The 69,405-nt window shown below is 39.4% G+C and overlaps 1 protein-coding gene across 1 annotated transcript; it reads left to right on the top strand.

The window, feature by feature from the left end:
* Positions 1-9,485: 9,485 nt before the first annotated feature.
* On the top strand, positions 9,486-37,229 carry LOC140243670 (uncharacterized). Its single transcript, XM_072323335.1, has 7 exons — positions 9,486-9,520; positions 16,691-16,827; positions 17,620-18,153; positions 20,466-20,623; positions 22,135-22,284; positions 23,867-24,058; positions 36,434-37,229. The coding sequence occupies exons 2-7, from the start codon at positions 16,725-16,727 to the stop codon at positions 37,151-37,153; spliced, it is 1,857 nt and encodes a 618-aa protein (XP_072179436.1). The 5' UTR covers positions 9,486-9,520; positions 16,691-16,724; the 3' UTR covers positions 37,154-37,229.
* Positions 37,230-69,405: the final 32,176 nt, after the last annotated feature.

The raw sequence follows: 69,405 nt of genomic DNA, 5'->3' as shown, positions 1-69,405 counted from the left end.
AATTAAAAAATGACACCACATGGTGTTGATTTGATATTTGTTGGTGTTAATGTCAATGGTTTAACACCCGTCCAGCTTCAATAAGAGGCCACACCAGCTGGTGTTACTGTGGTTTAAATTTATTTTCACATTTTTTCAAAAATCTAGTATTTTAATGTAAAATTCTTGATCGTCTTGTTTAAATTAAAAATCAACAAGAAGTGCAGTTACTAAGAAACTCTTAAAAACAGTTTTATATTTGGAAATGACACCCGGAGGTGTTAATTTAACACCATAAATGAGCACCGAAAATTTAACACCAGCTCGGTGATCACTATTTAACACCGGACTTTCTGCAGTGTACCGTTGTCATTACTGCCAAGATGAGAATGATGATAAGATAATAGTCATATAGATTTAATATTATTCATTCCTCTCATCTCCATACTCATATGAATATTCTTTACATTATATTTTTGGTATCATTGTTAGCACCATTATTTCTGCCAACATTATATTAAAACACTAGCACTATAGATCCTTTTCTGCATTTATTTCAAAATAAAGTGACACAGTAACCTAGTAATAAAGACACAAAATATACAGTGTAAGATACAAAATCTTGTTTGATAAGATAGATACAATTCGTGCAAAAAAAAGAAAAGAAAAGAAAGTATTATCAGCAATATGTTCTAGCCTGAACCAACTACCCCTCCCCCCATGGTCTAAGACATGAGTGAGTATTATCGTCTTTGTAAAGTGTTTGTATAACAATAATACGAAAACATTCCTTCACTCGTTAAACACTCTACCAGTTAGTGTACTTGACAAAAGGAAGAATCTTCCTTTTGTCAAGTACACAAGTACACAAGTTACATTTGAGTTGTATATAACAACATCTCTATTAATAAGTATAACTGACCGGCATACACAATTAACATAAAGTCATTTTTTTTTTCATTAGTGATATTATATTATTGTAGTTGTAATACTTGTTTTTGTTTTGTATTATAGGTTGATTTTATTGTGCAATGGTTAAGGTAAGATGGATTTTTGTTGTTCTATGCATTTTTTCTTATTGCTACGCTGTATCTTGTGTGTATTTTTAATATGGCCCTTTGTTAACGATGTCTGTAATTCAGCCTCCGGGCTGCAATGGATATTGATGAATAAAACACCTTTTCAATTCAATTCAATTGCAGTATAAGTAGGCCTAAACGTCGTGATTACGATTGTTATTTATCCACAGGTTTTGTTATATGCGTGTTGACACATTGTCATCAACGATACAAGGTGTTTTGTGAATTAATGGACCTATTTGCTGGATTTTTAATCATACGTGTATAATTCGGTCCTCATTAATCATAAAAGTAAAACTAGATTTCCAAGGCATGCGAGTGTAAGAGCGCTGTCACAATTAACTAACATGTTGCCTGATAGAGTGAATGAATGAATGAATGAATGAATGAATGAATGCATGCATGAATGAATGAATGAATGAAATGACTTATTTTTGGCAGTAATTTTGCAGGTTTGTTGCGATGTCAACACGTGGGGTTGTAGGCCATGGGGAAAGGGTGGATCGCGTCGTATTGTACAAAGTTATACCTAGTCTAAAAATTCGACCTATTTTAGCGGACATTTTTAGCCATGATAGTCATTGAATATCCGTCACTAGATGGCGCGATTCTGACGAGCTGTTCACCACTGTGGCAGTCGACCGTCGGTAGACCCATACCAGGGGGAAAAAAATAGGGAACTTGGCTTTTGTGGGCCCTATTATTATAACCTGTTAGCTCTGTGTTAAACCGTGATAGTGATACTCTAAGGGAACTTTAAATCTTCGACATATAGCCCTATACTAAAGGGAAAAAAAATGTTCGGCTCATTCACAAGACCGCTTATATGATCAAAATCGACCTTTCGTCGTCTGAGTTTTTTTTTAGCGTCCGCTACACATTTTCACACTGCCACGAATGACGGAATGGAGGCGCTGTTTTACTTTCTATCATGGGCGTAAATCCCGGGGGGGATGGGGGGGATATATCCCCCCCTGAAATGGAGGAGGGGGGGATGGCCTGTACAATCATCCCCCCCTGAATTTTGAAGAAAAAAAAATGGAGGAAGCAGAAATGTGATTGTATCAATTTTGGCATATTGCATGACGTTTGTACGCCGGCCTTCAGACAGGTAACAGAGCTGAACAGTATTCTATCTTGTAGGAAATCGAGTGCATAATTTTCTCAAGCGCTCGCTCGCGGACATGGACATACACTGTAAGGTATGGCTCAGACGTTGACAACGTCAAATAGTGTAGGCCTACATGTAAACATGCTAAGACGAGAGTAACTTGGGACCATCTGCAAAATATGTACGAAAACAAACAAACAAACAATAACAAAACTATATTGCCATAATTGAACCCCCTCCATTTCCTGAATCATTCATGAGGAACGACAGTGACTGATAATTCAGTCAAGATACATCTATGGGTATACCCAGGGAAGATCAGGGGCGTCGAAAATATCTCGGGGGGGGGGGGGGGGGGGCAAAGGGCATTTGCCCGCCCCTACGAAAGTGTTTAGGCAGGCAAATCATTTATCCCCCAAGCAATTTCCGAGATGAGGACAAATTTCGAACTTTCTTAATGGAATTATTGTCCAAATACCGCCAGAACTACATGAACTATGCACCAAATCGTTGAATTGCAATCATAAACATGCAAAAGCTCCGCTATACTGGATCCCTTTCGATAAGTACACTGTTGAGATAGACGTATATTTCCCTAATTTGTCAAAGAGTGTGCAGCATATCTTTCACTTAACAAAAGGTCCCTCATATGCAGAGGCGTCGATGGGGGAGGGGATGGTTCCCCCATAAAAGTGGGACAAACCAAATCGCAAAAATATAGCTAAAAACGGCAGTTTTTGGGGTGTAAAATGTCAAAATTTTAAAGCTCGCTCGCTCCGCTCGCTCGCATTTAAGCGCTAAGCCATTCCCCTGATGTTGCTTCCAGTGATTGACAGCAGTTGCGCCCGGTGCGCCCCCCCCCCCTAATCTCCAAAGCGAAAAATATAGCTACAAATGGCAGTTTGGGGGACTGTAAGATGTCAAAATTTTTCAAGCTCGCTCGCTTCGCACACTCGCATTTAATCATTATGCCATTCTCATGATGTTGCTGCCATAAATTGCCAGCAGTTTTCGCCCGGTGCTCCCCCTTAATTTCCAAAGCTAAAAATAAAGCTACAAACGGCAGTTTTGGGACTGTAATAAGTCGAAATTTTGAAGCTCGCTCGCTCCGCTCGCTCGGATTTAATCATTATGCCATTCTCCTGATGTTGCTGCCAGTAATTGCCAGCAGTTTTCGCCCGGTGTGCCTCCCCTTAATTTCCAAAGCGAAAAAATACAGCTACAAACGACATTTTCTGCGATTGCAAAATGTCAAAATTTTAAGGCTCGCTTGCTCCGCTCGCTCGCATTTAATCGCTATGGCATTCTCCTGATGTTGCTGCCAGTGATTGACAGCAGTTGTGCCCGGTGCGTCCCCTTTAATTTCCAAAGCGAAAAATATAGCTACAAATGGCAGTTTTGGGGACTGTAAGATGTCAAAATTTTCAAGCTCGCTCACTTCGCACACTCGCATTTAATCATTATGCCATTCTCATGATGTTGCTGCCAGTAATTGCCAGCAGTTTTCGCCCGGTGCTCCCCCCTTAATCTCCACAGCGAAAAACATAGCTACAAACGGCAGTTTTGGGACTGTAAGATGTCAAAATTTTGAAGCTCGCTTCACTCACTCGCATTTAATCATTATGCCATTCTCCTGATGTTGCTACCAGTTATTGCCAGCAGTTTTCGCCCGGTGCTCCCCCCCCCCCCTTAATTTCCAAAGCGAAAAATATAGCTACAAACGGCAGTTTTGGGACTGTAATAAGTCAAAATTTTGAAGCTCGCTCGCTTCGCTCGCTCGCATTTAATCATTATGCTATTCTCCTGATGTTGCTGCCAGTTATCGCCAGCAGTTTTCGCCCAGTGCTCCCCCCTTAATTTCCAAAGCGAAAAATATAGCTACAAACGGCAGTTTTGGGACTGTAATAAGTCAAAATTTTGAAGCTCGCTCGCGTCGCTCGCTCGCATTTAATCATTATGCCATTCTCCTGATGTTGCTGCCAGTAATTGCCAGCAGTTTTCGCCCGGTGTTCCCCCTTAATTTCCAAAGCGACAAAATACAGCCACAAACGACAGTTTGGGGGACTGTAAAATGTCAAAATTTTCAAGCTCACTCGCTTCGCTCGCTCGCATTTAATCGTTATGCCATTCTCCTGATGTTGCTGCCAGTACGAACTGCCAGCAGTTGCGCCCTGTGCGCCCCCTTAATTTCCAAAGCGAAAAAATACAGCCCAAAACGGCAGTTTTTTACTGTAAAATGCCAAAATTTTCAAGCTCGCTCGCTTCGCTCGCTCGCATTTTATTGTTATGCCATTCTCTTGATGTTGCTGTCAGTAATTGCCAGCAGTTTCACCCGGTGCCCCCCTTAATTTCCAAAGCTAAAAATAAAGCTACAAACGGCAGTTTTGGGACTGTAATAAGTCAAAAATTTTGAAGCTCGCTCGCTCCGCTCACTCGCTCAATCATTATGCCATTCTCCTGATGTTGCTGCCAGTAATTGCCAGCAGTTTTCGCCCGGTGTGCCTCCCCTTAATTTCCAAAGCGAAAAAATGCAGCTACAAACGACATTGTCTGGGATTGCAAAATGTCAAAATTTTAAAGATCGCTTGCTCCGCTTGCTCGCATTTAATCGCTATGGCATTCTCCTGATGTTGCTGCCAATGATTGACAGTAGTTGTGCCCGGTGCGTCCCCTTTAATTTCCAAAGCGAAAAATATAACTACAAATGGCAGTTTTGGGGACTGTAAGATGTCAAAATTTTCAAGCTCGCTCGCTTCGCACACTTGCATTTAATCATTATGCCATTCTCATGATGTTGCTGCCAGTAATTGCCACCAGTTTTCGCCCGGTGCTCCCCCTTAATTTCCAAAGCTAAAAATAAAGCTACAAACGGCAGTTTTGGGACTGTAAAATGTCAAAATTTTCAAGCTCACTCGCTTCGCTCGCTCGCATTTAATCGCTATGCCATTCTCCTGATGTTGCTGCCAGTACCAACTGCCAGCAGTTGCGCCCTGTGCGCCCCCCTTAATTTCCAAAGCGAAAAACATACAGCCCAAAACGGCAGTTTTGTTTTTTACTGTAAAATGTCAAAATTTTCAAGCTCGCTCGCTTCGCTCGCTCGCATTTAATTGTTATGCCATTCTCTTGATGTTGCTGTCAGTAGTAATTGCCAGCAGTTTCACCCGGTGCCCCCCCCCCCTTAATTTCCAAAGCGGACAAAATACAGTCACAAACGGCAGTTTGGGGACTGTAAAATGTCACAATTTTCAAGCTCGCTCGTAACAGTTTGTCAGATATATATCACTCTCCTCCCACTTTATATTTCATGCAAAAGAGTGAGACATCCGATCCCTGTAAAGTGTGTGTGTGTGTGTGTGTGTGTGTGTGGGAGGGGGGGGGGGGGGTTACCAAGCTTCTCTCACCCCCCGTCCCCCTCAAGGCTGCGCCGGTTCGGTTATGGGCTTGTAATCGTGGTGATGGTGACTATCGCCGATCATCCCCCCCACTCCTCAGTATGGATTTACGCCGTTGCTTTCTATAGACTACGTCTTTGGGATAATATATCTCAAACTAAAGCCCATGTTGTGGGTATAATACTGTACATTTCATTTTGTTATTAAAGACACCACGATGGTTTTTTTTTCTCCCAGCCCCCCCCCCCCCCCCCCGGGGGGGGGGGGGATTACCCCTTAAACCCTCATCCCTATAATAATCAGTAATACTGGCCGACACAGGTCAAGGGGGGTGTTTCATCAATTCAGTAAAATCCTTGGTTTTGATTGGTTGAGACACTCTTGTCACTGACTGTTACTATGGTAATTGTCAGTGACTGACAACTTGTCAGCGCTGACAACTTTTTTTATTTTATTCATGTTCCATATTCCACATTTCATACAAGTTTTATATTCCATTTGATCTTGAAAAAGAAATGTTTTTAACACAATGGTCAGTTTGAACCAAAATTGCACATTAATGTATGAGGACGTATATTGACGTGTAATATGAGGAACCCACTAAAAAGCAAGGCTTGTAGGATGTGGGTTCCAAAATTATAATATAGGCTTTTAGTACAGTATATCAATGTCAAAAGTGACGTAACATGGAAAAATACAAGATATCGAGAATATTATAAAGTTTACGGAATGTACAAAGTATTGTATGATGTTTATGATCAAACTTCAATGCTAGGAAAAGCAGCTAGTTGATCAAACTAATGAAGACGTCCGAGCGAGGCATCATTTGAGTATGCAGAAATTTTTCAAGTGATTACGGCAAAATAATTAAACGTATAATTTTAGAAAATCGGCTATGAGATTTTGCTTGAAGAAACTTAAAGAACTTGATTGCAACCAAACCGAAACTAATTCATTCTAGAAAGAAAGAAGGGCCGGTCGATGTAATTGTCTTAAGGGCTAAAACTGTACGAATAGGGGAAAAATGATAGGATTCACTGTGTCTAGTAGGGTAAGTATGGATATCACTGTTTTTAACAAACATTGAGGAAAATACTAGGAAGATCACCAGTATTCAACTTATACATAAAAATTCCAACATGATACAAATACAAATTAGAAATTTTTAACAATTTACTTGAAACAAACAATTCATTAACGTGATCAAAAAAAAAAAAAAATGTGCACAATTTATAAATCCGCAAGGCCTTTTTCTGAATCAAAACAAACGAATCGATTTTAGTCTTTGAGCAATTCCCCCAGGCTAATATTCCGTAATTCAAGTAAGAATAGAGTTGTATAATGCAATATTGGCTTTGGGAAGAGATGTTTCAGTTTGTGAATAACTCCAACATTCTTACACAACAATTTGCATAAATAATCAACATGTACCTTCCATGAAAGGTTACTGAGTGTCAATATAAATACCTAAAAATTTTGTTGAATCTATTTGGTTTAACTGTAAACCGTTCACTAAAACTAAACCTGGAAGAGATTTTATTGTGTCACTGAAAACCATTATAATTAGTCTTATCTATGTTAAGCGACAATTTATTTGCCTGAATCCACTCAAATACCAGCTTAAGTTCATTATTCAAAGAATCGAGCAAAACATAAGGATCTGAGAGAGAATAAAAGAGACTTGTATCATCTGCGAATAGAAGAAAAGACAGCAGAGAGGATGAGTTCCGGAAGTCCGATATATAAGATGAATAAAAGAGGACCTAAGAGGGAGCCCTGTGGAACACTACAACAAATCGAGTTTATTTCAGAGTCATGATTATTTACTGAAATAAATTGAGTTCGACCGGTAAGATAATTTCTGAACCACTCCAAGGCTTTTCCACGAATACCGTAATGATTTAGTTTATACAAAATAATTTCGTGATCTATACTGTGTCAGAGACATTGGAGTAGTCCAGAAACAGACCGACTGTATGCGACCTTGTGTCTATAGCTCTTACAACTTTCTCAACCAGTAGTAATAGCATGGGTGGTTGCATGTTTTTTCCGGAACCCGAATTGATCATCAGCTAAAATATTGCATTCGTTTACAAATTTGATTAAACGATTATAAAAAAGGAGGACAGAAGCGACATTGGTCGATAATTTCCTAACTCATCCTCTCTGCCTTTCTTATAAATTGGGATAACTTCAGCAATTTTCATTTTAGTGGGCACAATACCTGTTAATAAAGATAAATTCAAAATGTGAACTGATGGTGAAAGTATTTCATTTACAATACGTTTCATGAGGTGATTAGAAATCCCATCAAGACCTGTACTCTTCTTGGGGCTAAAAGAATTGACAATAAATCTAAGACCTCTATTTCAAGTACTGGGAGAAAAAATAAAGACTGTGGATTGGAATTTAGTAGATAAGAATGAAAGGGTCTGTGTACAGATGAAAATATTGCGGGCCAGATTCGGACCAATATTAAAAAAGAAAAAGAAAAAAAGAGTTGAATGCTTCCGCAATTTCCACATCATCTGTTAAATTCTTCCCTTCACAAAGGATATTATCAATAATACCCTTATTTACACGTTTATGAATAACTTTATGAATAACATTGCAGCCTTTGTACAGAAAGGTTGCCAAAACATTTTTTATTTTTTATTTTTTTTTATCTATCTATTTTTTTTTTTTTGGGGGGGGGGGAGGGGGGGGGGGGGGGAAGCGCCGGGAGAGAGGCATCACCCATAACAATCAACACCTCTTTACTATGTATGCAGATTGACCATGAAACATATAAATATGAAAATAACTCATTCTTATGAGTACATTGTAAAATGCGATATAAGGAAAATTCAATTGGTTACATTAGGATATTCCGTTCCTTAGATATACCATGATATCATATCTATACATTATAAAAAGAAGAGAACGACCTAAAAATATTAAAGGGGATGGCTAGTAACCGATCAGTGGGAATTAGAAATGCTGAGGGATGATTGTTCCAGTCCTTGTGGGATTCATTCAAGAGTACATTATACATCTACTGTTGTGTGAAAAATATTGCTTCAGAACTGTCTCATATTCAAGTAATGTGCAGATTAATGCCCCGTCACTGACCAGGCACGCTAACCTGGAAACATTAAACTGCACATTACTTGAATATGAGACCATTCTGAAGCAAATAATTTTCACACAACTATTATAATGTACTCTTAAATGAATCCCACAAGGATTGGAACAATCATCCTCCAGCATTCCCACTGATTCCCACTGTTCAGTTACTAGCCTTCCCCTTTAATAATGGAATCGATATTCATATCATTCGAATAATATTACATAGGGTCCGGTAAAAGAGAGACAAAGAGAGAGAGAGAGCGAGGAGGGAGGCTTATAATAAAAAGCTATTTGTGAGCACGTTTTAGTTAGGCCTGCACATACTTTCATGAGTGAGCTCGAACTTTGAGGGACAATAATTTGGAACAAAAAAGGCATTTCTTCAATTTTATATCATACTTCAGTAAAAATGATGCTTCTGTATGATAAAACAAGGTTCTACGTACATCTAATAACCTTGTTAGCCCCGTATAAAGAAGAAAATGAATGGGAGGCAGAATTTTCTCCATTATACGGCCACGTGATACACTCCGGACGATCCAGCGGCTTGCATCCTAAAATGGCCGCAGCTGTGCTCCATTGCGCACTACGTACACCCGTTTACGTGTAAAATCGGGAGAGTGTTCCCTCTTAGCGCACTACGTATACCCATTTACGTGTAAAATCGGGAGAGTGTTCCCTCTTAGCGCACTGCGTGCGCTTCTATGATCTACGCCAGTTAGGCATAAGCGTAGGGCCACCGCAACGCAATAATGCGACGAAGCTGTTGCGACTTGTGTTCAGCCACAGTTGCTCATGGATAGTCATATCCAGGAATTTCGATAGGAAGGGAACGATAACTCCTGTCAAATGTAAGTACATGGCATTAATAGGAAAGGAGTGTTGCTATTTCAGTTTAAAACTTAATTGCACTGTTCTCATTTAAGCGTACAACTCGGAAGTAATTTACGTCAGGTGATACTTGGCCTTCTTAGTCCCGTGCACCCATTTTGAGCGGACTTGTCTTATCTATAATAATACTCACGAGCATTGCCATAGATAGCTGAGAAAAGAGGCTCTGAAGTACAGTGTCTATTCATAGTAGAGCAGATAAGCCCTCAAAATCACGTGAATTGTGCAAAATTTGACTAAAGCATGAAACTTTCACCAGTGTTAGTACATACCATAAGATTTATTTTAAGATCGGGAGGTAAGTCTGATTTGACCTCTGATGACCTCCAGAGGTCAATGTACTTTAGATATCAGAAAATCGATGTTTTTAGACATTTGCAAATGATATACAAAAATGTATGTGGTTATGTTGCACTAAACATGCATTTATACCACAGAGAAATCATTTCCAGATTCAACAGAGCACTGACAGGTTTTTGCCTTTGACCTCTGATGACCTCCAGAGGTCAATGAACTTTAAATATCAAAATATCAATGTTTTTAGACATTTGTGAATGATATATGTGGTTATGATTCACTAAACATGCATCTATACTTCAGGGAAACCATTTTCTTATTCCACAGAGCATTGACAGGTTTTAACCTTTGACCTCTGATGACCTTTGGAGGTCAATGACCTCAAAATATTATATTGATCTGATGTCATTGGTTAATGGTAACCATTGTTAAGATGTACAAAACAAGCATATCTGTCTTGTAAACAATGAAATTGTCTTCATATTCTAAAGAGCAGACAGGTTTCTACCTTTGACCTCTGATGACCTTGAGAGGTCAATGACCTCAGAATATCAGAATATTGAAGTATGACATCATTGGTGAAAGGTCAAACATGGTAAGGATGTACAAAACAAGCATATCTGTGTACAATGACATCGTCTTCATATTCCAAGGCACACAGACGAGTTTCTGCCTTTGACCTCTGATGATCTCGAGAGGTCAATGACCTCAAAGTATCAGAATAGTTTGGCATCACATGATGATGTTTTAGAGAGCACTCGTAGGCCCTGTTTATTAACGAGCCAATACCGTTCACCTATGAAAATCGCACAAGGTCAAATACCTCGAATGAAATGTGAGGATGTTAATATTGATATTGCGATAGTTAATAGTTAATAATTGTTTATAATGTAGGGCTTACAAACCATGCATTTCTGTTACCAAAAAAGTGGCTACTCATTCCGCAGAACTTTTCAGGTAATTATCTAAGTCGGGTATGTGCACAGAGTAAGGGGTGTCGATCTGTTTTCACGTGGGGGGGGGGGGGGAACTTGGAAAATATGTAAAAGCATAAGTTCATGGTGCAAAGGAATGAAGCGGAGGGGGAGGGGGAGGATGTGGGTGGGGGATTGGATTTTTGCAGGTTTAGACCTGAAATCAGTGATTCAGTGTAGCTCTTGTTTAATGTGTGCGTCATCACTTATACGGAAGTTGATGGGGTGTGGGCGCATCTCACCTACCCTCCTCCCAAAGACGAAGTTTGTTTTTGTTTTTTTAAGAATCTGATGCATACGTTTTGGGGAATATTTGGAAAATTATGGATCACCAAGGTGTACCAAGTCTATATGGATGGGAACCCAGGAAGCGCAGCGTTGGCGAGGGTAGGGTATTCCACTCCCATTCGACAGAGCTCTTGTATTTTGAGAAATGAGATTCAACGACCTGGCACACAGGCACTTTTGAAGGAATACCTCGAAATTTGTATCAAAAAGGTGTAGTAAGTCAGCCATCTGTGGAGGAAGACCAATCGACAGAAGGATGTGGGTGGAGGTATCCCCCTTCCACATTATGGAGCTTTTGCATTCTTTTGTTTGCAATTCAATGATCTCGTGCCACTCTTGGTTGAACTACCATTTTGAAAAAAAAAAAGTCCATACCCAAATGTGTAGCCATAATCAATGCATGGAGGAGAGGTTGATACAGCGAGAGGAGGGTATGAAAGGGGCTGTTCCCCAATCCTTCCCATGCGAGGGAGCCTTTGCAGTAAGAATAGAAATGTCCAAAAAAAAAAATCTAGTATACACATTTATGATGGAATATTTTGGGAAATTATCAGTAAAAGGAGTGTACCAAATCTAAGGGTAGAAACCGAGGAGGGATTGTTAATTGAAAGATACACTACCCCCTCCAACAAGAGGGATTTTCTTTAATATGTCGGAACTGAAATTAAAGATCTAGTACATACTATGTGATGATATAGAGCAAAAATGGGACAAAAGCACTGAGCGTATATGGAAGGGGACATAACGAAAGATAGTGTGGGGGAGGGGGTATGCAAGGAGATTCTGCCTTTTAATCTGGTGCATACTATAGCTAAAATGTTCAGTGGCAATTCATTTTCTGTCAAAAAAGTGAAGAAAAAAAAATCTCTATCTCAGGAAATACTTGGAGGCAAAGTTTTATGTCCCCACCATTCCCCCTCCCATATTTTCTCGGGAGGCGGGGCAAATGCCTCTTGCCCTCCAAAATGAACAATCGTGCATATATAGGAAAGCCTTTTCATCTTTGGAATTCAAATAGAAATATCTCTGAAAAACATTTTTCATAGAATAAGGGAAATTATCATTCCCCAAAGTATGTTATATCTGTGGAAGGAACCAAGCAGGGGGAAGGAGTCTATCGAAAGGAGATATCCCCTCTCACAGAAGGGAGATTTTGCATTTCAGAATTAAATTTTAACAATCCGATGCACACTTAAAGTGAAAAACTTGGGCAGTTTTCTGTCTAAAAAGCAAAAAGCAAAAAACAACAACAAAACATAGTCCACATCTCAGAATTTAATGGGGTGGGGTCAACTATCCCTGCCACCACCCCACCCCTCCTCCAAACTAATGCCCCGGTATGTGAATGTGTTTTATTCCACTTGTTAAAAAGAAGAGAGAGTTTTAAGAAACAATATTGTTCAGTGGTCGCTGTCCCAGTCAAGTAAATTGTTTATCAATAAGGTGATTTCCTTCACCTGTATACCTTAAGATGATGTAGGCCTGGTATTTGCCTTGCACGTTATTACATCTATTTCTTTTTTAGTATTCTCGTTTATATTTTGATGTGAAAGTTGTTTACTTTGCCACAATTTTATTTGTACATAGAAAAAATAATCCAAGACTGAAAATGAAACTGATACAATATTTAATGATTGACATGATGCACATATTGTGTATTTCTATAGCAATAAAATTGAGCAATTCAAAAGGCGTGTACTCATTTCACATGAACATTAGCGATGATCCTCTGACCTCTGGAGGATATTGAAAGATATGCATCAAAATGTAAGAATATTGATGTCTGGTCTCATTGGTTTGTAATGGCCTGCTGCTTATGAAATAATAATTATATTAAAAAAATGCATTTTGTGTGTGTGTGTGTGTGTATGTGTGTGTGTCCAAAATTATATGCAGAGTATTCCACACACAGTTCAATTTTGACTTCCATCTAGGACAATGAGCGGTTACTTTTTTCTCAACTACACTGTAATATCAAAATCTATTGAAAAAACACGGTGGCGGCTGGGTCTAACACATTATCATTCCTTTTCGTTGGAGATCCATGCGGGATGGTCAAAACGAACATAAAGAATAGATATCTCAGACCTAATTGTTATAACAAAGCATCATATCCTCATATACCCAACCCAACCCTCTATGCCCAGACAATGTAAACCACCCCATGGACTTACTTGGAGCTTTAGAATATCCTTTGTCAACAGAGAGAGACATCCAAACCTTTGCAGTGCCGACTAAGATCTGCCATGGAACTGATTGGTATTGGCTCTGCATCATTGACAGCAGATCTCGTTTCCTATTCTCCTTCTTCTTCTTCTTCTTCTTCTTCTTCTTCTTCTTCTTCTTCATTATACTGTGTAATCTTGTAATATTCTGCCATGGAGCCTTTTCTTAATTGGTTAAAGAAGGTATCCAAAGAGCTATATGAAGCAAAAAACAACAAACAAATGCAAAAACAAAAAGAGAGACATATACTGTATATCTTTAATAACAGAGCTGAATATTGAGTATCTCTCTCCTGAAGTGTTTCAAAGAGATACAAGAGACAGTGGCCGAGAGTAGCCGCCACCTTTTTTGGGAGTAGGCCTACTTTGTGTTCTTGCAAATGATGCCTGACATTTTTGGTCATTTGCCCTTTTTGAAGAATGCAGCAATAGAGCCACAACTTCCTGCGGTGTGGATATTGTGGGGTTCTTGATGCAGAACATCATCGCTGAATTTGCCTGAGCTGTACTTTCTTACAGGGATTGCCATTGTAGTTTTGTTTTGTTTTGCTTTGTTTTGTTTTTCAAGTGTGGCTGTAACACTGCTTGTTTTGCATATGATGGTCATTGCAGCTAAAGAGTGCATATCTTCTCTGGATCATTCCAAACTTCATGATGTTTCACCTGGGTGAATGGATCCCAGATGATGCATGCATATTCCAGGACAGTCCTGAGCGGCATGGAGTAGCAAAACACCTGAACTTTATGATACTCATATCTTCGTCTGGAGAGAGTCTTTGGTTGAAGTATAACCTTTTTAAGCTGCTGTGGCGATTTGATTCCAGGTGAGCCTCCTATTGGAACTCCAAAATATTTTGCACAATCCGCTTTCTCCATGGTTTGCCATGAATGCTTATCTATTCCCTGGGTAGGTCTCGGATGGCAATAGCTAGTTGCAATACACAGGATTGCTTCATGTGGAATGCATGTTGGGCCTCACAGTATGTCGAAGTTTTCAAGATGGTCCATGATGTCGCAGCTGTGGAGTGTGTACTCCAGGACCATGAGTCATTCATCGCAGTCATACTGTAACAACCCACCAGCTTTACACTGGCCAATACAGGCCCACCAGCTGGAAACTATGCAGATATTGCCCATGAGCTTGACACTTAGGCAAACCAGTCCCATAATGAGTCCAACAAATGGGGGAAAAGATCTATGAGACACTGAATAGATTAAACACTCTGTATATCAGTCTCGTGGGCCTTGTTTTCCTCGAGTGTCGAGATAATGGCCATATTTGCTAGTCTACATAACTAACCCAAACATAACAATTGTATTTGAGGTCACTGCCATCACTCAAGAAACTTAAGCTTTATGATTCTGAAGTAATTGACTTCTCACATTTCAGAGACCTGTTACTATAAACCAATGCTCTGTGGAATATGCATACATACTTTGATCAAAACATCAATGCGTGATTTGTACATGATTAAGCATTTACGATTACACCAATGAAGCCAAACATCAATACAGGTAAGCCTACACATGTGACGTCAGTGACCTCTCATTGTCCTGAGAGGTCAAAGTTGGATATAATGCACAGGCTAATGACCAATGTTCCATGGAATGACAAGATTCTTCTGTTATAGCATAAATGATTGTACATCGGGTATTACAAAGTTGACCATTGACTATACATAGAATATCAATATTCTGATATTTTGAGGTCATTGACCTGTCACCTTCCTCAGAGGTCAAAGGTAGAGACACGTGAGTAATTTCTCTTGCTCTGTGGAATAGGAAAACAATTCAATTGTAATACAAATGAATATAACATCTATATCATGTTTGTCATCAACCAATTGCACCAAATATCAATGTTCTGACATTTTGAGATCATTGGCCTCATCATAGGTCATCTGAGGTCATCAGAGGTCAAAGGTAGAAATCTGACTCGAAAGGCTCAGTGGAACATTGAGGCAATTCCTCTTACAAAAATTAGTTTTTAGTACATAATTATCGTGTTTCAGTTATGAGTGACGCATTAAAATATCAATTTTCTGACATTTTGAGGTCATTGACCTCTGAAGGTCATCAGAGGTCAAAGATAGAAACCTGTCAGGGCTCTGTGGAATATAAAGACAATTTCACAGTGACAAAAATTAAGTTTTAGTACATCATTACTGTGTTTTATCATTAACCAATGATGCAAAATATCAATTTTCTGACATTTTGAGGTCATTGACCTCTGGAGGTCATCAGAGGTCAAAGGTAGAAACCTGTCAGGGCTCTGTGGAACATAAAGACAATTTCACTGTGACAAATATTAAGTTTTAGTACATCATTACTGTGTTTATCATTAAACCAATGACGCAAAATATCAATTTTCTTAGATTTTGAGGTCATTGACCTCTAGAGGTCATCAGAGGTCAATTCAGACTTACCTCCCGATCTTAAAATTAATCTTATAGCATGTACTAACAATGGTGAAAGTTTCATGCTTTAGTCAAATTTTGCACAATTCTTCGGCTTATCTGCTCTACTATCAAGCGTTTAATCTTTACCAAGCTGTGCTGGCTGTGTGATGAATAGGACAAAAAACAGGATGTAAACCACTGGAGTAACAACAGCGGAGAGATTATCAGATTAAACTTAAATTGACGTGCCTTACTAACACTAGTAGTACTTAGTAACACATTCTGTCCATAATTAATGCCAACTTTCAAAGCAGTAGCATCATCCTAATCCAAACTAAAAGTTATTAGAGTTGAAAATGAAGACTGTGCACGAGGTTTTTAAAGAAATGAAAAGGGGACTCTAAAGACACACCTAATCACACTATTCTACGTTTGAGATAAATTGCTAAAAAAACACACTTTTCTGCCCGATTTATGATCCCAAATTTTAGCAGAATGTAGAAGAAGACTTGCTCTTTCAGAAAATATGAATAAGTCAAGATTGGCTAGTTTGACCCATTTCACCTGTTTTCAGTCCTCACACAAAATCAGTGTGTGTGTGTCTTTTTGTTCATGTTGTGATGCAAGGTCACATGATGAATGTGTTGCCCTCTGGCTTCACAGATCCACAGGTAGACCTACATGAATTTTGAGATAAGTTCAGCAGATACTGGATGTGTTGTAAAGTGATAACCTCTTTATAGATGAATTAATTTTAAGCTCACCCATACAATAACTACCAAGAGAATACAGACATTAATCAAAGCTGTAAACCCTGAAAATAAATGAAATATTTGTTAATAGTCCAAGTTCAGTAGAGGATTAACACTTTTGCATATCTGCACCCTACTGTAAAGATGGAATAAGAATCTTTCTTGATACTTGATTGTTTATTGCTTCCTTTTCAGCCGCAGCTTCCTTGCCATCATACAACAGATTGACATGGCAGTCTCGGTGATAAAGATGGAGGTAGAGGATGATGACCAAGAAGCAGAACATCCATCACAGTCCAAGGAGGTCCTTGGGGAACACATCACTGGAGCAGGTGCTTTTTTTTTCTGCCACACTGAAGCAGTTTTTGTGAACTTTTGTTGGCTTTGCAGTACTGTTAGTAACTGTTAATGATAGTATTTTTTTTTTTTTTTTTTGGGGGGGGGGGTAAAAGTATTAAAACAAGGTTTCTGCTGTCATGAAACACTTGGAAAAGTCATGGAATTTAGAAAATGTGTTTCCAGGCCTGGAAAAGTCATGAGAAATACAACATTACAGTATATGCATATCATGGGAAAGTCAATGAATTATTGAAATCTGTGTATTTATACTTTTTATTAGTGATATTCTTTCTTTTTAAATGTAAATTGTTTTTGAATAACACATTTCACTGAATAAAATTGGACTAACAATACATGTTCTGTACAGACAGTGTTGGGGTAATATGATTGTGCAGACTGTTCCTGTACATGGGCACTACTATCTAATAGTAGATTTTAATTTATCTACCACTAACCTCTTAGGTTTTCTTGAAGTTATTGTCTGGAAAAGGTCCTGGATTTCTAAAATTTTACCTGGAAATGTCATAAAATTTATTTATGTAAAAGGTGCAGGAACCCTGTATAAAATTATTTCTTAAAGATCATGGGCATTGCAATGGTAGTTAGCTTTTTCTAGCTAGAGTATTTAGTGAAAGCTTCCCTTCAGAGGGTTAGTCTTCTCTGTTTTTACCCACTTCCCAGTTCTGTATATTCCAATATTGAAATGAGTGGGCTTAATGATGTACATCTCCATGAATGGTGCCAATAACTTCTGATTCCATACAATGTACATCTGTTTCTCCAAGTTGCAGAAGAATGTGATGTTACCTGCCAATGGTCACCTTCCTTCATTCCAAAACTTGAGATGGAAAAAGAAGTTGTGGTCAGGACTTACAAGTTACCTCTATGTGAAAATTGTGGGGAAGTGTTTGAAAGCAGTGCAGATTTCAGACAGCACCTGATGACAAGACATGGATCCAGACACACCCAAGAGAGCCCCACCCCACCAGGTGATGGTGATGATAGGAATGCATCAAACAGACATCATTCTCCTACCACATGCACAGTGTCTGATGACAAAACTGTTGTCATGCAAAGAGAGCAACTTCCTATTTACAGAGCTGATGGTGAGGCCATTTCAGCTGGAATGGTAGAGTATCCCATGGAGGTAACTATCAAGGTGGAATCTCCATCTGGACTGGTAGAGTATCCCATCGAGGCAATCATCAAGGATGAACCTCCATCTCAAGGAGACCTGCAGACACAAGCAATCAGCCTTGACAACAACTGCAGTGACTGTGATGGTAATGGAGAGAGCAAAGAAAAAATACCTCTTTTGTGTAAGTGTAAGATTCCAACTTGTACTCGGAAGAATTTCAGTAGAAGGAAACAAAGAGGCCCAAGTTGACCCAGAATGCATATATTGTGACATGCTTTTAGTACTCGAAAATTAACCTTAGTTGTGACCTTTTTTTTAAATGTTTGTTCCCTTGTTTTTAATGTTATCTTTTGTGCTACAGGTATCATATTTTCTTTGTTTAACACTCAACAAAAAAAAAATAAATAAATAAACACCTTATCAAATTCATATTTCTCATTGAATAGTAGGCTAAATATTGATGGTTTATGTACATGATATTAAAGGTAATTTAACCCTAACTTACCTGGGGGGGGGGGGGGGGGGCATAATGGCCCCCCTCGACACTTCGCACGACATCTCCGCAACGCGAGAACGCATCCACATGGCGATTCATGACAATTTACCTTGAAGCCTTGCGCAACTTTTAAGACCAAATTTGTGACGTCCGGGTACACGCTTTTGAAGTTACGCAACATTATGTAAGTGCATGTCAGACTGAAAATTGCTCAAAAACATTTTGTGTACAAAACCAATGCAAATCAGGTTTCTATCTGAAATTCGTAATTGTATCATTATTTTTACTTTTAGTGATTAAAAACAATCAATTTTATGTTTCTTATGATTGAAATAGTGTTGCCAATGATTCCCATTGAAAAAACAATAAAAAACAAAAAGTAAAAAAAAACAAAGAAATACATAAGAAATTATAAAAACAATAAAATACATAAGAAATTAAAATTGATACAATTTTTTTTTTTGACCTAAATTAAATCAGAATTCACCAAAGAGTCCTCAAGCAAAAAATTTTGAAGTTCGGGGGATTTATTTTCCAGCCAAATTCTAATTTTATGCATAAATTAACATAATAAATTCATATAAAATAAAATAAAGCGATTTATTGAAATTTAACAACGCAGCCCTATAGCAGGGCTCGACACTAACGGTGGCCCGGTGGCCCAGGGCCACCAAATATGCACGTCGGGCCACCAAGATTTCAGAAATGAAGAATTTGGTGGCTTGATCGGGCCACCAAAAAAGGGCGGATGTTTGCCTTCGGGCCACCAAAAATAAAAGTTAGTGTGGAGCCCTGCCTATAGATTGCGTCATGAGTGACGTGTGTGCCAATTTTTGTAACGAACACGCGAATCGCTGCTGAGATCATAAGGGGGGGCCATCATGCCCCCCCCCCCGTAAGCTCACAAAATAGCCCAGGTAAGTTAGGGTTAATTGTCTATCACCCTGGTAGGTCAATAAAAAGGGAAATGTTACACATGAGTGAACACATTTGTTTTTCTCTTCCAAGGCACAAAAGTAAAAATTGCAAAAATGGACACGTTCTCATTGATGTGTATGTGCTCTTCCATATAACAAAATGAACAAAAGACACATTCAAAACAATAAGAAAAAAAAATTGGTGCGGAAAATTACTCATTGGTCTCTTTAATATCTGTGTAGCCCCAAAGATAAAGAAAGACAAGAAATAATGGAGAAAATGAAGAATCCTCTGTCAAATCAAAATTCAAATGACGATAGAGAAGAGGCAATATCAACAAATATGGCAGAAACTTGAAATGTTATGTCGAATTAACAACAATGAAAGTGAAAACTGGTTCTTGAATTTGTCTCACGAATTCTTAAATTCCTGAATTGAAGGAAAGAAATGAAAAAAATCTTTCCATTTTCTACCTTTGTGGCTTATTCCCTACGTCATTTGAATATGAGTGGACAGAAAATTCTTATTTTCCTCCTTTCGTTTCCCACTTTGTTCTTGTTTGGGAATTTAAAAGCATTACAAGGGAACAAAAACTTATTTTTTGCTATTTTTTTTCATGTCTCTAATGGTGTTAAATTGGTCTTTTGTTATCTTTGCTATCTTGAAGGGCATTTGCAAATGAATGACTTAAATGTCAAATTCTGCAATTTTTACTTTTGTACCTTAGAAGACAAAATTGAATGGGTTCACTCATGCTTAAAATCTCATTTTTGTATTAACTTAACAGGTCGATAGCCAATGGAATAACATTTAATATTGTATGTGACACAAATATGTTTGTCAAAATCTTCTATGAAAAAGAAATATATACACTGGAAAAAGTGTTTACATTCTTTCTTCTTCTTTTTTTTTTTTTGCTGAGTGTATAATGTTCATAGACACTTGAGCTCTTATGAAATTTTTACTCTATCTTAAAAAAAAAAAAAAAAAGTGTTTTACAATCACCAGATTATCTTGTGTCATTCAAACAGAATTATCTTTAAGCACATGTTCCGTATTATTACCAATGTTTGGCACAGCCCAACAGACACAACAAGCTCCATCCATTGAAGATGGCCCACAACACCAGGCATCATGCCAGGGAGATGCCCCTCTTACACAGCTCCAGCCACAACCCCCTCCAGACCATCAGCAACAGCAGCAGCAGGAGGAGGGGCTGTCTGGTTTGGCAAGACAAGTAATTAGATATTGACATTTTTCTTCCATGAAGACTTACAGCAAAGATTACCTTTTGAATAAAGAATTAAACTAATGGGGGCCCCAGAATCATGCCATTTGGCCCCCTGGGAAGAGTACAAGTGTTTGGGAGGGGCCTCCTCATAGTAACATAATAATATACATTTTTGACCATATATTGAATAAACATGTCTGGATTGTAACAAAACTTGGCAAGAATTATCTTTAGGGTAAGGGATTCCAAACAGGGTAGGGGGGGGGGGGGGGGGGGGGTTTCAGGAGCAAAGCCTCCTACAGGAATACTTAGTGATTTTTGTCAAGCCCACCGGAGGTGTGGGGATAAAGGGATCACCTGCGTCTTCTGTCCGTGACGCTACAAAAAATTGAATAACTCTTTACTGAGGACTTCAATGTCAATCAAACTTTGAGAGAAGAGTGATTATACAAAGTTACACATTTTACCGAACATGAAGGCCACCTCAAGGTCAAAGGTCACCGGCAGAGGTCAATGAACTTTAGGGTCTAATGTTAAGTTTTTACGGCACGTTTCGATTATGGCTCATACCTTTTGATGCATGTGTCCATTTGTGACCAAACGTGGATGGTAGATGTCCCTTGGGGAGTTGAAGGTCACCACAAGGTCAAAGCTCAGAGACAGGGGTCAACAAACTTTTAGGGCCCAATGTTAAATATTTTTGGCGCGTTTCGATTATGACTCATAACTTTTGATGTATATGTCTGTTTGTGACCAAATTTGGATGGTAGATGTCCCTTGGTGAGTTGAAGATCACCACAAGGTCAAAATTCAGAGACAGGGGTCAACAAACTTTTAGGGCCCAATGTTAAGTTTTTACGGCGCATTTCGATTATGGCTCATAACTTTTGATCCCTTTGTCCGTTTGTGACCAAATTTGGATAGTAAATGTCCCCTGGGGAATTGAAGGTCACCACAAGGTCAAAGGTCATAGGTGGGTCAGTGAACTTTCAGGAGTTAGAAAAACATTAATTTCTTGTATGCGAATGGGCGAGACACAATTTAGCACTTGCCTTCTTAGAAATCTTCTCTACAATGTGGAGATCCAGGCATACTAGAGCCCATTTTATTGTGTATCTGATGATGATATATATGTGCATGGATGAAAAAAATGAAAGTTGTTTATGGGAGCCCCAGGGTCATGCTGTTTGGCCCCAGGGAGGGGTACATGTGCATGTGGAGGAAGGAACCATAACAGCACAAAATGCATTGATGATGGCTGCTGGAAAAAGCATGGTCAAGTGTTAACAAAACTTATAAAGAATCACCTTCAACAAAATGGATATGAGACAGGTTATGTCATCATGCATATGGGGGGGGGGGGTGGGGGTGGACGGTTAGGGGCATATGTCCATGGCCAATCAATATCAATCAAATGCTCCTTACATTTAACTCTCTTTCCCATATACCTGTGTTCCTGCCAAAGCATTGTATTGTATTACTGTACTGTATAAAGTACTATTTGGTTTGGTTGACAGGTGGAGGAGTACAAGCTGAAAATGCAGAAATACATGGAAACTCAGAGGAATCTTCAGCATCAGCTAGAAAAGGCCCAGAGAGAGGCTCATGAAGCACAAGCAGAACTTGCAAGGGTGCAGCAAGATGGTGGGCCCAAGGTCCCACAGGAGGTATTAAACAATTTCTATGTGTGAATGGTTTGCTGCTTACAGAAAACACCCTGGATGCATGAAAAGATGACAAAAAAATTAATAAAGCGAGCAACAATCCTCCAGTGGATGCTGATTAATGTGATCAATATCAACTCTTTACGTGCCAAGTTTGCATGCCCGACTCAGTCAACGGCGTGCCAGCTTCACATATTCTGCTGAAACGCACAAAACCCACCCAAACCGATTGATAAATCACCAAATGCCACAGTACAATGAAAACGTCTGTCGCGATTTTGTTCCTCTCACACATACAAGCTTGCATGTTATGTAATGATTGACCAGAAAGCAGCGTTTCCTACTGGATTTGAGTGTAAATTCTAAGTTCCTGTCACTGTTTTGTATGCAAAAGCCATGCACTTCCAGTAAGTAGCTACTGTCATTTGAAAGAAAAACAATCAGATTCTTCATCCAGTTTGTGTCAAAGCAAAGCTTGGCATTTTCTCTACAACATTGCTCTCTGCATTTCGAACTTAAAGGACAAGTTCACCTTCATAGACATGTGGGTTTAGTGAATGCAACAATATTAATAGAACACATCAGTGAGAGTTTGAGGAAGATGGCATAATCCATTCAAAAGTTAGAATAGGGTTAACATAGTCGATAACAAGACAAAGAAGTGTGTGCTTTCTTCCAAAAGTAAAGTTTTGTAAAATTCTCTTTTTATTTTCATTATGTCGTTGTACGCATGTAATATCATACACTGTAGTAGTCTTCTCATCTAGCAGTGACTGCGCAGATGCTTAAAAAAGTCATAACTTTTGAACAGATTGTCCGATTTTCCTCAAACTTTCACTGATTTGTTCTACTAATATTGCAGCATTCTCTATGTATATGAAGGTGGACTTGTCCTTTAACAGAAATCTATTAAAGTTACATAGATATGAAAACAGAATGTTTTCTCAAAGCATAACTGCGTTGGTGTCCCAGAATAATGCAGCACACAGGGTTTCCACCATGGCACATTATAAAGAGTCGACATGTTTAACGTATAGGGAGAGAAGTTGGTGAACATTATGAAAAATGATGGGATGACAATGACTAAGGCCTCAAGGATGTTGAAATACTGGAGTTTGTGTTACAAATATCCATATAACAATATTTGTGAATGAGAAAATTTTACAATACTGGATAATTACTGAAGATAGTTACTGTTTTTAAAACTGTAACTAAGAGATAAATATTTTACCCCAAATCATGACAGCATATGATTGATAAAGAGCTCTAGCATAATGAGAATGAAGAAACTTCTGATAACAGCCAGTGTTTGATGTCACAAATAGTCCAATTTCTTATTACAGTTTTTATTATTTTACGGTAATAGCAGTTAGTTGTACTGGTATGGTCATGATAGTACTTTCACTTTCATGCGATCCCTTTGCTATCAGCTGTGTTGGCATTCATGAGGGCAACTCTTATTTTTTTTCACAGAAGACAAAATAAACAATTTATGTATTTAAATGTTTGTATAATTTGAACTGTAAAGGAATGTCAATTTTATGTATATTTTGCATTGTGTTTTCATTAGTCCTTTTTGTTCCAGCAGATGACAGGGACATTAGGTAATGACGGATCGGGTAAGGAGACCTCTGGCATTACAGAGGTACCAGATAGGCCGTCTGATTCCGTTGACTCTGATGATGATCTGCCAGGTCTGTCAAAATCTAGAGAGGAGACACATGGTCCTATGGAAGAAAGCATGCAGGAACTTGACCAAGAGGCAACCAGTATACAAGTAAGTTCTAGTTTGTTTGTTTTTTGTATTTCTTTTTTCTTGGCGTGGCATTTGCCAATAAAGTAAAGTTTGCATAAATATCATAGTGCATTCCTTCGAAATTTCTCTTTGTTTTGACATTTCATTAGTCATCCTGAGCTCCAGTCTAATGTAAAAAAATTGAATATGAGATACAAGGTAATGTCACTATTGGCCACTACACATCTTGCATTTCTGATGTTTTCTATGTCTTCACTCTCATTTTCTTGATACCGTCTTTCTCTTTCCCATTCTCCTAACTCCCTCTTTCCCATCTGTTGTCATCTATCTCTCTCTCTCTCTCTCTCCCTCTCTCCCTCTGTGTATGTGTATGTGAGTGGCCTGTCGATTTGTGTGCCTGGAATCACTAGTATAATACGTACTTGTTGCTATGTGTACTATACACACAGGGTGTGTGCTATATGATGCGCATACAACAGCACAGGAGCACGTAGCAAGTCATGCATGCATTTCCTCTAGCTCAGTGTCCGCGTAGGTATGTAAATAGCTACTGTAACCAGAGGAGTGCATGCATACAGCACAGCAGAGACACATGGGGGCTATGGTTAGCTAGAGCTAGAGTACAAGGAGTTGGTGATAGGCCGGCATCAGGAGAGGTTGTATGCTGTCCCTGCTCCCACAGCCTTTACTGTACAGTGACATGCGGCTCACGCGGCTGTACAAGATCATTATACTCGGAGATCGAGATAAAAAAGTTGGAACGGTAATGTACACCTGTGTGGATCTAGACCTTCTGGCCCGAATTCACGAAGGTGGTACAATTGAAACCATGGTTTAAACCATTGACAAAGACCGTAGTTTTGTATGAGGCTCCAAGTGTTGCATGGCCTATTTCATTACGAAATGTTCACATTACATTGACGAAAGGAGCATTTCGGTAACTAAATGTGACCCGCTACAACAAAAAGGTCCGAAAGTCGCGCACGGTCGAAGCCGTGAAAATCGAGTTTGAAGTCAGAGCATTGAAATTTGTCAAAACTTATGATTTTCTGATTTTGATATATTATTGGAGTCTAACATGTCTTCTATCATCTGTCGAAATTTTGAAGCAAAATGATCAAAGGAAAGACCAAAAAATAGCGTTTTTCTGAGCCATGTTTTTTGGCGTTTCAACGAAGCAGAAACTGATTCAAAAATTTGGATTGAGCGCCACAGATAGGTTCCGCCCTAACAACGACCAGAGTGATCTCATTGGTCAGTTTGCTGCTTGCTGCTAACCGAAGCGTGAAGCTCGCACACTGCCCAGTCGACTGGTGCGTGCGGGCGGGATGCTCTACACTCAGCCCCTTCTCACATCCTGGTCACTGATTGGTTGGTGAGGAGACCACCGACGCTGATGTGCTTGAATGAACTCTTTGGGGGTTGCTAGGGCTTACCTTCTATTGTCCAGAGGTGAGAACTGACTTGCATGTCCCTTGATCGCGATTGCGTCGCAAGGAAGACTTTTAGGGCGCTTTTCTCGAAACAGTGATTTTCCAGACGTCTCGACATGCTCTCTTTTAAACATCGATATCTCCGCAGCCGATTATTTTTATAAAATGTGTTATATATCAATTTAAAACAGAAAGATTTTTTAATAGGGGGTTATATCATGCAATTTTCAAATAATCGACCTCGCCCGACTTTAGGATCATTTTGTTGTAGCGGGTCACAAATAGTCATTTCGTCTACGAAATGACTGATTTTGTAACGAAATTTGGCGCCCCATAAAAAACTACAGTCTTTGTCCATGGTTTAAACCATGGTTTCAATTGTAACACCTTTGTGAATTCGGGCCTCTATGTCATGTTGAAAGTTGTGAGGAGATTTGCAATTGCATGACACAGGGTTCTGTACTTGAATCCTTGACCCAGTTCCGTAATGTGGCCACAGCAGTGAAAGTGTGAAGTTAATGTACGAGTGGTAGCAGTGGTTGGATTGGATATGTTAATGCAATATCTGTGATTGTCATTCAAATGATCTGACATAAATCTATACTGATATTGATGTTATTCAGTTAAAGATAATAAAAAGTTTTGGTACCTCAAAAGTGTCCTTGAATTTCCTTGTCTTAGTTTGTGTTTCAGGTTAAAGTACCTTTCATATAACTAACACTGTGAGACTTACTCGCCCCAAAGTGCTCTCATGTCTTAGTAATCATGCAATTAACTGCGATCAGCAGCCCCATACGCATAGCGACCAGCAGTCCAATACGCATAGCGTAATCGGGCTTCGCATTGTAGCATTCAGGATCATGACAGATTTAGTATCGCAGGGTAAATGTCAACTTAAAATCCCATAAATTCTTCAATTTGAAGACTTACCAATTAACTTGAAGTATTGGAAACAGGCTTCGGGCAACGTTTGGTTCTGCCTATTGTCCCTTTCTTTTCGAATTGATGACTGAATGTGACTCGGTCGACAGGACCTTAGGAGAGCTACATACAGTACACTGAATACTACAGCCAGTGCATGCGAACACATCACACGCACACAAATTTCAAATCCATGAACAGATAAGATGTTTGTGTGCGCATGCGCTGGCCATGGTATCCAGTGTATGTAGCTCTCCCAAGGTCCTCTCGACCGAGTCACATTCAGTCATCAATTCGAACAGAAAGGGACTATTGGCAGAACCAAACGTTGTTCGAAGCCTGTTTTCAATACTTCAACTTAATTGGTAAGTCTTCAAATCGAAGAAATTTTTGGATTTTAAGTTGACATTTACCCGCGATACTAATTCTGTCATGATCCTGAATGCTACAATGCGAAGCCCCATTACGCTATGCATATGGGGCTGCTGGTCGCAGTTAGCTATGCGTACAATGGGCTGCACGCTGCTGGTCGCAGTCAGTGGTTTCGTACAATATTTATTGACGCTGGACAGCGTCGGCTCTGGTACGAAACCATTATTGCATGATTACTAAGACATGAGAGCACTTTGGGGCGAGTAATTCTCACAGACAACGTACTTTAACCTGAAACACAAACCAAGACAAGGAAATTCAGGGAAGCTTTTGAGGTACCAAAACTTTTTATTATCTTTAACCCATATCATAAGCTCACGGTTGTTTATCAGACCTAGATATGAGCTCAATGTTGGTGAGCATATGAGAAAAAAGGCCAATGGCAACACTGAAAAGTGTAAGACCTCAGCTCAGTACTGATATGAGGTGAGGCAGCCATAAGAACCCTATAAGCTTACACTAAAAGGAGCCATATTATGAGTTTCAGTGAACCAAACTAACCCACAAAACCCACATAGAATTGCACAAAATGAAGCTATTAGCTTAGTATTTATGCAATATAGGCCTAAATACAAGTAGCACTGGACCAAGAACTGTTTGGTAGAAATCAATAAGTCATCAGGAGCCAATTAGGCACAGACTTCACAAGGAGCTATTTAGGTCCATGAGTCATTTTGTGAGAGAATTAGATTGTTAGTTGCTCAGTACTGCTGCAATACAGGCCTACAGTACAAGTAGCACTGGACCAAGAACTGTTCAGTAGAAATGAATTATTAGCTTGAGCCAATTAGGCACAGACTTCGCAAGGAGCCATTTATGTCTATGAGCCATTTCGTGACAGAATTAGGTTGTGAGTTGCTCAGTGTTGATGCAACACAGGTCTACAGTACAAGTAGCACTGGACCAGGTACTGTTCAGTAGAATTGTTGAGTCGCCATGAGTGAATCAGGTACTGTTGTAACGAGCCATTCAGGTCCATTTGACGTGAGAATTAGGCTGTACAAGTGAAACAAGTTGCTCAGTATAGATGCAGTACAGGACTAAGGCCTACAAGTAGCCGTGAACCAGGAAATGTTTAATACAATTGTAGAAGTGGACAGTGAGCCAGTTGGGTAGGTGTAGATGCAGCGAGCCATTTAGGTCTTTGAGCTATTTTGTGTGTAAATAGGGCCATTTGCTCAAGAATGACGCAGCAAGCCTACACGTAGCTCTTGAACAAAGCGTGTTCATAAGAGTTTTACTAAGAGTCAATTGGGCATCCATACAATGATGAACGTGGGCTCATAATCTTGTTCATGAGCCATGTATCATTTCTTGTGAGCCATGAGTCATACATGAGTTTTGAGCTTGCGCTAGTTGTGAGCCATAAGGCATTGATTAATTAGGAGCCATATATGCTTTCCAATGTGAGCCAATTGTTTCCGCTAGTCGTGAGCCATTCAGTACACCTCATGCCATTAAATTTGAGCCGCATATCACTGATTTTCAGCCATATACTGTCCAATGTGAGCCAATTGTTCTGCTAGTTGTAAGCCATTATAGTACAATGCATATGCCATTAAATGTGAGCCACAAAGCAACAATTCAAAATTATATGCTATTATATGTGAGCCAGAGGTTGTTCAGCAAGCTGTGAGCCATTCAGTAGACTGCATGCTAGTAAGTGTGAGTCATAAGGTATTTTATTGTAGAGCCTAACCCTAGCATCAGACAACAGTGGAAAGTAAACACTGTGGAACAGATGAAACAGCTCAGTTTCTGAAGTTGAAGGATGAATTGAACTGTTCTCAAATGGAGAAGGATCTTCTGAAGTGGCAGAATGACCAATTCCACACTAGAATGAATGAGTTGGAAGATACAGTTGATGAGCTTCAGGTAAATGCTGGTACACCACCAGGAAAGTCTTCCAGACAAAGGGAAAATACTAATTCAAAAATAAGGTTCAAGTTGCCTAACCAGAGGAACATTCATGGAGATGAGACATCAGGTGTCTGGTCAAGGGATCCCACTGTGCCCTTTCTTGACGACCTCTGGTCCATGCTATTCCCAGAAATGATGGATGTATGGAATTCATTTCCACGCCTTTACAAAGGAATCTACCTGTGATTATCCCCAAGGAAAATCTAGCCAGCAGGAAGCGACGACCCTACATGTATATCATCCCAGACAGATATGACAGAAGCACAGCATGGGTGGATTATCCCCAGCATTTTGAAGCCTGCTGACAGGTGAATGAGTGGAATGAAACAGAGCTGCAATATACCTGGTTGCTAGCCTGCAAGGAAGTGTGCTTTGAATCATCAGTGATCTACCTGACGTCCAAAGGAAGTCCTACAGAGAGCTCATTAAACTTTTCAGCAGGAAGTTCGGACCAAGCCTACAGGCAGAAAGTTATCTTTCAGAGCTCCGACATCACAGGAAGGGATCAGTGGAGATCTGCAGGAATTAGGACAGGCCATACAGGAGCTATCTGTGAGGACCTATCCAGAAATACCACATGATGCTTGGGACACACTGGAAAGGAACCACTTTGACGATGCTGTAGATAGCCAGATAGTGAGGGAAGGGATATACTGAGCCCAGCCAAGGTCACTGGATGAGGCAATCCAAGCTGCATTGGAGATGGAAAGTTTGGAATGGGTAGAGTTTCTGTGCAGACAGGAAAGATTGCGCCCTAACAAAATCCTGCAAACTCTTGTTCAGGAGACTGAAAAATGCTTGTACATTGTAGGAGATGGACAAAGTTCTGTTTCAACAAACCAAGCAGATGGAGACACTGACAAAGTTTGTTACAGTGAGTGTATTGGCCAAACAAGGAACTGTCCCTCCATTTGATGCCATGTTGCCCCAAAATGAGTGGAAGACTCCGCAATGTTTCCATTGTGGTCAGACTGGGCACCTTATCAGGCAATGCCCTTTCCTGAGGAAGCAGAAGAAATACCAGGGAAACCGAAATCAGCCCACCAAAGGATCCGAGGCAGGGCTGGTAAAGGAACAGGCTCCACCAGCTCAGTCCCAGAACCCAGTTTAGAGCAACAAGGGAGCAAGAAGCAACCAGTCAACCCACAACAGCCTGGGTTAGATGACAAAGTTATTCTTTTGCCTAACTTGAGAGGTGATCCAAAGCAGGTGTTATATGTTGTATATGCTGAGCTATGGTCCCGAATGTGCAGGTTTCTGATCAATACCAGTTCCACAGACAGCGTAATTGACTCAACTGTGTATCACTTGATAGAAAAAGAACAGCGACCAACACTCAAGGATGAGACATTCCGCATTCACCAAGTCGATGGAAGCCTCTTGAGGCCCGGGTACTGGGTTCTGCCTGGGTCGATATTCAAGTGGGAAGAATTACACAGTTGTTGAAGGTCATATTTGCAGACATCAAATGCGAAGGTATCCTCGGAGTGGATTTCCTTTTACATACTGGCTGGAGTTTGGATTTCCAGTGGTTGAAGCTGAAGATCAAGGAAGAGGAGATAAAATGTAGGAGTCACTTTGGAAGACCATTTGTTGGAAGAATAGTTGTGAGCCAGTCAACCATGATACCAGCAGGTCATGAGGAAATCTCAGAGATGACGTGTCCTATTCTCATTGAGCCAATCGATGGAGGTGGTGAATTGGAATGAAGGGTCTAATCCTTGCAAGGGATTTGGTGAACAGTGAATCTGAGATCTCTACGATCAGGGTGTTAAACCCTTTTGACAAGGACCAAAGGTACAAGAGGGTGTAATGGCAGCAACCATACATTGTATCTGTTGTTTATGTTGAAACTATGAATACAGATTCAAATCATGTGAAAGCAGCAGAGGTCTCTGAAAATTTGGAAGAGCTTTTCAGCAGATGCAAGGAAAATATTGGCCCAAGATACCACAAGGATGTCGAGAAATGTCTCATCGATTTCAAGGATGTGTTTTCAACCTACAGTGATGACATTGGACAACAGATATTGTAAAGCACAGTATCAACACTGGCAATTCAAAGCCAGTCAAGGAGAAGCCACGTCATCATCCAGGCTGTAACCAAAAAGAAATAGACAGGTACAAGACCTACAGCGAAGAGGAATTATTGAATCCTCAAACAGTCCTTGGGCAGCAAATGTCATCCTGGTGAAGAAAAAAGATGGTACAAAGTGCCTATGTAATGACTACGGACGGTGAAATGATGTGATGATCAAGGACTCCTATCCTGTACTCAGGATCTATGAAACACTGGATGCCTTTGGATTAACCAAATGGTTCTCCACCTTGGACTTGTCCTCTGGGTACTTGCAAGTTGCTTTAGAGAAGGATGCTCAATAGAAATCAACATTTGTCATGAGGAATGGGCTCTACAAATGGAAAATGATGCCCTTTGGGCTTGCAAATGCCCCTGCAACCTTTGAGAGGCTCATGGAGAGGGTTATGAAGGGCCTACAGTTGGACATTTTGTTGATCTATCTACATGACGTCGTCTTTGGTAGATCAATTGAAGAGGAGATTCAGCGTTTGTGCATCACATTTTCCCAATTGAAGGAAGCAGGACTCAAACTAAAGCCAAACGAGTGTCACCTTTTCAGAAAGTCGGTGCTGTACTTGGGTCAGGTATCAGCTGATGGCATTTCTACCAAACTAAGACGACAAAAGTGATTGCAGACTAGCCCATCCCCAAATGCAAGAAAGAAGTTGGAAGTTTCCTCGGGTTCGCATCGTATTATCAGCGTTTCATTCAAGGATTTGCCGACATTACTGCCCCTCTTCATGACCTCACTGCAAAGGCAAAACCCTTTTTATGGTGTGAAAGCTGTCAGAGTGCATTCATTGAGCTTAAGGAAAGGTTGCAAAGTGCCCTGATACTGGCATATCCATTGCCAGCAGGTGACTTTATCCTGTACATGGATGCAAGTGCTGATGCCGTGGGTGGTGTGTTGTCACAATTGCATGATGGAAGTGAGAGGGTCTTGGGTTGTTTCAGCAGGAAGTTCAGTAAGGCCGAGAGAAACTACTGTTTTACTCGGTGAGAACTGTTTGCTGTAGTGACCTCTCTCAAACAGTTCAGGCAGTACCTCTACAGATGAAAGATCACTGTGAGAACTGACCATGCTTCCCTCCGATGGCTACTCAACTTCAAAAATCCTGAGGGTCAAATGGCCTGGTGGTTAGAGCAGACATCTGAGTACGACATGATCATTCTACATAGGGCTAGAACAAAGCATAGAAATGCAGATGGCCTGCCACGGATGAAGTGCAAACTATGTGGCCACCAGGATGCTGGGGAGACTGGCAAATCTGTAACCCCAGAGACTGTCAGTGGGGAAGACAGGAGCGTACCGAGCACTGGATTCTAGCTGTTATTGACAATGGCAGATGTGCGAAAACCTCAACTTCGTGATGACACAATTAATTACTTGGCTTCTGAGAGCCAAAGAGAGTGGAGAGAGCAGACCAGCGTGGGAGACAGTCTCAGATCAATCACCAGCTGCCAAGACATACTGGTCCCAGTCGGATCAGATAGAAGTCCCGGAAGGGGTGTTATGCAAGAGGTGGGAGTCAGATGATGGGAAACATCTGAAGAGATTTTACCTTTGGGCCTCAGGGAAAGTGTCCTTGCAGAAGTACACAGTGGACCCCTTGGTAGACCCTGGAGAAAGTAGAGGCCCGGTTTTATTGGCCAGTGGCTGCTGATGTGAGGTCCAGCCTCAGAAAATGTGATCTATTTGAAAGAAGAAATGGCTCCCCCTTCAAGATGAAAAGCTCCACTTAAGCAACATCGTGTGAGTGCTCCAATGGAAAGAATTGCAATAGACCTCGTAGGCCCACTTCCGAGACTAAACAAGATAACCAATGAATTTTGGTTGTTGGAGATTATGCGACAGAGTGGATGGAAGTGTACCCTCTGCCAGATGCCACAGCAGAGACAGTGACCAGTTACCAGTTACCAGGAGTCTTGTGAAACAATTTGTCTGTCGTTTTGGAGTGCCACAGGACAAACGTCATGAGTGGGACGAATACTTGCCATATGTAACGAGTGCATATTGGTGTACCCCATGGGAGTCCACAGGTGAGACCACTAATACAGTCAACCTCGCTTACCTCGACGTCGGATTAGCCAAATATCACAACACCTCGGGGGCAAAATGAGAGTCCCGATTGTTCCTATGGAGTTTCTGTGTGTCAAAACTCGCGTAGCTCGAAAAACTAGGGGCTAACTTGAAGTTTGGTTACCTTGAAGGGAAGTCTAATGTCCCGATCCTAATTGACTTATTGTTTTTCCCAGCATGTTGCTTGAATCGAAATTGCAAACATCACTCAGCATTCCTGCCTTTAAAGCCCGTGTGGACAGCAAAGACATGTCACAATTTTTTTTTTCACACTCAATTGTAAATATTCTGAGGCCAGAATGATTGTGTGCCCAAAGCAATACACAATTGGCAAGAAAAAACCCCTATACACCTACCTGGGTAATTCCATGAAGTTGGGGCACAAAGTGTGACATTTTAGCATAACTCAATACTAATTATGCTATACATATATTGTTTATAGGCTTTACATTTGTATTGAGACCATACATTTTCCTGGAAATTTTGTGCCATTCAGACTCAATTTTGATGAAGTTAATAAAGAGTGTGTACAGTTCTGGTCGAGGTGAGGATTTAGCTTTTAACGTTCTGCGAGATATTCAGAAACCACTCTATGAGATGTCAAAGAGCATGCAGTTCTAAGGGGTATCAAAAGTTTATTGGATGAAAATCGGTTTTGAAATGGCTGAGATATCCAAAAACAAGGTAAAACAAAAAGATCCTAATAAAGTTGTGGCATGTCGCCTTTTATTATTAGCACTTTTGGGGATATCTCAGCCATTTGAAAAGCAATTTTCATCAAATAAACGATGAATCCTTCTTGAAATTACATGCTCTTTCATATTTCACAAGAGGCTTTTCATTATCTCACTTACGAATGTTCAAAACATGAATCCCCACCTCAACCAGTACTGTACAGTCCCTTTAAAACGATATGTAACAGTGTCCTGTAGCATCGTGACATGTCCATGTAGCATCGTGATAGTTAAAATCTGGTCCTAAAAGACAAATTAATGCAATTACCTTGACCAAAATTTGATATAATATGCATAATTACTAGATTAGTCAGATAGCTAAATATCTTAACTCTCCTTTCCACAGTTTTACTTTTACAAGAAAATTGCACAATGTGTCACTATGCTACGCGGTGTCCACCAAATGTCACAAAAAAGGACACCGCATAGCATCGTGATACATTTTGTAATTTTCTTTTAAAATTAAAACTGTGTACAGGAAATTTGAGATATTTAGCTATCTCATTCATATCTTGTAAATTAATATGCATATTGCATCAAATTTTGGTCAAGCTAATTGCCATAATTTGTCTCTTAGGACCAAATTTTAAAATATCACAATGCTACATGGACACGTCACAATGCTACAGGACACTGTTACATATTGTTTAATAACTTCATCAAAATTGAGTCTGAATGGCACAAAATTTCCAGGAAAATGTGTGACCCCAATGCAAATGTAAAGCCTACAAACAATAAATGTATAGCATAATTAATATTGAGTTATGCTGAAATGTATTTCTTAAATATCACGATGCTACATGGACACTGCCCCAACTTCATGGAATTACCCACCTACACACATACACGGTATGCACACACTACCCGTTCCAATGCAGTACTTACAATAGCGCTATGCTCTTCCCCAACATCTTCTTTTCTTTAACCACTGTCTTCTGATTTGCGATCGTGATAGTCATGCCGTGCGTGTAGATTTCTTTACCGTTGTGGCGCATCTGCTTTAATAGGTGTTTACAGAACCGTATATCTTTGGCATAAATCACGGTCCACTGTCTAAACATCAATCTCCTGCATACAGTGTAGTGCTTTTCTAACTTCTTTCTTTTCACAAAATTTGTTTCATTAATCCTCCCCCCGAGAACGCAAGCACTGAATAATTTTTTTCAACGATGCGATTATGAAAATATTGTGGTATTTGTGACCATGCATCACAAAATGAACAAAAAAGTCACACCTTTTGATTTCACATGAGGACTCAAAAAAGGTGAAATGGATCAACCAAGTCAATATTGGGATTTTCATATTTTCTGAAAGAGCTGTGATTCGTCTACATTATTCTTAAGTTTGGGATTATGAAATGAATGGGAAAGTGCATTTTCAGCAGTTTGTCTATTATCCTTTTTTGTAAATTAGTGACATCAGGTATGTTTTAGAGGACTCCTATTCATTTCCTGATAACCCTTTGCACACTTGTCACTTTCAAGTCTAATAACTATTGAAGGGTTAATGCTACTGCTTTGAAAGTTGCCAGTAATCATGGACAGAATATGTTGATAGAGCATACTCGGCCTAATCTGATAATCTCTTCATTGTTGTTGCTCCAGTAGTTTACACTCTGTTTTTTGTCCCATTAATTACACAGCTAGCACAGTTTGGTATAGAGATTAAATGCTTGAATAGACCCTGTACTTCATAGTCTCTTTTCTCATATTACACCTTTCCTGAGTGTGTGCTTTCTTTCCAATATTTAGATAGGTTAGGAGAGTCCATTTCTCAATTATGCTATACATTATTTTAAAGCTTAGAGTCTGCTCTTTCAGAATCTGCCCTTAACTAAAAATCAATGTCTGGCGACTTTTTGTTGATTTTGTGAAGCAGGGTCACATATGATCTGGAAGTACAGTAGGCCTATTATAGCATAATAAAGAACTCTATACAATTTACCAACAGTTTATTCTGATAGATTTCTAAAGATGCTATGGAATCGGTATAGGCACTATAACAGAGACCATGTTGAACATCGATAAACTTTGGATTAATCAAAGAAATTTTGACATACGTTGACCTGGAAGTTCACATATGTCGAACCATTTTCCTCAATCCCGACTAATTTGAGGTATGCGAGGTTGTCTGTATGCTTATGCTAGGGCCGGAAGTATACATCCCTGTCGACTTCGCCGTGCCCTCCATACCATCCAAGGATGAGACCTTGAGTAATTTTGCAGAGGATCTAAGGACCTGCCTCCAGACAGCCTATTGGAGATCAGAAGAATCTTTGAAAAAAAGCGCAGTACGATCGACACTCCTAACACCCGGGGATCAACTACAGGATGTAAGGGATGTCTGTTTGGCTCCATGACTCCATTTGGAAGTAAGGGATATCGCCAAAGCTCAAGTTGAGATAGACAGGTCCTTATTTGGTTGTGTCCAAACTCTCGGGTGTGTCTTCCAGAATACAAGCATCTAAAAGATCCAGACCAAAGGTGGTTCACAGTGACCGACTTAAGCCCTACCAGAGGGAAGAAAGGTCAACTTGGAGGTATCTCAATCCTGCAGATGTGGTGACACATGATATTGAGGAATTGGCTGGCTCACAAAACCCAGGAAACAGTCTAGAAAGTAATGATGTGGGCTCATCCATGGCTCCTCCTGGTTCTCAGTTATATGACAAACCAGAAGGAGAGTCCATCAAAATTGTACAGGAGGAATGTGGCAGGTCAAGTTGATACCCCTTGTGGCAACGTCGCCAAATGAAATTTTTTAGTAATCCTTAAATTCTTTCATTTTGTCCTGTTAGATGGCAAACGGAAATAGACGTCGTCGCTGCTATGACTGCAGGGTGTGTGGTAAGGATTACCGCGAGAAGAGGAGCCTGGATTTTCACCTCCGGAAGGTCCATGGGGTCCTACGCGGCAGAGAATTCAAGTGCCAGGAGTGTGACTACATATGTGGTAAACTCTACAACCTGAAGCGCCACATAGGCGTCATACATGGCGCCAACAGTGACCAGTTCTCCTATTGGGAGAGGATGCCTCCCCGCTTCCCAGTGCACGTGAAAAGTATGGCATCACAAGCAGATCCACCATCTAGTTCTTGTAATCCGCTCATCCCATCTAACAAGCCCGTCGACATTAGAAGTCAACCTCAGGTCCAACTAAATCCACCTGTCCTCTCTGTAGCTGCTTCATCTACACCCCTCTCCATTTCAACCCCTGTGAGTTCAGGTATCAATCTGGCACCTCACCCTCAAGGGAAACCTTGTGCTATGCTCGTACGAGCTGCACGTAATGATCTCAGCTCTGCAGACAACTCCAACCACAAAAAGGATTCTGGCAAAGTCCCCGTCCCCGCTTCAAGAAAGCTAAAGGACAAAGTCATCGCCTCGGTGGTAGAAAAGTCCTGCATCACCTACTACATTGGCGGGAAGATAGTTCGCCAGTGCAATCAGTCTGAAATATACACAAAGCTTGTGCCTAAATCGTGGGACCAAAACATTCAGTGTCACCTGCCTAAGTAAGCCTAACGCTTACTTTGCTGTTTTCGTTTTGTTTACCTACTGGTAGTTATTGCGATAAGTCTTGCATGTTTTATTGAGGAATACACCATTTATTGGTGCCTTTCTTCCCTTGTTTGGGTGACCTACAAAGTATGTTTCTATCTTATTAAGGAGATTTGTATTAAGAGTGAGTGACTGAAATAGCGAGATCCTCATAAATAACTCAGTTATGACAGTACAGTATGTGAAGTTTTGTGCAAAAAGTAATGACACTGTAGGTATTCCTTTTGTATACAATATGGTGTGTACGCCATTTGTTTGTAACTCGTAAAATCTACGGGGTAGTGGTTTTAGGTGCGTGTGGTATGAACACCTTATTTTTGTCCAGATTAGATGGATTTAGAAATGATTGAAATGGAAGTTAAAACTGAAAGCTTAAAGGATGTGTACAATTCTGGTTGAGGTGAGGATTTAGCTTTTAATGTTTTGCGAGATATTCAGAAACCACTCTATGAGATGTCAAAGAGCATGCAATTCTAAGGGGTACTGTATGAAAAGTTTATTTGATGAAAATCAGTTTTGAAATGGCCGAGATATCCAAAAACAAGGTGAAACAAACAGATCCTTATAGGAGTTGTGGCCTGTCGCCTTTTATTATTATATTTTTTTGATAGGTCAGCCATTCGAAAACCAATTTTCATCAAATAAACATTGAATTCTTCTTGAAATTACATGTTCTTTCATATTTCATAATAGGTTCCTCATTATCTCACTTAAGAATGTTCAAAACATGAACCCCCACCTCAGCCAGTACTGTACAGTAATGATTTCTCTAAAGTTAATTTTATTTGAATACTGGGTAATGTCTGTGCATTTATACAGTGCATGGGCATATTGTTCACCGTATGCTATACGCTGATATTAAATCAATAGACTGATTTTTGGTCTAGCCGGATTTGAATTTAGTGGAATGTTACTTCTATTGGAATAGATTAAGCCACTGACGGTAGTTTGAGTTAGACAATCTATACCCTCATTGATTGTGACACAGTATTGAATACCAAATGTTGAAGTGTAAAGATACTTAATTGACAGTTTCCCCCAAGTGGATTGCACGTAATTACATTTGAAGCATTTGTCGTGTTCTGAATTTCAAGGTATGTTCAAGCAGGAGGGCGCGTTTGGATGTGTCAAATACAACTCTGTATGCATTTGTTTGGTACATTGTTGATAGTGACTCTGAGTAAGGCACAGAATGAGTGTTATCGATTGAAAAAGATGATATTGATTGAACTCACTTGGATATGTTTATAGTGTTATACTGTAGTCTGGTGTAACACTAGGCTCAGCTAGTTTGCAGGCACAAACCCTTGTTGGTCGTAAAGGAGTCTGCGCCAAGACTACTATATGCACTACTTCGGCACTGTCCCATAAGCCCTGTGTTGTAGCTTCTCCCGAGAGGCTGCAGTGCAGTGGTGTGTGTATTAGTCTTGGCACATGCAGACTCCTAATACGACCAACAAGGGTTTGTGCCTGCAAACTAAGGCTCAGCCACCAGCAGGATTATCAGTTAATGGTCGTGTGTAAGTAAATTCAGTTTTGTAAAGAAACATCAAAAGACGGTTTCTTGTTTGAAAATATTCAATTTTGTATTAAAAGGATTGTTTTCAATGAAACGGGACATTTCATAATTAGAGGGAGAGCTGTGAAACAAAATTGATTATGAGATAAAGGTAACGTCAGTATTGACCAATATACATCTTGTATTTTTGATGCTATCTATCTCTTCACTCTCATTTTCTTACCATCCCTCTCTTTCCCATTCTCCTAATTCCCTCTTTCCCCTCTGTTTATCATCTCTCTCTCTCTCTCTCTCTCTGTAATGCGTGTGAGTGGCCTGTCAATTTGTGTACCTGGAATCACTAGCACCAAGGAGGTTCGAGAAATGGAGTCACAACAGTCAATATTCGCTTTGATCCCATGTTCGTAGCCGCCACTCAAAAATATTTGAAGTATGTGTCAAACTGGAGCAGTCTCACAGATAGGAAGATAATTGATTAATGTGGCATTGCATCATGACTCGTCACTCTCAATGGAAAATATGTCTTTATGATGGTAATTACTTTTTGCTATCCCTACTTACAAACGATGGGCGGTAGACAATGGTAAAGGCACGGGGGTGCGCGAATAGAAATTGCTCAAATATTGCTGAAATAGATCACTATCAAAATTACTGACTGTACGCTAATCTGACATATTAATTTATAAAGAACTATACTTGAAGATGATACCATTTTAGTTTCATTTGGCGGAAATAAGGAGAATAGTGATAAAACCAGCTTTCCATGAGGGTAAAATTTCAAAAACTTTCACAAAATACAACTCAGATTTACACTTTTGCACATATTTTCGAACTGAATTGACTTTTGTTTTATATGCTTTATCATTAGGTGAAATTTCATTGCATTTGATATATAAAACGAGCTCTTATATTCAAATCACCTCCGAATAAATTGTACACTATTCAGCTATTACTCATAGGAATGACAGCTAGTGTTTTTATACCTGATGTATAGTTTTCGAACTACTAAGTATCAAAAGTGGGAAATGTTTGGTGCAACACCTAGTACTCGTTAGTTGCTGGGTGTACTATAACCACAGGGTTTGTGCTACATGATGCACACACAGCGCAGGAGCGCGTAGCAAGCCATGCATGCATTTCCCCCAGCTCAGTGTCCGCGTAGGTATGTAAATAGCTGAGTAACCAGAGGAGTGCATGCATACAGCACAGCAGAGACACACACATGGGGGCTAGGGCTAGAGCTAGAGCTAGAGCACAGAGAGTTGGTGATAGGCCGGCATCAGGAGAGGTTGTATCGTCGTTGGGATGACAAGACCTTGTATCTGAAATTTTGGTGAAAATGACTTTTTTGAATTAATGGTCAAATAATGAGTTAAGTGATGTCCTGTCCAAATCCAAACTGTCTTACGTGTACTCCAAAAATAAAACCACTACGGCATGACAAAGGAAAGGTTCTCCCAATAGCTATAGTGCTTTGGCCGCCATGTTTTTTGGCTCTCCTGAACATTTGACTTTTTTAGATACGAGGTCTTGTCGCCCCAACGACAATATGCTGTCCCTGCTCCCACAGCCTTTACTGTACAGTGACATGCGGCTCATGCAGCTGTTGTACAAGATCATTATACTCAAAGATCGAGCAATAAAAGTTGGAACGGTAACATACACTTGTGTGGATCTATGTCATGTTTTCTGGAGTCTGATTGGAATGGATAATGTGAGGAAAAATGTGAGGAGATTTGCAATGGCATGACACAGGGTTTTGTACTTGAATCCTCAACCCTATTCCGTAATGTGGATACAGCGGTGAAATTACATTACACTAATCACGATGTACTGTTTTCCATAGATTTTATCAAGAAAGTTTAATTATAATGTGCCCAAAGTGTCTCAGTATTGTATGACACGCATCATCCATCTTTATATGATGATAAATTCTGTTTTGTTTGATGAAATTTCTTAACCTTGCACAAAAATGGATGATATCAATCTGCAGTGTGTGCATGAAATTGAAGTAACTTTGGTAAGTTTGTGGTCAAAGGTCAATTGAACAAAGGTCAAATTTTATATTTCTGGAAAGTTAATGCACATTTATGAAGATAACGCAAGTCCAATTCAAGACATATGGACTTCAAGCATGATAAGACAGATGTGGAATTTAAATTTGTGCCCATGTCATGGTGCATGTACATGTATGTTACGTGCATGTACATGCACATTGTAATGATGGATTGTGTGTCTGTGCGTGTGTATTTGGTGTGAAATGTGGATAATCACCAGAATACACACCAACAGAACCAGGGCACACCTTGACTCGTGGACATCCTCGCTTTGATTCCCTACACGCATTTTGGCACTCCTGGGCCCGGTTTCATAAAAAGTTGATATGATAGCATCTCTTGCTGGAATGGCAATTGTCATGACAGCGACAAGAATCCAGCTTCCTGATTGGCTGGTACTACTGGAAATTGCCATTCCAGCAAGAGTTGCCATCCCCGTCATCTTTTATGAAATGGGGCCCTCTAGAGGGGGCTACTTTGATAAATATATGGCACTTTTTGGAGTGAAATCCTTGGTGGCGGGTTACGTATGCATAATTTCATGTTACTCCCAAAGCTCGGGTGACAAATTTTCTTTCCTGGAAATAGCTTTATCTATTATTGTGCCAATTTGTGACAATTTCAAGACAAGGGTATCATCTGTGAAGGTAATTGCATGCAATGACAACTAGGTAATAGTGGCAAATACTGTTAAACAAGAAATGTTCGCGTGCATTTTAATTTAGCGAATTTCGTGAGGGCCAAGTTTCGCAAAATTAAAATGCATGTGAAATTTCTTGCCACTAATGCATCAAACGCCAGTGGCAATTCGCGAAAATTTCATGCCACGAAAAAGGCTGTTGGCTTCATTTCGTGAAAATTTCATGCCGCGAATATATCATGTTTTACAGTACCCAGTAGGTTGTAGCTTGTGGGGTCTGCTTGCTGGCGGTCAGTCATCTGTCGAGAGTGCAGCAGTTAGCTTGTTCGATGCTGTTTAGGCCAACAGGGCTTGGTGAACTGTGGTCTTCGTGATGGAGGTCAGTAAGCAAGTAATCAGCGTTGGTCATGGTGACGGTGATGGGACAACTATCACTTCGGAGTTGATCTGAATGTAGCTATCTTTTCGAAGTGCATCTCAGGGAAGATAGCGTACACATTCGGATTGCTGAGGAAGTGATAAGTTGGGACGCGTTAGGGCTGTATGAACTGAAGAGATCAGCAAAACAAAAAGGACTATCACCACAGAGTGTAACAAACTTTTTCTTTTGATGTGATGGGCAAAAGTACGCTTTATCACGTGATCAGCTCTTGACCGATCCTACAACTGTATAACAAGAGTAACCTTAGTATGTGGAATATAACATTAAAAAAAACAACTGTAATTTCACAAGCTTGTCAGCTCACTGATCGGGCTCACTAATGATCACCAATATTAAATGTGTGTTCATATCCATGTGGATATCTCAAATTGTATGCAACAAAATTACACCAAAATCACAGAAAACACTCACTGACATTCTTCCAATGACACTTGTAATCTTGAACAAAATTGATTCTTGGAATATGTTGATTCATGTCACTGATCAGAACTCTCACTTTTTTGTGGACAATCGATGCTGTACGCTGCCCAGCTTGACTACCCAGTCACAGATGAGACTGAAGTTAACCATCAAATATTGTGCTACATACCGTATTTGAAAGATATGTCGCATTCTAGTATTAGTTAACTTCATATTCAGATTGTGCATTGCTAGCAGTGTTTGCTGTGCTAAGACTTGAGCATGACATGATAATTGACGTTGATATCAGCAATTTTGGTACTTTAACTTATGAAAAAATGTAGTTTCGTTGGAAATGAGCTACTGTATAAAGTATTTCTTGAAAATGTGATATATGATGTTGTTCAATTCTTGATATCAACATGTACCAGTAGACTTACAGGAGTTTATATTAAGAGTCACAACTCACGTCTCAGAGGATTAATTGTTGCATCTCAGTGTTTTGGAAAATTTGCCTTTTATACCATTAATGCAGATTCCCCATTCATTTTTGTCGAACCCACCGGAGGTGAGGGGAGACTAAGGGATCGCCTGCAGCGTCCGTCGTCCGTCCGTCCGTCCGTCTGTCGGTAACACTACAAAAACTTCAATAACTCTTTACTCTGGGCTTCAATTGCAATCAAACTTCAAGGGAAGAGGGGTCATACAAAGTTTCACATTTCACCACACATGAAGGTCACCTCAAGGTCAAAGCTCAGGGGTCAATGAACTTCAGGGGCCCAATGTTAAGTTTTTATGGCGCGTTTCTATTATGGGTCATAACTTTTGATCCATAACTCCATTTGTGACCAAACTTGGATGGTAGATGTCCCTTGGGGAGTGGATGGTCACCACAAGGTCAATGGTCACAAGCATGGGTCAACAAACTTTTAGAGCCCAATGTTAAGTTTTTATGGCGCGTTTCTATTATGGGTCATAACTTTTGATCCAGAGGTCCGTTTGTGACTAAACTTGGATGGTAGATGTCCCTTGCGGAGTGGATGGTCACCACAAGGTCAATGGTCACAAGCATGGGTCAATGAACTTTTAGAGCCCGTGCACTGTTAAGTTTTTATGACACGTTTCTATTATGGGTCATCACTTTTGATCCATAGGTCCGTTTGTGACTAAACTTGGATGGTAGATGTCTCTTGGGGAGTGGATGATCACCACAAGGTCAAAGGTCACAAGCAGGTTTCAACAAACTTTTTGAGCCCAATGTTAAGTTTTTATGGCGTGTTTCTATTATGGGTCATAACTTTTGATCCATAGGTCTGTTTGTGACCAAACTTGGATGGTAGATGTCCCTTGGGGAGTGAATGGTCACCACAAGGTCAAAGGTCACAGGCAGGGGTCAACGAACTTTAAGGGCCCAATGTTATGTTTTTATGGCACTTTTTTTTTTCCATAAATTTTTACCCTTTCATATCTCTTTCTATCTGTTATATCCCATTCGCATACAATTTCTTGTACGCGAATGGGCGAGACACATTATGGCACTTGCCTTATTGCTGCCATTGGCTACACAACTCTTCAAGCTCTACACTAAAAACTTTCAAAATATGGATAATAGTCAATATCTAGTACGACTGCTTTTGTACTGTTTCTGGGCTTATGCAAGATCTAGCGTTTAAAAGTATGGTGAACGAGAAAAAAGGACGATATTCATAAACAAGGTGATTTATACATTTCTGGAAATCAAGCCTCTAGGAATATGAATAATTAACTTTCAGAAGGTAAAAACGTCTCCAGAACGATGGAGAGATGGTGTTTTGAGACCCTTTTTAGACCACCAGAACCCGATCTGACGGCGAAATTTCGGTGACCAAAATTATGACGTCACGAAATGTGTGCTGTGCTACCACTCCATGCACACAGTGAGCTCTGTCTATGGAGGGCCGTTGCGGACGTGGTTCGTTTGGGCGCTTCTGATGTGCGCTTAGCCCACATCAACTTGGAGTGTCCTGTTTGCTATGGGTTTTAGGCGGGAGAATCTCCAGATCAGAAGGTGCTTGGGGTTGGAGTCTCTGTCAAAGTCCTCTCATACAATATACGGTAAGGTAGGAATTGGACGTTTTAATGGTTCAGCCGATAAACCGACGCGAAGAAACAATTAAAGCCCAGATATTGCATACGCTTGCCCAGAATAAATACATGATTCATAGACCGACTCGGGTTCGTTGAGGGCAGCAGACAATTTGTGGCACTGGGCACAGCCATAAGCTCATTTTGCGGTGTCCCAGCCGACCCCCCCTCCTCTCCCCCACCCCACGGGCAACACGTTTTAATCGCGCACTTGTAACAAAGGTTCACGCACTAAGCAAGCATTCGCGCACTCAGTACGAGAAGCCCATTGGCTAAAACAACCATGCATCAGTTTTTCATTCCGTGCGCGTGAGAAGGGTGGGGGAGAGAGGAGGGGGGGGGGGGGGGGTCGGCTGAGACACCGCAGTAATGGCGCTGCCCATGCCAAAAATACACATAGCGTGTCACAGAATCGGTCTATAGGGTCGTATGAGGTTTGGATCCTTGCATGACGTGTGATATTGGGCTTGAAAAAGACAGGGGCGAAATTGGTGAAGTGAACCAATCATTTTTAACTCAATTTCTCAATTGCATAAATATCTTGTAATAAGTGATATTGATAATCAGTTTCAGAAGACATTTCCCTCTGCTCTGAGACCTTTTTTCGTATTATTTTCCTGATCTAAATCTCTTGTTTCCTATCATGTATAGTTTTAGAACATATTCTAAAAGATCAGACTTTAAGCTTTAAAATGAAATTTAGCATGCTCTTCAACTTTCAAGGCTGAAGCATCATTCTTCCTAAAGTTTTAGAATCAAAAGTGAAGAGTGTGTACCAGGATTTTGAGAAATGAAAAAGGAGACTCTAAGACACACCTCATCATATTATACGGTACTATTAAGAGGAAAAAAAAAGTTTACAAGAAAACACTGCTGAAAAGTACTTTCTAGTTCGTTTTATTATCCCAACTTTTAGCATAATGTAGGAGAAGACTTGCTCTTTTGGAAAATATGAAAAAGTCAAGATTGGCTATGTTGACCCATTTCACCTTTATTCAGTCCTCACACAAAATCAGTGCATGTGACTTTTTGTTGGTTTTGTGATGCACGGTCTCATATAGTTTACAGTCATTAATTGAATTTTACCTGTTATTTCTCTTTCTCCTACGTCTCTTCATTATCATTTTCCTATTAAGGGAGCTGACAAAACTGCTGCTGATGAGGTGTCATCTGGATCTCCACAGAAAAAGGATTCTGCTGGATTCAAAAGTACAACAAGTAACATTGGTGATAATTCATCGGAACCAATTCCCCGCAAAACATGTTCCAGAAACAAGTTTTCCCAATTGCCAAAGATCCGAGTGATGACGACATCGAATGAAAATAACAAGAGAAAATATGACAAGGTACAGTACTGTCTTTACTGCTCAACCCCACAAAAGAAACTGCCACGACATCTTGCCACCAAACATGCAAATGAGACCCAAGTGCAAGAATGGCTGGCATGTGAGGGCAGTCAAAGGAGTAAAAAGCTAACGCTCATCAGGAATCGTGGAAACTTTGTGCACAACCGTCAAGTCCTGAAGTTAGGAGAAGGCACACTTGTTGTGGTACACAGGCCAGGGTTGGGTGATAAATGCAATCCTGATGAATTCTTGCCGTGTAAAAACTGCCTCGGGTTCTATTTCAAGCAGGAAGTCCGGAAGCATAGATGTGTGTGTGAGGATGAAGAGCTTTGTGAAGGAAAAAGGAGAGAAAAGGCAAGCACACTACTGCACCCAAATTCTTCTGAAATCAGTTCCCAAGCTAGTCAAATTTTGTCAGACATGATTGATGATGAGGTGTCATCTGGATCTCCACAGAAAAAGGATTCTGCTGGATTAGAAAGTACAACAAATGACATTGGTGATAATTCATCAGAGCCGATTCCCCACAAAACCTGTTCCAGAAAGAAGTTTTCCCCATCGTCAGAGATCCGAGTGACAACATCAAATAAAAATAACAAGAGAAAATGGGACAAGGTACAGTACTGTTGTTTCTACTCAGTGCCCCCCCCCAAAAAAAAAGCCCCAAACAAATATACATATATATATATATATATATATATATATATATATACGATGTATATATATATATAAACAAATATACATAAATATATATATATATATATATATATATATATATATATACGATGTATATATATATATAAACAAATATACATAAATATATATATATATATATATATATATATATATATATATATATATATACGATGTATATATATATATATAAACAAATATACATAAATATATATATATATATATATATATTTCAGGGCAGATCCTGAAAGAGCAGACTCTGTGCTTTAAAATGATGTATAACTCAATTCAAATGGACTCTCCTAATCTATCTAAATACACATGTATTGGAAAGAAAGCACAAACTCTGGAAAAGTGTGAACTGAGAGAAAAGGGACTTTGAAGTACTGAATCTATTCAAGCACTTAATGTTTACCAAGCCGTGGTAGCTGTGCGATGAATGGGACAAAAAAACAGTATGGAAATCACTGGAGCAACAACAATAAAGGGATAAAGGGATAATCGGATTAAGCTGAAATTGAGTATGCTCTATCAACACATTGTGTACATGATTAATGCCAACTCTCAGTATTATCCCTGTAGCATTATTCTTGCCAAAATTATTAGAGTTGAAAGTGAAGAGCATGCAAAGGATTCAAGAAATGAAAAAGGGCCTCTAAGACATAACTGATCACACTATACAAATAAGGGTTGTAGAATGCTGGAATTGTACTTTTCCTTTTATTTAATGATCCCAAACTTAGCAATATTGCAGAAGAAGAACTCAGAAAGCATGGAAAATTAATGATTGATTTAATTAACCCATTTCACCTTTTTGAGTCCTCACCTATAAAATCAAGGGGGTGCGACTTTTTGTTCGTTTTGTGATGCACAGTCACATATGGTTTACTGCCTTTAATTACACTTGACCTGTTATTTCTCTTTCTCCTATATCTCTTCATTATCATTTTCCTGTTAAGGTAGCTGACCAAACTGCTGCTGATGAGGTGTCATCAGGATCACCACAGAAAAAGCAATCTGTTGGATTCAAAAGTACAACAGATGACATTGGTGATAATTCATCAGAGCCGATTCCCCACAAAACCTGTTCCAGAATGAAGTTTTTCCCATCGTCACAGATCCGAGTGACAACATCAAATAAAAATAACAAGAGAAAATGGGACAAGGTACAGTACTGCTGTTTCTGCTCAGTGCCCCCCCCCCCAAAAAAAATATATATATACCATATATATATATATATATATATATATATATATATATATATATATATATATATATATATATATTTAAGGGCAGATCCTGCGAGAGCAGACTCTGTGCTTTAAAATGATGTATAACTCAATTCAAATGGATTCTCCTAACCTATCTAAATACACATGAATTGGAAAGAAAGCACAAACTCTGGCAAAGTGTGAACTGAGAGAAAAAGGACTTTGAAGTACAGAATCTATTCAAGCTCTTAATGTTTACCAAGCCGTGGTAGCTGTGCGATGAATGGGACAAAAAACAGTATGGAAATCACTGGAGCAACAACAATAAAGGGATAGAGGGATAAACAGATTAAAGCTGTAATTGAGTATGCTCTATCAACACATTGTGTCCATGATTAATGCCAACTCTCAGCATTATCCCTATAGCATTATTCTTGCCAAAATTATTAGAGTTGAAAGTGAAGAGCATATGCAAAGGATTCAAGAAATGAAAAAGGGCCTCTAAGACATAACTAATCACACTACTCTACAAATATTCGGGTTGTAGAGAATCTGCTAGAATTATACTTTCAATTTTTGTCCCCGCCGAACGAGTTCGAGCAGGGGACTATGAAACGGGCTCCGTACGTGTGTGTGTCCGTGTGTCCGTCCGTCCGTCCGTCCGTGTGTCCGTGTGTGCGTCCGTGTGTGATCAAAATCTTCAATTTGCTACTTCTCTGTCATTTATGAGCCAATTTTGATTCTGTTTGCTTTATATGATAGCACTACATGGGAGCTTTGAAACTGCTACACAGAATTTCAGTCGTGACCTTTGACCTTGACCTTTGACCTATATTGTACATTTTGCTACAAAATGCTACTCCTTCGCCATTTCTAACCCGATTTCGATTCCGTTTGCTTTATGTGATGGCACTAGGTGAGGGCTTCAAAACTTCTACACAGAATTTTGACCTTTGACTTCTTTGACCTTTGACCTTGATTTTTTGACCTATATTGTACATTTTGCTACAAAATGCTACTCCTTCGCCATTTCTAACCCGATTTCGATTCCGTTTGCTTTATGTGATGGCACTAGGTGAGGGCTTCAAAACTTCTACGCAGAATTTTGACCTTTGACTTCTTTGACCTTTGACTTTGATTTTTGACCTATATTGTACATTTTGCTACGAAATGCTACTCCTTCGCCATTTTTAACCCGATTTCAATTCCGTTTGCTTTATATGATGGCAGTAGTTGAGGGCTTCAAAACTTCTACACAGAATTTTGACCTTTGACTTCTTTGACCTTTGACCTTGATTTTTGACCTATATTGTGCATTTTGCTACAGAATGCTACTCCTTCGCCATTTCTAACCCGATTTCGATTCCGTTTGCTTTATGTGATAGCACTAGGTGAGGGCTTCAAAACTTCTACACAGAATTTTGACCTTTGTCTTCTTTGACCTTTGACCTTGATTTTTGACCTATATTGTACATTGGCTACAAAATGCTACTCCTTCGCCATTTCTAACCCAATTTCGATTCCATTTGCTTTATGTGATGGCACTAGGTGAGGGCTTCAAAACTTCTACACAGAATTTTGACCTTTGACTTCTTTGACCTTTGACCTTGATTTTTTACCTATATTGCACATTTTGTTACAAAATGCTACTTCCGGCGGGGACATATGTTACGCACCGCGTAATTTCTACTTTTCCTTGTATTTTATTGTTATTATTATTATTATTATTATTATTATCATTATTATTCATGGTTTATTGAAATCGTGACTTGCAGCAATTTAGATTGCTGAATTGCTCACAATTGTACATAAAAGACATGATGCATACATATGAATATAACAATACTGTTTGTACTGCAGATATAAATATGAAATTGCAATTCTGTATACATACACGGTAAAATGCATAAAAATGTAATTCCCATACTTTGCTACGAGTAAAAAGCTTCTTGGTGCATTTCGAACAGCTGCTGAGGTGCCTAAGGAATGTGTCTTTAAACATCACGTGTGAATAATGTGTATGCGGGTATGTGTGTGTGCATTTAACGTGTGTGTATTTAGCATGTGTGTATTCAAGCGTATTATGATTTTGTTTGTTCACTACTGAATTGCTCCCATTTGTACTTGAAGCACATGCATAGACCTACACAAAACATAACAAAACCGTCTTTTACTATACAACAAATACAATCACAAAAACACTACCTTGCATATATAAAACCAAATTATTTAGAATATATAAAATTCTGATTCTTACCACAAGGAAATATCCTCTTACTGTATATCAAACATAATATGTTGAGGCGCTTGAGGGGTGTGTCTGTAAACATGTGTGTGTATAATGTGTATTGATGTGGGTGTGTGTATAATGTGTATGTGGATAATGTATCTGTATGTGTGCATAAGTGTGTGTGTATTCAAATGTATGGTTTTACATGTTTACAGCAATGAAATCGCTGTAACTCTCCCAATTGTATACGACGGACATGCAGTCATAAAAACATAACAAAATCGTCCATTATTGCACCACGAATATATCACCTGAAAAACAGCAACAATTCATTGCACATATAAAACGGAGTTGTCTAAAAATATACAAAATTCCAATTCTTAAAACGAAGAAGTTACATCTAGGTGTATTACAAGCGTTCTGTTGATCCCAAACTTAGCAATATTGTAGAAGAACTCGGTAAATATGAAATATTAATGATTGACTCGATTGACCCATTTCACCTTTTTGAGTCCTCGCCTTTAAAATCAAGGGGGTGCGACTTTTTGTTTGTTTTGTGATGCAGGGTCACATAATGGTTTACTGCCTTTGATTATATTTCACCTGTTATTTCTCTTTCTCTCTCTCTTATCATTTTCCTATTAAGGTAGCTGACAAAACTGCTGCTGATGAGGTGTCATCTGGATCTCCACAGAAAAAGGATTCTGCTGGATTCAAAACTACATCCAGTGACATTGGTGATAATTCATCAGAGCCGATTCCCCACAAAACCTGTTCCAGAATGAAGTTTTCCCCATTGTCAAAGATCCGAGTGACAACATTAAATAGAAATAAGAAGAGAAAATGGGACAAGGTACAGTTCTGCTGTTTTTGCTCAGTGCCCCCCCCCCAAAAAAGAATATATATATATATATATATATATATATATATATATATATATATATATATATTTAAGGGCAGATCCTGAAAGAGCAGATTCTATGCTTTAAATTGATGGATAACTCAATTCAAATGGACTCTCCTAACCTATCTATTACATGTATTGGAAAGAAAGCACAAACTCTGGAAAAGTGTGAACTGAGAGAAAAGGGACTTTGAAGTACAGAATCTATTCAAGCGTTTAACACTAATTTACCTGGGGGGCCATAATGCCCCCCCCCCCCCTCGATGAATTCCGCAACCATTCCGGCGTGCAAAATTTTTTGACCGCGTCGTTCGCTGACTTTTTAATTTTAAGTCTCGCGCAACTTTTGAGACCAAATTTGTCGCGCCCGGGCATACCGTTCCGAAGCCACGCCCCTTCAAAAAACTTTTGTCAACCCCAAAATTGCTCAAAAACGTGATTTTGTGTACAAAGTCAATACAAATTGTGTTTTTTCAATTAATTCATATAAAGATTCATATTTTTTATTTTGATGGCTGAAATCAATTTATTTTAGTATAATTATGCTTCAAAAAATGTGTGTGACAAATTCTGCTGAAAAAAACAACAAAAACAAAAGTTCGAAAAAACAAAGAAATACATAAAGAATTGATAAAACAATAAAGAACATAAGAAATTAATTTTGATACGGAATTTTTTTTACGCACAAATGTTTGGAATGTCACTAGGAATATTTACACCAAAAATCAGCATTCTATAAGCTTTTATAAGCCAATTACAGACAAAAATGAGTTTCTTTTGCATATATTTGCATAATTAATTGATTTAAAATAGAAAATGCAAATTCTTTGAAAATTTAACTTAGCAGTCTTGTAGATTACATCCTGCTTTATGTTCATGCAAAATTTTGCAGCGATCGCGCGATCCACGGCCGAGATCTGAAGGGGGGGCCATAATGCCCCCCAGGAATTCAAGCTCGCTAAATAGCCCAGGTAAGTTAGGGTTAATGTTTACCAAGCCGTGGTAGCTGTGCGATGAATGGGACAAAAAACAGTATGTAACCCACTGAAGCAACAACAATAAAGGGATTACCAGATTAAGCTGAAATTGAGCATGCTCTATGAACACACTTTGTCTATCATTCATGCCAACTTTCAGCATTTTAGCCTTATAGCATTATTCTTGCAAAAGTTATTAGAGATGAAAGTGAAGAGTGTGCAAATGATTTTCAGGAAATGAAAATGGGCCTCTAATACATACCTGATAACACTACTCTAAAAAAAAAAAAGGTTGTTGAGAAAGTGCTGGAAATATATTTTTTCTTGTATTTTTTTATCCCAAACTTAGCAATATTGTAGAAGAATTCAGAAAACATGAAAAATTTATGATTGACTTGATTGACCCATTTAAACCTTTTTGAGTCCTCACCTATAAAATCAAGGGGTACAACTTTTTGTTGGTTTTGTGATGCACGGTCACATATGGTTTACAGTCATTAATTGCATTTTACCTGTTATTTCTCTTTCTCCTACGTCATTTCATTATCATTTTCCTATTAAGGGAGCTGACAAAACTGCTGCTGATGAGGTGTCATCTGGATCTCCACAGAAAAAGGATTCTGCTGGATTCAAAAGTACAACAAGTAACATTGGTGATAATTCATCGGAGCCAATTCCCTGCAAAACATGTTCCAGAAAGAAGTTTTCCCAATCGTCAAAGATCCGAGTGATGACGACATCGTATGAAAATAACAAGAGAAAATATGACAAGGTACAGTACTGTCTTTACTGCTCAACCCCACAAAAGAAACTGCCACGACATCTTGCCACCAAACATGCAAATGAGACCCAAGTGCAAGAATGGCTGGCATGTCAAGGCAGTCAAAGGAGTAAAAAGTTAACGCTCATCAGGAATCGTGGAAACTTTGTGCACAACCGTCAAGTCCTGAAGTTAGGAGAAGGCACACTTGTTGTGGTACACAGGCCAGGGTTGGGTGATAAATGCAATCCTAATGAATTCTTGCCGTGTAAAAACTGCCTCGGGTTCTATTTCAAGCAGGAAGTCCGGAAGCATAAATGTGTGTGTGAGGATGAAGAGCTTTGTGAAGGAAAAAGGAGAGACAAGGCAAGCACACTACTGCACCCAAATTCTTCTGGAAACATTTCCCAAGCTAGTCAAATTTTGTCAGACATGATTGATGATGAGGTGTCATCTGGATCTCTACAGAAAAAGGATTCTGCTGGATTAGAAAATACAACAAATGACATTGGTGATAATTCATCGGAACCGATTCTCCACAAAACCTGTTCCAGAATGAAGTTTTCTTCATCGTCAAAGATCCGAGTGACAACATCAAATAAAAATAACAAGAGACAATGGGACAAGGTACAGTACTATTTCTGCTCAGCCCCCTACCCCCCCCCCCCCAAAAAAAAGAACAAATATGTAAGAGCAGATCCTGAAAGAGCAGACTCTAAGCTTTAAAATGATGTATAAGTCAATTCAAATGGACTCTCCTGACCTATCTAAATACACATGTATTGGAAAGAAAGCACAAACTCTTGAAAAGTGTGAACTGAGAGAAAAGGGACTTTGAAGTACAGAATCTATTCAAGCGCTTAATGTTTACCAAGCCGTGGTAGCTATGCGATGAATGGGACAAAAAACAGTATGGAAATCACTGGAGCAACAACAATAAAACGATAAAGGGATAATCGAATTAAGCTGAAATTGAGTATGCTCTATCAACACATTTTGTCCATGATTAATGCCAACTCTCAGCATTAGACTTATAGCATTATTCTTGCAAAAATTATTTGAGTTGAAAGTGAAGAGCGTGCAAAGGATTTTCAAGAAATGAAAATGGGCCTCTAAGACATAACTAATCACACTATACAAATAAGGGTTGTAGAAAAACTGCTGGAATTGTACTTTTCCTTTTATTTAATGATCCCAAACTTAGCAATATTGTAGAAGAAGAACTCAGAAAACATGAAAAATTCATGATTGACTTGTTTGATCCCTTTCACCTTTTTGAGTCCTCACCTATAAAATCAAGGGGTACAACTTTTTGTTGGTTTTGTGATGCACAGTCACATTATGGTTTACTGCCTTTAATTACATTTTACCTGTTATTTCTCTTTCTCCTATGTCTCTTCATTATCATTTTCCTATTAAGGGAGCTGAGAAAACTGCTGCTGATGAGGTGTCACCTGGACCTCCAAAGAAAAAGGATTCTGCTGGAGTCAAAAGTACAGGTGACATGGGTGATAATTCATTGGAGTCAATTACCCGCAAAACCTGTTCGAGAATGAAGTTTTCCCCATCATCAAAGATCAGAGTGATGACGACGTCGTATGAAAATAACAAGAGAAAATGGGACAAGGTACAGTACTGTCTTTACTGCTCAACCCCACAAAAGAAACTGCCGCGACATCTTGCCACCAAACATGCAAATGAGACCCAAGTGCAAGAATGGCTGGCATGTCAAGGCAGTCAAAGGAGTAAAAAGCTAACGCTCATCAGGAATCGTGGAAACTTTGTGCACAACCGTCAAGTCCTGAAGTTAGGAGAAGGCACACTTGTTGTGGTATACAGGCCAGGATGTGGTGAAAAATGTGATCCTGATGAATTCTTGCCATGTAAAAACTGCCTCGGGTTCTATTTCAAGCAGGAAGTCCGGAAGCATAGATGTGTGTGTGAGGATGAAGAGCTTTGTGAAGGAAAAAGGAGAGAAAAGGCAAGCACACTACTGCACCCAAATTCTTCTGAAATCAGTTCCCAAGCTAGTCAAATTTTGTCAGACATGATTGATGATGAGGTGTCATCTGGATCTCCACAGAAAAAGGATTCTGCTGGATTAGAAAGTACAACAAATGACATTGGTGATAATTCATCGGAACCGATTCTCCACAAAACCTGTTCCAGAATGAAGTTTTCTTCATCGTCAAAGATCCGAGTGACAACATCAAATAAAAATAACAAGAGACAATGGGACAAGGTACAGTACTATTTCTGCTCAGCCCCCTACCCCCCCCCCTTCCCCCCCAAAAAAAAAATATGTAAGAGCAGATCCTGAAAGAGCAGACTCTGTGCTTTAAAATGATGTATAAGTCAATTCAAATGGACTCTCCTAACCTATCTAAATACACATGTATTGGAAAGAAAGCACAAAATCTTGAAAAGTGTGAGCTGAGAGAAAAGGGACTTTGAAGTACAGAATCTATTCAAGCACTTAATGTTTACCAAGCCATGGTAGCTGTGCGATGAATGGGACAAAAAACAGTATGGAAATCACTGGAGCAACAACAATAAAGGGATAAAGGGATAATCAGATTAAGCTGAAATTGATATGCTCTATCAACACATTTTGTCCATGATTAATGCCAACTCTCAGCATTAGACTTATAGCATTATTCTTGCCAAAATTTTTAGAGTTGAAAGTGAAGAGCATGCAAAGGATTTTCAAGAAATGAAAATGAGCCTCTAAGACATAACTGATCACACTATACAAATAAGGGTTGTAGAATGCTGGAATTGTACTTTTCCTTTTATTTAATGATCCCAAACTTAGCAATATTGTAGAAGAAGAACTCAGAAAGCATGAAAAATTAATGATTGATTTAATTAACCCATTTCACCTTTTTGAGTCCTCACCTATAATATCAAGGGGGTGCGACTTTTTGTTCGTTTTGTGATGCACAGTCACATATGGTTTACTGCCTTTAATTACACTTGACCTGTTATTTCTCTTTCTCCTATATCTCTTCATTATCATTTTCCTATTAAGGTAGCTGACCAAACTGCTGCTGATGAGGTGTCCTCAGGATCACCACAGAAAAAGCAATCTGTTGGATTCAAAAGTACAACAGATGACATTGGTGATAATTCATCAGAGCCGATTCCCCACAAAACCTGTTCCAGAATGAAGTTTTCCCCATCGTCACAGATCCGAGTGACAGCATCAAATAAAAATAACAAGAGAAAATGGGACAAGGTAGTATGTACTGCTGTTTCTGCTCAGTGCCCCCCCCCCCCAAAAAAAAAAAAACCCCAAAACAAATATATATATATATATATATATATATATATATATATATATATATATATTTCAGGGCAGATCCTGAAAGAGCAGACTCTATGCTTTAAAATGATGTATAAGTCAATTCAAATGGACTCTCCTAACCTATCTAAATACACATGTATTGGAAAGAAAGCACAAACTCTGGAAAAGTGTGAACTGAGAGAAAAGGAACTTTGAAGTACAGAATCTATATTCTATATCTATAATGAAGGGATTACCAAATTAAGCTGAAATTGAGTATGCTCTATCAACACATTGTGTCCATGATTAATGCCAACTCTTAGCATTATCCCTATAGCAGCATTCTTGCCAAAATTATTAGATTACCAGATTAAGCTGAAATTGAGTATGCTCTATCAACACATTGTGTCGATTAATGCCAACTCTTAGCATTATCCCTATAGCATTATTCTTGCCAAAATTATTAGAGTTGAAAGTGAAGAGCATGCAAAGGATTTTCAAGAAATGAAAAAGGGCCTCTAAGACATAACTGATCACACTATACAAATAAGGGTTGTAGAATGCTGGAATTGTACTTTTCCTTTTATTTAATGATCCCAAACTTAGCAATATTGTAGAAGAAGAACTCAGAAAGCATGAAAAATTAATGATTGATTTAATTAACCCATTTCACCTTTTTGAGTCCTCACCTATAATATCAAGGGGGTGCGACTTTTTGTTCGTTTTGTGATGCACAGTCACATATGGTTTACTGCCTTTAATTACACTTGACCTGTTATTTCTCTTTCTCCTATATCTCTTCATTATCATTTTCCTATTAAGGTAGCTGACCAAACTGCTGCTGATGAGGTGTCCTCAGGATCACCACAGAAAAAGCAATCTGTTGGATTCAAAAGTACAACAGATGACATTGGTGATAATTCATCAGAGCCGATTCCCCACAAAACCTGTTCCAGAATGAAGTTTTCCCCATCGTCACAGATCCGAGTGACAGCATCAAATAAAAATAACAAGAGAAAATGGGACAAGGTAGTATGTACTGCTGTTTCTGCTCAGTGCCCCCCCCCCCCCAAAAAAAAAAACCCCAAAACAAATATATATATATATATATATATATATATATATATATATATATATATATATATATATATATATCTATTTCAGGGCAGATCCTGAAAGAGCAGACTCTATGCTTTAAAATGATGTATAAGTCAATTCAAATGGACTCTCCTAACCTATCTAAATACACATGTATTGGAAAGAAAGCACAAACTCTGGAAAAGTGTGAACTGAGAGAAAAGGAACTTTGAAGTACAGAATCTATATTCTATATCTATAATGAAGGGATTACCAAATTAAGCTGAAATTGAGTATGCTCTATCAACACATTGTGTCCATGATTAATGCCAACTCTTAGCATTATCCCTATAGCAGCATTCTTGCCAAAATTATTAGATTACCAGATTAAGCTGAAATTGAGTATGCTCTATCAACACATTGTGTACATGATTAATGCCAACTCTCAGTATTATCCCTGTAGCATTATTCTTGCCAAAATTATTAGAGTTGAAAGTGAAGAGCATGCAAAGGATTTTCAAGAAATGAAAAAGGGCCTCTAAGACATAACTAATCACACTACTCTACAAATAAGGGTTGTAGAGAATCTGCTGGAATTATACTTTCCCTTTTATTTTTTTTTTGATCCCAAACCTAGCAATATTGTAGAAGAACTCGGCAAACATGAAATATTAATGATTGACTCGATTGACCCATTTCACCTTTTTGAATCCTCACCTATAAAATCAAGGGGGTGCGACTTTTTGTTCGTTTTGTGATGCACAGTCACATATGTCCGTGCACCACAAAACGAACAAAAAGTCGCCCACACTGATTTTGTGTGAGGACTGAAAATAGGTGAAATGGGTCAACCTAACCGATCTTGACTTTTTCATATTTTCTGAAAGAGCAAGTCTTCCTCTACATTATGCTAAAATTTGGGATCATAAAACAGGCAGGAAAGTGTGTTTTTTTAGCAGTTTATCTTGAACATTTTTGGTAGAATAGTGTGATTAGGTGTGTTTTTAGAGTCCCGTTTTCATTTCTTAAAAACCTTGTGCACATTCTTCACTTTCAACTCTTAATAACTCTTGAAAGGATGATGCTACTGCTTTGAAAGTTAGCATCAATTATGAATAGAATGTGTTGATAAGGCACGCACAATTCCAGTTTAATCTGATAATCCCTTCATTGTTGTTACTCTGGTGGTTTACATCCTGTTTTTTGTCCCATTCATTGCACAGCCTGCATGGCTTAAAGATTTAGCGCTTGAATAGACACTGCACTTCAGAGCCTCTTTTCTCAGTTCACACTTTTCCTGAGTGTGTGTTTTCTTTCCAGTATTTAGATAGGTTAGGAGAGTCCATTTGATTTGAGTTATACTTAATTTTAAAGCTTAAAGTCTGCTCTTTTAGATTATGCTCTAAACTAAAATTTCATGTCTGGCGACTTTCTGTGCGTCTTGTGATGCAGGGTCACATAATGGTTTACTGCCTTCAATTACATTTCACCTGTTATTTCTCTTTCTCCTCTCTCTCTTATCATTTTCCTATTAAGGTAGCTGACAAAACTGCTGCTGATGAGGTGTCATCTGGATCTCCACAGAAAGAGAAATCTGCTGGATTCAAAACTACATCTAGTGACATTGGTGATAATTCATCAGAGCCGATTCCCCACAAAACCTGTTCCAGAATGAAGTTTTCCCCATCGTCAAAGATCCAAGTGACAACATCAAATAAAAATAACAAGAGAAAATGGGACAAGGTACAGTGCTGCTGTTTTTGCTCAGTGCCCCCCCCCCCTCAAAAAAAAAAAAAAATATATATATATATATATATGTATATATTTAAGGGCAGATCCTGAAAGAGCAGACTCTGTGCTTTAAAATGATGGATAACTCAATTCAAATGGACTCTCCTGACCTATCTAAATACACATGTATTGGAAAGAAAGCACAAACTCTTGAAAAGTGTGAACTGAGAGAAAAGGGACTTTGAAGTACAGAATCTATTCAAGCGCTTAATGTTTACCAAGCCGTGGTAGCTGTGGGATGAATGGGACAAAAAACAGTATGTAACCCTCTGAAGCAACAACAATAAAGGGATTACCAGATTAAGCTGAAATTGAGCAAGCTCTATGAACACACTTTGTCTATCATTCATGCCAACTTTCACCATTAGCCTTATAGCATTATTCTTGCAAAAGTTATCAGAGTTGAAAGTGAAGAGTGTGCAAATGATTTTCAGGAAATTGGGCCTTTACTCTAATACATACCTGATAACACTACTCTACAAAAAAAAAGAGGTTGTTGAGAAAGTGCTGGAAATATACTTTTTCTTGTATTTTTTGATCCCAAACTTAGCAATATTGTAGAAGAAGAATTCAGAAAACTAGAAAAATTTATGATGGACTTGATTGACCCATTTAACCTTTTTGAGTCCTCACCTATAAAATCAAGGGGTACAACTTTTTGTTGGTTTTGTGATGCACGGTCACATATGGTTTACAGTCATTAATTGCATTTTACCTGTTATTTCTCTTTCTCCTACGTCATTTCATTATCATTTTCCTATTAAGGGAGCTGACAAAACTGCTGCTGATGAGGTGTCATCTGGATCTCCACAGAAAAAGGATTCTGCTGGATTCAAAAGTACAACAAGTAACATTGGTGATAATTCCTCGGAGCCAATTCCCCGCAAAACGTGTTCCAGAAAGAAGTTTTCCCAATCGTCAAAGATCCGAGTGATGACGACATTGAATGAAAATAACAAGAGAAAATATGACAAGGTACAGTACTGTCTTTACTGCTCAACCCCACAAAAGAAACTGCCACGACATCTTGCCACCAAACATGCAAATGAGACCCAAGTGCAAGAATGGCTGGCATGTCAAGGCAGTCAAAGGAGTAAAAAGCTAACGCTCATCAGGAATCGTGGAAACTTTGTGCACAACCGTCAAGTCCTGAAGTTAGGAGAAGGCACACTTGTTGTGGTACACAGGCCAGGGTTGGGTGATAAATGCAATCCTGATGAATTCTTGCCGTGTAAAAACTGCCTCGGGTTCTATTTCAAGCAGGAAGTCCGGAAGCATAAATGTGTGTGTGAGGATGAAGAGCTTTGTGAAGGAAAAAGGAGAGACAAGGCAAGCACACTACTGCACCCAAATTCTTCTGAAATCAGTTCCCAAGCTAGTCAAATTTTGTCAGACATGATTGATGATGAGGTGTCATCTGGATCTCCACAGAAAAAGGATTCTGCTGGATTAGAAAGTACAACAAATGACATTGGTGATAATTCATCGGAACCGATTCCCCACAAAACCTGTTCCAGAATGAAGTTTTCTTCATTGTCAAAGATCCGAGTGACAACATCGAATAAAAATAACAAGAGACAATGGGACAAGGTACAGTACTATTTCTGCTCAGCCCCCTACCCACCCACCCCCCCCCCCTCAAAAAAAAAAAACAAAAATATGTAAGAGCAGATCCTGAAAGAGCAGACTCTAAGCTTTAAAATGATGTATAGCTCAACTCAAATGGACTCTCCTAACCTATCTAAATACACATGTATTGGAAAGAAAGCACAAAATCTTGAAAAGTGTGAACTGAGAGAAAATTGACTTTGAAGTACAGAATCTATTCAAGCACTTAATGTTTACCAAGCCATGGTAGTTGTGCGATGAATGGGACAAAAACAGTATGGAAATCACTGGAGCAACAACAATAAAGGGATAATCAGATTAAGCTGAAATTGAGTATGCTCTGTCAACACTCTGGCCCGAATTCACGAAGGTGGTACAAACAAAACCATGGTTTAAACCATGGACAAAAACCATGGAGCGCCAAGTGTCGCACGGAATATTTCGTTACGAAATTGGTCATTTCGTTGATAAAATGACAGGTTTCGTTAACGAAATTATCATTCTGTGGACGAAATGTTCATTAAGTTACAAAATGTTGTCATTTTGTTACAAAATAATAATTTCATCGACGAAATGACTGATTTCGTGACGAAATATTCCATGCGACACTTGGCGCTTCATGGTTTTTGTCCATGGTTTAAACCATGGTTTAATTTGCACCACCTTCATGAATTCGGGCCATTTTGTCCATGATTAATGCCAACTCTCAGCATTAGACTTATAGCATTATTCTTGCAAAAATTATTTGAGTTGAAAGTGAAGAGCGTGCAAAGGATTTTCAAGAAATGAAAATGGGCCTCTAAGACATAACTGATCACACTATACAAATAAGGGTTGTAGAAAAACTGCTGGAATTGTACTTTTCCTTTTATTTAATGATCCCAAACTTAGCAATATTATAGAAGAAGAACTCAGAAAACATGAAAAATTCATGATTGCCTTGATTGATCCATTTCACCTTTTTGAGTCCTCATCTATAAAATCAAGGGGTACAACTTTTTGTTGGTTTTGAGATGCACAGTCACATATGGTTTACTGCCTTTAATTACATTTTACCTGTTATTTCTCTTACTCCTATGTCTCTTCATTATCATTTTCCTATTAAGGTAGCTGACCAAACTGCTGCTGATGAGGTGTCATCAGGATCACCACAGAAAAAGCAATCTGTTGGAAGCAAAAGTACAACAGATGACATTGGTGATAATTCATCAGAGCCGATTCTCCACAAAACCAGTTCCAGAATGAAGTTTTCCCCATCATCAAAGATCAGAGTGATGACAACGTCGTATGAAAATAACAAGAGAAAATGGGACAAGGTACAGTACTGTCTTTACTGCTCAACCCCACAAAAGAAACTGCCGCGACATCTTGCCACCAAACATGCAAATGAGACCCAAGTGCAAGAATGGCTGGCATGTCAAGGCAGTCAAAGGAGCAAAAAGCTAACGCTCATCAGGAATCGTGGAAACTTTGTGCACAACCGTCAAGTCCTGAAGTTAGGAGAAGGCACACTTGTTGTGGTATACAGGCCAGGATGTGGTGAAAAATGTGATCCTGATGAATTCTTGCCATGTAAAAACTGCCTCGGGTTCTATTCCAAGAAGAAATTCGGGAAGCATAAATGTGTGTGTGAGGATGAAGAGCTTTGTGAATGGAAAAGGAGAGTTAGGATGCCAAAGACAAGCACACTGCTGCTCTCAAATTCTTCTGGAAACAGTTCCCAAGCTAGTCGAATTTTGTCAGACATGCATGATGATGACATTGCATGTGTGGTCAAATCGGATCAGTTAATTAAACAATTCGCCAACATACTCTACCACAAGCATAGTCGTGGTCCGAATCAGGATCAGGATCTATCAGACGAAGGGCAAGAGAGATAGGCCGAATGGTATTACAGTATAAATTCATGAGCAGGGAAGATATTTACCTCTCAGAAATGATTGATCCCTCAAGGTTTCATCAGATTGTAGAGGCAACACAGAACACAGCTGGATTTGATTCCTCAACAAACATGTTTTCTAGTCCAAGTTTGGCTATCAGAATAGGCCACAGTCTGGAAATCTGCACTGAAATTCTCATCGGAGAAGCAATGGGGTCCTTGGATGATGGAATGGAGAAATGTTGCAAAAACTTCATGAAGCTGTTCAATTTGCATTGGTCAGATAAGATCACCTACCATGCCTTAAGGAGTCTTGAGACAAAACGGGGGAATAAACCAAAACTTGTTCCCCTCACCGAAGATGTGGTGTGCCTGTCCAAACATTTTGAGAGAGAAATTGAAGAAACAAACCAAGTCCAAAATGCCAGTGGCATAAGTGAGACAGAAGGAATGCCATCTTCAAACAAATCAACAGGTAAGTACACTTAAGTGTTTTTCTGACTAGGAAAATGTAAATTTTCCTTTGACAATATTCCATGTCCATTTATTAAATCTGTAGTTATCCAATTCTCATGATGCATTTTTGCTGGAGGATGTAATTTTAATGAGAGCAAGGTTTATCTTCTTGGTCATGAAATATGAAAAGTCGTGAAAAGGCCGTGTCACACCTTTCTTTGCAAGCTACCCAGGCTTGTTGCGAAAATGGATTTTCCAGCATGCAGGAGAATTTTCTGGGGGCAGACAAGAATGTTTGCATGTTTTGCACTTGTTTCTTACCTGCTAGACGCGTGATACTTACCTTCTACTCGCGTGCATTCTGTGTGACCTGCGTGAGAGCTAGCTTTGAAACAGATCCATTTTCTGATAGGAGTGACCAGTGGGTATTGAGAAGTACCTGCGTTGCCTGCAAGGTGCTGCCGGTAAGGGTCTCCTACTGGTGTTCTAGCTGCATGTATACCTCTGGGAGAGAACCCCCACAACTCACTCGCAACAAGTTTTGAGCATGCTCAAGGCCTTGTTATACTGTATTTGGGGAATTTTTGCGGATTGACTCGCGGGGAAACAAATTTGCTACCCGGAGCTCTCCACAGTTGGTCAGCACCTGACAGTACCTAGCGCGTATCTCGCCTGTAGTTGCCCGGAGGTGAGCACGTAAGCCTGTTTTAACTGCAGCCAAGTTTTGAGCATGGCCAAAACTTTTTCCGGGTGAGTCGCGGGGATGCCCGGAGAGGTCCATGCAGAACGCCAGTAGGAGGCCCTTGGCGGCAGCACCTCGCAGACAACTCCCACACAAGTACTTTGCAGTCTCCGTATGCAGCCAAGATAATGACATTCTGTGGGACTTCTGCCATTCCTTCAGAGGAATTCCTTCACTGAGTGGTCAGCCCCCACGCGCCTGGCACACAGATCACACGGCATACCCGCAAGCAGAATTTAAGCAGAATGTGTCCAGCAAGTAAGACATGTGGACTGACTTGTTCGCCCTCAGAAATTTTACGGTATGCTGGAGAATACCTACGCGCAACAAGCCTGCGTAGCTTGCCCGGAAATGTGTGACAGGGCCTACAACCATGGTTGCAGGTAAAAAGATCTGTGTGCGCACCTCCGGGCCACTACAGGCGGGATACGTGCAAGGTACTATCATGTGCGGGTCATCTGTGGGGATGTCCGGGTAGTAAAAATTGTTCTTCGCAAGAGCAAGGAAGGCTTGCACGGAAAGGTTTGACACGGCCTTTAATAAGTGTGATAAACCGTAGATGATGATTATATTACAGTATACAATGTAGAAACGATCTTGTGCGTAGTTACAGAAATGTCTCCAGTTCAATAGGAGACTACTATCTCTGGCACACTCCGTTAGTGTTTGCAGCCATAACTTACATTTTGAGGGACATTGATAAGAGACAATGTCTCAAAATAAACTCTCCCTTGATGTGGAATGTCAGAAAAGATTCTTATTAAAAGCACACACAAAAAAAGTCTCCCCTTTGGTAGCCCTCCTACTCTTATGGAATGTAGGTACCGACACAATAGGGGCAAATGAGCTGATAATCATGTGCTATCAAGGCATGTTAGAGGTATCCAAACAATATGCTTCAATGAGTATATTGATAACGTTTTTTTGTTGTTGTAATTTTGTTTCTTCAGAGTGCGCTCATGCTGAACGAAATGAGAGCTCTTCCGTGCCTGACGGAAAATGTGAGTTTCTTCTTTAAAACAGGATGGGAAGTTTGTTTAGTAGTATTCATTACTAGAAATTTTACTTGGCTTTAGTTTTGAGAACAAAAAAAAAAAAAATATGGGTGTTCAATTATTATTCAGTAACACATCACTTCCTAAAAGGTATAGAGCTACAAACTTGTATAATGCATTGGTTTGAAGTTTTTTGTAAAGCAGCTTTAGGTAAATGATTACTGATTTCATCTCTGAAGATTTCGGTAAGAAGTACTGAAATAAGTGCTAAACATGATTACAAACCAATGATAAGACAATACGAAATAATTACTCAAATGATGGCATGTTTTCAATTACATCTTCTTGTTGCTTTTTGTAATTCTTTTGGAGTCATGCGGTACCACGGATTAAAAAAAAAAAAAAAAATTGATTCTTAATGAGGGATAAAACAGTTTGGAATTGTCTGCTATTTATGATTTGTTTGACTACATTTAATCTTTGTATATGAACTTTCTTTGGACATATTATCAATTGAATTGCAGCTACTTTTATTTCTGCAGGATAGCCTATGCACCCCCATATTTACTCAATATTGGCACACCAGTAGATTCTTAGTTCCACAAATTTCTGTAAATGATTGTGTTAATTCTGCTAGTGCTGGATTACACACTGATGTATTTCACTAATCAAAATTTGTTTACCAACCAACAAATATCGGTAGTGTGGACTGGGTACACAGGAATCACTCTGAAGTTCAGTGGCCTGGCGGTTAGTCAAGCAGTCTGTTTGCTTGTTGCAAAATATCGTTGCTCGAACTACTCACTCATTTTTTGAGCAACTGACGTAAATTTGGCTTGGGGTGACCTCCATTAAAGCTGGATGTGCAAGACAGCTTTTTTGTTGGTATCAAGTTATCTTATGCATTGCCATGGTAAAGGGAAAAAAAATACCCAAATGTTTTGGATCAAACTACTTTCAAGCCAACTCATTTAGCTTTTGATTATTTGACTTGAAATTTGACCCATATAACCACCATAGTATGTTAATGTGCAAAGCACTTTTTCCTGAGGTCAAGGATATGTTGCATTGGCAACATACAGTGTACACCCATAATCTTGTGTCAGATGAAATGCTGATCTCTTACTTGTTTTCCATATTTTCAAAAGTATCTTGTTAAGTATTGTCATGAAACTTTGTGTATGATCACCAGATAATAATAATTTGCCACTGTCTTGAGTACCTATTTGGAGAATAATGCGATTTGGCGGAGGCATACACCCTTTTACCAGTTGCCATAGGGACATTTCTAGTAAATAAAAAGCATACAAACATGTTATTATGAACTGAGCTAACTCCCACTTGAGTTTGGCAAATATGTGACCAACATTAAGTTCTACATGAGCAGAATGCACTTTTCAGCAATGATGAAGAACGCATGGTCATAGTTTGAACATTCTTCCAGAAAAAAAAAAAAAAAAAAAAAAAAACTTATGGATTTACATCATTCTCATTCAGTGAAAGTTCTAGGTTTTAACTATAGAAATCATCAAAAGGGTCGCCTTACACTGAGGTTTTCCAAAAGTTGTGGTAGCTATTTTGCATTTTTTGTGTCATTTTTATTGCAGGTGTTGCACGACCTGCAAGGAGAAAATGGACGATGCAAGAAAAGGTCGCCATTGCCAAACACCTCAGAAAATATCTTCACAAGCGCATGCCTCCTAGTAAAGACACCATTTCAGCAGTTATCAGGGCAGAACCAGTTGTTTTTAAATATTATTCATGGAGAAACATCAAATGCTTCGTTAAAAACCAAATTAGGAAAAAAGACTCCATGAGCTTTGTCTCTGTGTAGTCTGGGAATTACAACATCCAGTATCGTCCTATGGTGTGTGAATACTGCATTCTTTCAGATTAGGGCATATTACTGATATCCACATAAAGAAGACAGTAATCCTGATGATGTGTTGATATCTATGAGGCTCACAGTTTGCAAATGATTAATATATCTGATGTCCACTGTTTGTAGGCAGTATCCTTGATAACTACAGGGGCGGATCCAGGAATTCCGTAAAGAGGGGGCGTGATTACAAAATTAAAGGGGGGGCGCACGCACCCCTCCCCCCATTTTTTTCTTTTTATTTCTTTTGTTTCAACAAAAAATAAAGGGGGGGGGGGCGTGCGCCGGTTGCGGTCCTCCCTGGATCCGCCCCTGAACTACATGTATGTTACTGTTGATTTCCATACTATTTCTTAAAATGCAGTATTTCTGATGATGTGTAAATATTCCTCAGGTCCGTGTCTTTTCAGTCCCGACGATATGTGAATAGTGCTAAGATCTCAGCTTATAAACATTTTCTTAAATGATGCCTTCACATTTCCAAGGTCATCCTTTTTAGCTCACCTGGGGGGGGGGGGCATTTCATGAAGGAACTCGTCGGATAAAATATCTGACAAGTCAAATATATCTGACAAGTTTTGAGAAATTCTTTAGTCTGATTGGCTGATTTCTCTGAACTTGTCGGATATAATTGACTTGTCGGACATTTTATCCGACAAGTTCCTTCATGAAATGCCCCCCAGAGCTAAAGCCTGAAGTGAGCTTTGTGATTATCCATCATCTGTCATCCATTGTGCATCATACGTCATGTATCATGCATACACTGTTAGCATCGTAATCATCTTTTCATTGAAAACCCAGTGACAGATTTTGACTGAACATTTCACATAGCATTCCCAGATGGGAGAAGATCACAAGTCATTCAAATGGATCCTATGCCTTAAATGAGGAGCCCCCTCAAGTGGTCTTAAAGTACCAAATTAAGGAAACTAAAAGTATGAATAAAAACTTTCTTCTCTATATCAAACCAGAAGTGTAGACCGAGTTGTCAATGGCGCACAAGAGTATTTCTCCCATGGGGAGCAGTCCGCAGAGGTCAACATGGACTGTGTGCCATGGGTGGGGCGACATAGAAGATGGCTGGAGTGGTTGTTTTGGTGGCTGATAACTGTGGATCTGGCTGCTACGGCAACCATGAATCAGATCTTCGATGTCCTGGTCGATCTTTGGCCACCAAACCTTAGTGATCATCTGCTTTGTGTGCACAATTTCTATTGGTAAATGAGAGTGTACGCTGTCTGAGATTCGAAGGCATGACTGCATGCTCATGTCCCTCTCAGAATGATGCTGTCATTAATGGCAAACTCACTTCAACAATGAGCGTAGTCAGCAATGATGGGGTCAGCTGGCTCCCAGCGACCTGAAACTATTGTCTCTTTCAGGATTGTGAGTGTAGTGTCTTTTCTTGTCGCAGCATAGATAGCTTTTCAGGTCATGGCTTATGGCACTGCATACGTTAGAACCCCATCGATGTATTCTTCAGCTGTATCGCTCACAGGGAGGCGGGAAAGCAGGTTTGCAGGTTAGTTTTCCCTGGAATATGTTTGACTCGAAACTTGTAAGATTGCATGCGCAGTGCCCATCGCTTCACTCAGGCAGGGGGCTTGCCTATTGGAGCGTACGTACATATATTGAAGTGGCTTGTGGTCAGTCAGCTAATCGAACTTCATGCCGATGAGATACATGTGGAAGGGCTCGCATTCCTGGATGACAACTAGCACTTCTTTCTCTGTCTGGCTATAGCGTGTCAGATAGCATGTGACTGGCATAAGCTACAGGGCGTGTAATACCATCTATGGTCTGGTTAAGAATAACACCTAACCCAGTGGGGCTGTTGTTGACTCAAAGATGGGGGGTTTCGACGGCCGTGACTATAAAAAGTGCGGGATCACTGTGTTGCTGATCAGGGCTCATTACAAGACGTTGAAGGATCGTCGCTCTCTATCCGTCCATTTCCACTATGCATTTCCTCTGGTGAGCTCGCAGAGAGGTTCTTCCATTGTAGCAAGGAGCAGACTTCATTCGCATTCATGGGGTGTCTTCGCATTCTTGATTGTGTTCACCTTCACATCATCAGCAGAAACACTAGCTGTCCGTAGAGATTATGAAACAAAAGGTGAGACTGCTCTGTTGATAACAACACTTCTCGGATTCAGGGTCAGGTTACAGTCACGAAGTCACACAAGATTTGCGCGAAGGTCGTGCTCAACATCATCTCTTACAAAGACGATGATATCATCAGATATGTTTTGCACTCCGTCAAGGCTGGCGTCAAAGCCCCAAATTCAGCAGTCATGAAGGCAGGACTGGGTGTTTTTCAATACCTGTAATGTATAGGCATACCGGTATCTTTGAATTCATTAGAAACATTGTGGTAAAAAGGGTGACATTGGGTTTGTCTCAGAGTAGTCAAGTTTACAGCATTACAGTGTTTTCAAAATCATGAAATTCTTCTTTCGAGATTGTTTTATTTCAATTGATTGACAAATTGCAATTACAGCGTTTTATTTGATGATGTGTGAATATCGCATACAATATGTAGGTCTACATTCCACCAATGATGTGCACATACAGTTGCAGTCCATATTTTGCAAACAGTGTTTCTTGTTTCTATGGTTATGTATTGCCAAGGTCACCAGTTAGTGAACAGCTAGCATTTCTGATGATAGCTCTTATAGGTGAACAGCTTCTCATTAGCATTTTTTTTCTTAGGTGCTTGTCATACATTGTACAAGATGATGCATGCCAAGTGTTCCGGTCCACAGTTTGTTGACAGTATTTTCTGATATGATTTGTAATGATAACTGTTTGCAATATTCACAGTGTGCAGACAGTTTACCTGATAATGTGGATATTGTACTGCTGAGATCCACATTTTGTGGCAGTGTTCCTGGTGATCATATACTAAATATACATTATTTCTCTGCTTCACATTTTTAGTTGGCAGTATTTGTGACGATATGTGAATGCTGCTGGCGTAGAGACTTTGTAGGCCTATTCCGTGTATACCATTCCAAATAGGGTTAAACTTGAAGAGTGTAGGATCGAGGGAGTAGAATGTACATGTACGCAGTTGTATTCCTGATACTGTAGTAATGCTGCCGAGGTTCACATTCTGTTTTAATACATTGTTACTGATGATGCATAACTATTTTTTCAGGTAAACACCATATAAATGGCATATTTCATTGGTTC

The sequence above is a fragment of the Diadema setosum genome, chromosome 20 (assembly GCF_964275005.1).
Source record: "Diadema setosum chromosome 20, eeDiaSeto1, whole genome shotgun sequence".
Lineage (NCBI taxonomy): Eukaryota > Metazoa > Echinodermata > Echinoidea > Diadematoida > Diadematidae > Diadema > Diadema setosum.
Note: the sequence above shows the minus strand (reverse complement) of the source record. Positions and strands in the feature narration are given on the sequence as shown.

Excerpts from the sequence above, each read along its gene's own strand:
- LOC140243670 (XM_072323335.1), top strand. The coding sequence starts at position 16,725 with ATGGCAGTCTCGGTGATAAAGATGGAGGTAGAGGATGATGACCAAGAA. Across the intron at positions 20,624-22,134 it reads TGTCTGGTTTGGCAAGACAA|GTGGAGGAGTACAAGCTGAA; the intron begins GTAATTAGATAT and ends TTTGGTTGACAG. Across the intron at positions 22,285-23,866 it reads GGCCCAAGGTCCCACAGGAG|CAGATGACAGGGACATTAGG; the intron begins GTATTAAACAAT and ends TTTTTGTTCCAG.